Source organism: Nicotiana sylvestris, chromosome 8, assembly GCF_000393655.2.
Source record: "Nicotiana sylvestris chromosome 8, ASM39365v2, whole genome shotgun sequence".
Classification (NCBI taxonomy): Eukaryota; Viridiplantae; Streptophyta; class Magnoliopsida; order Solanales; family Solanaceae; genus Nicotiana; species Nicotiana sylvestris.
In genome coordinates this window covers 166,783,426-166,855,514 of record NC_091064.1, presented here as the reverse complement: position 1 = coordinate 166,855,514, position 72,089 = coordinate 166,783,426, and the positions used below count along the sequence as shown (strand labels likewise).

The following is a 72,089-nucleotide window of genomic DNA, read 5'->3' as shown; positions in this document are numbered from 1 at the left end:
TCTTCTAAGGTATGCTAGCTTTCCTTGCAGACTTTTCAATTCATGGATATCTCGAGGCTCATGCATTTTTAAAATGGCATCCACTTTGGCTTGATTAATTTCGATCCCTAGATGTCAGACAATGAAACCAAGGAACTTTCCAGAAGTAACTCCAAAGGCACATTTCAATGTATTCATCCTAAGTTGGTATCTCCGGAGCAATTCAAATACCACCATCAAGTCTTTCATATGGTCGCCTTTCTCTCTTGATTTCACCACCAATTCATCAACATAGCATTCGACATTCTTATGGAGAAGGTCGTCGAAAATATTCTGCATAGCCCTTTGGTAAGTAGCACCAGCGTTCTTCAAGCAAAAGGCATTACTTTGTAGCAATAAATACCCTTTGGGGTACGGAATGCAGTAAGCTCTTCATCTTTTGGTGCCATGCATATTTGGTTATAGCCCGACGAATCGGCCATAAATTATATTGCCTCGTACCCAGTAGTAGCATCGATCACCAGTTCTGGAATGGGAAGCGGGAACTTATCTTTCGGACACGCATTGTTAAGATCCCTAAAGTCAATGCACACTCGAATCTGGCCATTTTTCTTCCTTACAGGGACAATACTTGAAACCCATGTTGGATACTTAACTTCACGAATAAAGCCAGCTTCGATGAATTTGTTAACTTCTGTTTCATTCAAGGGAACCAAGTCCGGCCTAAAATGCCTTTGAGCTTATTTAATAGGACGAGCACCATTTTTGACTACAAGGTGATGGACTGCTACTTTCGGGTCCAAGCCAGGCATTTCTTTGTAACTCCAAGCAAATACACCCCTGAACTCTTTGAGTAATTCAATATAAGTTCTCTCTTCGTCAGCTTCAAATAAAGCACTTAGGTAGGTGAGTCTTGGTTCTTCATCGGTGCTAAGGTTAACTTTTCTTAAGGCATCAACTGTCGTCTTCACTCTTTATTCAAGTTCAGGTGGAGCATCTTTCGCATATTCATATTCTTGAGGGTCCCCATCATTGAAGGATATGTGATAACACGGCGAAACATCCTCCAATTCCACATTATCTTCCATCGAAAATGGAATGTCATTCTTGTTTTGTCCAGTAACATGATACGAAGAACCTATACTTTCTTCGTCTTCATCACATTCCTTATTATAGACCACAGTATATGGCTTTAATTTCAGTACTTCATTACATGAAACCACAAGTTTTGTTTGTCGCCTCATTCTAGAAGGAACCAAACTTTGGAAATCCTTAGAGATCTCCTGGATTTTGGGTGAAGCGGGTGTTCTTATACTTTGAAAATTTCTCCGGAACTTGTTCCCTTTTTTTAATGGATGCAATCTTTCAAATACGGAGGTCCTCACAGGTGATCTTCCAAGTCGATCAAAGATAGAAGGCTTGTTAGAAGCGGCTGATTCATCTTCTACAGTGATATAGTTGTTGCTCGCCCTTCTTATTGAGATGTGCACTGGTGACGGTTGCTTGTATCCCAAACCTTCACGTGGTTGCTTCGTTGTAGCTTTCAATGGGAGCTTCCCTAACTTTGACGGCTCATTGGGATTGTATCCAGCTTTTGCAAATAGCTTGTAAGCGTTAGGGTCAAAACCTTCATCTGTTCGCTTTGTAGGGAGTGCCACATTCTGTAAACAATTTTGGGCTACAAGCCCTACAAGTGGCATTGAGGACGACTTTACTGCCTCAATTCATTTGACCGGAAGAGTTAACTCATTTAGCATGTTGGCTTGGCGATTAGATGATTCACTTTCATCTTTCTTCCTTTTAGGGATATATTGGAGTGTCGAACTTACTTTCTTGCCATAAGATGTAACATTCCCTCTATAAGACTTATTCGCGTTAGGTTGTACCTCCTTACTAGCAGCTTTGGCTTCACCAGTAGTCACCTCTTCTATTTTAGTTGAGGGCTCTTTATTCTTGCTTTTCATGCCATCATCAGCTTTCAGATCCTTCATAATGCAGTTCTTCAAGTAGAACTTTGCATCGGCGAAGTGTGACTCAGCCTCGGTGAATGGCTTATCATCAGCAATTACCGTCTTCTCGACTTCACCCTCGTAGTATTTTAAACATTGATGGTAGGTAGATGGAACTACTTTATTCTCATGTATCCAAGGCCTCCCAAGCAAAACATTGTATGAAGTCTTCGCGTCGATCACATGTAGCCATGCACTTGATTGCATATCTTCAATAGTGATTCCCAACCTGATCACGCCTATGGCTCTTTGCCCCCTTGGTTGAATCCTTGGATCATCACACGACTTTCTGAGAGTTCGTTCATGGGAATACCAAGTTCTTTCACTGTATGTATTGGCAAAATGTTCACTGAGGATCCTCCATCAACCAAAATTCGACTTACCCTTTCGTCGTGCATATAGCCAACCAGGTACAATGGGCGGTTATGAGGAGTGTCACCTAGCAAAAGATCATCATTTGTGAACGTGGCCTTTTCCTCACAAGCATTAACTTCTTGAGGAGTGGACTCGATGGGTTTTTCCAAAGATGGCACCAACGGTAGGTCATCACTCTTTTCTTCCCCTTTGTCAGCATGGCAACAAGAGGCATCAATGCCCTCATGGGAAATCTTCGTGTGGAACCAACTTGGTAAAAACTCCTCCAAGTTCACTGGATTTTGTGGCTTTTGAGAATGGTGCATCTCCACTTTTGCTTTCTTCAAATGCCTAACTAGATTCTTTTTTGTTGGTCTTTTTACCATCATCTTCCTTGTTGGTTGTTCTATTGATTCTTTTCGTGGGCTCCTTTTGTGGTGCCTACGATGAGTCACCAATGTCCAACCTTCATCATCATCAGGTTGATTGACTTCAGCTTTGTCGCTCTCTAGTAATTCTTCATCTTTACTTTCTTTAAAACCACATAATTCATCCGGACTGAATGAGCCAAAGGTGATAGAGACTTGGTTTGCGCTTGCTTTCTCATCTCCAAGCATGATCTTCTTTTCGCGAGCCAAATCCATGACTTTATCCTTGAAGACAACGCACTTCTCTAGAGGGTGGCTTACAAGTCGGTGATATTTGCAGTAGTTTGGGTCATTTGTTTTCCTAGCTTCATTTGGTCGCTTCATCTCCGGAAGCTCAATGAGATTTAACTCGAGGAGTTCTTCAAAAATGGCTGGCACATAAGAATCCAAGAATGGGTACTCTTTTTCCTGCATTTCTTTTAGAGTCAACTTTCCACTTGGCTTGTCTTGAAAAGAAGTGGATTTCATACTCTGCTTCTTGCTCACCTTCGTCGTGAACTTCATAAGTGATGTATTGACATTCATAGCTTCTTTTCTTTCAAACTTGGGTACTAACTTTCCCCACTTCCTGACTTCTTGCTTGTCATTCACTTTACGAGATTCATAGATGGGTAGCCTTTTATTTCCAGCGGAGGCCATGCTCAATTCCATGTCATGGGCACGAGTTGCAAGTTCTTCAAATGTGCTAGACTTGATACCTTACAAGATGTAGCGCAATCCCCAATGTATGCCTTGGATGTGCATCTCTATTCCTGAAGCTTCACTAAGCCTGTCTTTGCAGTTGAGGCTTGCATTCCTCCAATGATTGATAAAGTCGATAACTGGTTCCCCCTTTCGTTGACGAGTATTTGTAAGCTCTATCATACTCACTGTGCGTCTTGTGCTATAAAAGTGATTGAGGAATTCCTGCTCTAGTTGATCCCAGTTGTCGATAGATCTAGCCTCGATGTCCATGTACCAGTCAAAAGCATTTCCTTTTAACGAGCGGACAAACTGCTTGATGAGGTAATCTCCATAAGTCCCAGCATTGTTGCACATCTCCACGAAGTGCGCAACATGTTGCTTTGGGTTACCTTTACCATCAAACTGTTAAAACTTCGGAGGTTGATATCCAGCAGGCATCTTCAACATATCGACCCTTGCAGTGTACAACTTTGCATATGTAAGGGAGGATTTGGCAGCAACTTCATATTTGTTCTTAATGGTTCCTTCGATGAACTCCTTCAGTTGATCGATTGGAATCATCCTTTCAGATGAGACAGGAATAGCCTTAGTGGATGCTGCTTGTCTTGGGGGAGAGTCACTCTCTAGAACTTCTGGGAGCTTGCCGGGTGCATGGGTAGATTCTTCTTCCATCAAGATTCCCACCCTGTCTGTTAGCTTGTCAATTCTAGCCTCTTGATTTTGCATGCATTTGGTCAAGCCAGTGATTGCTTCCGTCAAGTTTGTCAACTGCTCCTCCATAGATGAAGTGTTTGTCACCATGGCTTGCATGATTGTCATGGATGACGGAGAGTAGCATGGATTTTCACACAGATTGATCCTTGATTGGCTCACGCTATATGGTGTAAGTGGGGAGGATCCATCGCTTGAAGCATCATCATCTTCCTTTACAGCAGAGTGCTTGGAGCCGAAGAGGTCAAGCAGAGCAAGAGTTTTCTTGATCTTTTCAGTAACATCGCTTCCTCCTTCAGATGCGTTTGTGGAAGATCTTGCTCCTTTTGAGGATGAAGATCCGAAAATAGGGGTTGATACAGACGACACTTGGGGTGCTTGTTGTCCTAAAGAGCTTGCTTTGCTCCTCGTAACTGGTCTGAAGCTTCCAAAGGTGATATTGAGGATGCTTTCCACATCAGCATAGAACCTGGAGTTAGCAGCCTTAGTGGATGTTGATATGGAGTTGATTTTCTTCGAAGCCATTTCAATGTTCTTGAACTTTGGTGATTGAAAAGCTGAGATGAGAGGTAGAGATTGTCCCACCGGGCATGCCAGAATTTGTAGACAATAAATTGCGTCGAGAAAATAAAATCTAAACCAAAAAATATCGCAACAATCGTAGTATTTTATTTCAAATATTTGAGTGTTACAATCTCTATGGATCCTCTGATTCTTCTTTTCAATTGTAAATAAATTCAAGGGTCTTTGAGCTTGATCTTGAATCTATGTTTGTTGCCACAAACGATGATCTTGAATTCAACTAGAACGAACTTTGATTTGAACTCACACTCCTTGAACCTTGATTTGTTCTTCGTTCTTGAGCTTGAACTTGATTTGTTCTTCGTTCTTGAGCTTGAACTTGATTTGTTGAACTTGAACTTGATTGCTTGAAGCTTGAAACTTATGGAGGCATTTGCGGTGTTTGATCCACGATCTCTCTCTTGTTTCTTGTTATAACTTCTGGTGTCTTTTCTGAGTTATGAAGACCCCTATTTATAGTTGTGGGAGGGAAGAGTTATGATAAGAACAAACTCTTTCTGACCAATCAAATTGAAGTGTGGCATAACCGCATTTGTTGGCCAGAATATTTCACTTGCACACGTGGCACGATTTCATTGGCCTTTTAGTGTGACTTGGCATGCCTTGTCATTTTGACACATGGCACGATCTTATTGGCTCTTTCGTTTGACTTGGCGTGCCACGTCATTTGACATGTGGCACCAAACTGGGCCTATAGAAAGATGACATCTTGGGCTTGATGAAGTGGGCTCATCACTCTAGCCCAATTAAATGGGCTAGCCCAATGGATTAAGACTTATTTATTTAACTCATATGTATTGGACTTATATAATTAATTCAATTATATTAGTCTATAATATTTATTTGGACTAATATATCTTGAATTTAAAACATAGTCCAAACTATTTAATAAATTTAATTCTAATAAAATTTACATGCCTACAACCCCTACCCAAGACTACCCTTTCTATTCTTTACCTGAAATAGTAATGCTGTCATATTTACTGCAACATTCAATTCATGTTTTAGTTTGTCTTGAGGAAGAAGGCTCTGAATAATGATTGATATTGCGGGAGGGGTTGTCGACAAGAACACGAAAAATTATACGCCAATTTTGTATTTCTATTTTCTTAAGATTAAGGGCTCAAGTTGTATCTTTTTCTTCTCTATTTACTTTATCATGTGTTCTCTTTCGCTTTATTTTCTATGAACTTTTATTTGTCGCAAGTTTGTATTTTCATTTAGACTCAAATTAATTACTTATGAGTTAAACTTTATTGGAAGTCTGGTAACTACTAACCAATAACAGCTCATTGTATAAAAGGGATACATTTAAACATTCAAATACGCCCTTCATTGGATATTTTGGCAACACTTCTTATTTCTATTAGCGAGTAAAAAGTGTTAGAGCTAATAGTCACAGAGCAGGCGCAGGTTCTTCTTTGCTGAGCCATCGACATGTGTTGTTTCTTGTAAAAAAAAATAAAAATTATTTTCTACTTCATTTCTACTTGTGATTTTTATAAAGTAAGTATTTATTTTATTCGTATGATTAGAACATGTATTTTATGTACGACAAAATAAAATAAATTATTTGGTTTACTTATAACTTTTGGTTCTTTTGAAGTATTGTGATAATTATCTTTCCTTTTGAAAGTTATGTTTTGATTTTTTCTTTGAATTCCCTATTATTTGTAAAACAAAAGAACTTTTTTATTTTGCTAAGAGGATACAAATAATTGAGCAAGTATTCTGAAGTGAAGTCTCTATTCTCCTTGAAATGGAGAATATGAGAGGTAAACTAATGAATAGAAAAGAAAAGACAAATATGAAGGCTAAAAATGGCATAACAAGAAGGAATATAAAAAAGAATACTCTGCAATTTTCACATATTTCTTTTGTTTTTGTTTTGTTTTGTTTTGTTTTATTTTCTTTTCTTTATTAGTTTCTTTACTTTTATTTCATATTTCTATTATTTGAATATGAGAAATTTTAGCAAGCCGATGTTTTACTATTTAATGAAAAATTATCTATTTACATACCTCTAACATATAATTGTACTTAAAAAGTAATGTATTAACCTCTCAATTTCTCCTCATTTATTATAATATATGTAAGTGAAATTTTTTTCATAAAAAATCCTTTCTCTTTTATTTTCTTTTAAAAAGAAAATCGGGAAACAATGCAGTAACCTAAAATCTAATTCTAATTAAAATGCTAAGTATATGATTTATCAATATGTAGAATTACCTTTTATATTCATATTAATTTAAAAATATCATCTCTCTCATCCACTATATGCTGTTTTTTTTTTTAATTTAGTGATATTTCTTATAAACGCGCGAACCGCAAAAAAATTCACTAGTTAGATATATATACTTTGAACAAAGTATAACTAGGTATTAAATAACCCACGACATTTATATATAAAAAATATTCATGACAAAGTTCAAGGAGAAGATTTGTTATTTTTAATTAAATATTTATGCGAGACAAACTAGACTAGAATAATTTTTGTAGATAAATCGCCGCGTCATTAATTATTTTATAATTTCTTACGTTTGATTCGTACGTACAAACTACAAAAGATAGAGAAGAGAAGGGAACAAAAATTATTAAAGCATTGATTAGAAAGGTTGATAAAGAATTCTACACAGTGGAAGGCGGCTTGTGTCCTCAATATTTGTTTGGTTGTGCTACTGAGAAATATTTATCACTTTAAAGTGTGTTTAAACTGATTAAATTATTATTTAAAAATATCTTAATTGAAAGAACATATAAAAATCTACAATATTTCTTGACGTTGAGCAAAATCGCTTAATATTTTCAACGATAATAACTGGTGAATGTCTCTTCTTCCTTTTCTTACTATTGACTCTTAAGGTCATTCTTAACTACTTTAAATTCTCCTCTAATCTTGGGGTTTCATTAAAAAAAAAAAAATACTCCTCTAGTTAATGTTTTGTAAACCAAATACAAATGATAACAAGTTATAACAGTTATACGTTAATTATATTAATTTATCTGGCTTTATCCGTTTTGTACACTACAACACTAACTTATAGTTACTCCACCAACCTGTAAATGTAAATGAGAGGTGGAATCAGGTCACCTTATTATTATTATTATTATTATTATTATTATTATTATTATTATTATTCGTGGCGTCTTTGTTTAATTTTCTCGTATTTTTTTGGTGCTTCCAAAAAAAAAAAAAAAAAACAGAGGACAAAACCAACGATTGATATTTCTCTACGGTACAAGGCGGCTCGTTTCCCCCTATTTCTCGTGAAGTGCTTCCTTTTAAGGTAATTTCTCGTTCCACGTAAAAGAATAGCTAGTCACATTGTTTGCGTTGTCAAATAGCTGAATTGTGATGTGATGGTGTATCCGATAAAATATCCTATGCTAAGTAATTGCATAAGAATAATGGGTGGATGATAGCTAAAATTGAAGATAATTGTTTTATTTGTTATTAGAAAGAATGATGCTCATAAAGATGTAATAAATGTCTTCCACCCGGTAGTATTTAATGGAAAATGTTTTATAGCATTTAGTACACTACCGGTTACAAAGAATTTGTCATTCATGTCCGTCATTACACATTCTTCAATGGCCCTCATAATTGACATTAAAAAAGGGTATGATCTTATGACCTTGTTCCATAGGTGCAACTATAAATAGTAAGCTCCATTATCATTGGAGGGGACACGAATCTTTTGACAAACTTACGCTATAATCTATTCAAAGCTTGATAACATTTAATCTTTTTGCTTTTTGATTTCATTATTGTTGTGCCGAGAAGCCCTGCTCCCGGAACTACAATTTCTGCAATTTCATCTTCATCTCAAGGCTAAGTATTGTATATCGGTTCAATTCTTTTACTATTTTAGGATCGAATTAATTCATTGTTATCAAATTGTAGTACTGTAATAAATAATAAAACCAGTAAACTTTCTGAAATAGAAACGGAAAGTTAGTAGAAATAGTATGTCAAAATAATTTTGGAATAAATCGAGCCCACTGAATACACAATATATTCTTAAGGAAATTATTCTCCTCAAGTACCCGAGGTGTTGGAATATATCCTCTTAGGATAGAACGATTTAACTCACCGGAGTATTGGTACCAAAAACGTCGATGAACAACGAACTACTCGAAGGCTGTAAAACATACTGAAAATTTTGTGCAGAAGAAGAAGAAGAAGATCAGAAAATTTAGTAAGGAAAGATTCTGGGATTCAAAACATATTTATAGACTTCTTGGCACTGTTTCTTAAAAGGTTTTCAACCTTTCAGAAACAGCCATGGCAGTTGGGAATATTTCTGTTTGAAATATTGCGGGAAATTTAAAATAATCCAAAAAAAATGGACCGGACCGGGTCATGGGTTATTCCATATTGAATTTTCATTAATTAATTAAATAATTGAAAGAAATTTTATCCAAAAAGATTAATCAATCAATCGATCTTTGACCAAATCCGAATCCGAAGCCAAATCCAAAGTCGAAGCCGAGCCGAGCGAGCGACAATGATGACGGCGTGAGGCTTGCCTTCTTCTTAACTCTTTAAGAGCTAGAAGAAGAGCAATTGTATATAAACCCATCAAAAGTCTTTTCTTCCTCCAATATGGGACAATGTCCCTTTGCCAATGAGGGAAATTTACATATTTCACCTTCCTTCATTTTTCATTCACCATCTTTTAAGCTAACCCAAGCTTAAAAAGCCCAACAATCCCCCACATGAATGTGGAATGACTATAAAACAAAGGAATGCACGGACGCGTGTATGTTTTACATGCAAGAATTAATTGCATCTGGATAAGTAGGTTTCCCTTTGAACTTTCCGTAGTGAACTTATATCGGATATACTCGGTCAATCAGGAGATTTGATATCTTTGAATCATCGAGCATTGTTATATACCTAGACAACATAAGTCACATAATCAACCCTTAACTATTTATGGTTCTCACGGTTATGTTCATTTTAGCATGAACACTGCCTGGTTTCACGAGTGCTTGGAGAATGGACATTTACTTTCATTCCCCTTGAAGCGGCTTACACTTCACACTCACATAGGTGATTTGTAAACGTATAATCCTATAGACACATTATCTGGTCATATCCTTCCAGACTTAGCAAATCATTAAAAAGCTTTAAGCTTTATTGAATCATCAAAAACCCTTAATGCTCTCGATTTATGAACATTGTCTTTATCATGAGAATGGGTTGAGTTATTTGACAATGTTGAGCCGTCATTCATAACTTTGTTTGATCTCTTTGAACCTAGCTCTTGGGATCTCCAGTCTTCTAGGTAGAATTACCTCTATGATGACTTGTCCTAGACGTTAACCCCACTCCATTTGATGAACTTTCAACTGCCTCTCTAGATAGGCCTTTTGTAAGTGGATACGACATGTTATCTCTTGATTTTACGTATTCAATCATGATAACACCACTAGAGAGTAGTTGTCTAACGGTAATATGTCTCCGTCATATTGACGAGATTTTCTGTTATACATACGCTCCCTACCATGCCTTTCTGCCGCATGACTATCACAATATATACAAATAGGTGCCAAAGGTTTGGGCCAAAATGGAATATCTTTCTAGAAATTATGGAGCCATTCAGCTTCTTTACCGGCCTTATCTAAAGCTATGAATTCAAATTCCATTGTAGAACGGGCGATGCATGTTTGTTTGGATGATTTTCAAGACACTGCTCCACCCTCAATTGTGAAAACATATCCACTCGTGTATTTAACTTCAGATGATTCGGTGATCCAATTTGCATCACTATATCCCTCAATCACGGAGGGATATTTGTTATAATGCAAAGTAAATTTTGGGTATGTTTTAGGTACCCCAAAATTCGTTTCATTTCCATCCAATGTATTTGATTGGGATTACTTGTAAATCAGTTTGCTAATAGCACATGCTATATATGGTCGCGTACAACTCATGATATACATCAAACTTGCCAATACTCTTGCATAGTCCAGTTGTGAGTCACTTTCACCTTTATTCTTTTGAAAAGCATAACTCACGTCAATTGGAGTCGTGGCAATCTTGAAATCCAAATACTTGAACGTGTTAAGTACTTTTTCAATTAGTGAGACTGTGATAATGCTAGACCTTGTGGAGTCTTATGAATTCTGATTCCTGAGACTACGTCAATAGCTCCTATGTCTTTCATGTCGAATTTGCTAGCCAACATGCGCTTAGTAGCATTTATATCTGCTATATTTTTGCTCATTATCAACATGTCATCAACATATAAACAAACAATGACATTATGACCTGGAGTGTTTTTAATGTAAACACATTTGTCACACTCGTTGATTTTAAACCCACTTGTCAATATTGTTTGATCAAATTTGGCATGCCATTGTTGGGTGTTTGTTTAAGTCCATAAAGCGACTTAACTAGTTTGCACACTTTTGTTTCTTTACCCGAAACCATAAAATCCTCAGGTTGTTCCATGTATATCTCTTCCTCCAATTCTCCATTTAAGAAAGCTATTTTAACATCCATTTGATGGATTTCAAGACCATACACGGCCGCTAGTGCCACTAACACCCTAATAGATGTTATTCTTGTTACTGGCGAGTAAGTGTTAAAGTAATCAAGGTCTTTCTTTTGTCTATAACCTTGAACAACAAGTCTTGCCTTATATTTGTCAATAGTGCTATCAGCTTTCATTTTCCATAATCCATTTCTAACCTAAAGTTTTATTACCCGAAGGAAGATCAACCAATTTCCATATATGGTTATTCAAAATTAATTGAATCTCACTATTGTGAGCACGTGATTTTTGTCTTGCGCGACAATCGCTCCAAAAGAATAAAAAAAATAATAACAATTGGTCCTGTTGTACAATTTTTGGATTTTTACATGGCACTTTGTTAATTATTTATGACTTTTGCCCATTTTATTTTATCAAAACAAAATACAAAAATGTATGTGTCATGCGTAATTTGAACCGTAATCCGGTTGTTAAATAGAAAATCATAAATAGGCGTCTTGGTCCGTGATTTTTGTTTTGTTTGATTTTACCTGCTTCAAATATTTTGATATATGTGTAAATATTTGTATTAAGTGTCTATTTAATTTTAATTTGATTTACTTGGGTTTGTTTTAAAAAATAAAATAAAAATATATATAAGAAAATATAAAAGAGAATGCAGAATTTGTTTAAAAATCTGTTTGGGCTCATTTTAATTAAATTTGAGGCCCAAATCGAGCCCAGAGAGTGAGCCTGCCCCGGTCCAAACCAGCTGATACCCAGAGCTTCCAAACGACACCGTTTTAACCTGGTTTGATCTGGGCCGTTGATCTCAGATTGATCAACGACCAAGATCACCTCCCCATAACCCACTGATGACCCCAACCCGTTTCCACCCGGACCGACCCAAACCCTCTAAAGATGAAACGACACCGTCCCCTATCAGCCAAGAGATCCTGACCCTTCATCGCACCCCATCCAACGGTTAGGAATCAACCCCTCACTAACTATATAAACCCATAACCTTACCCTGCCCCCCTATCCGAACCCCAGCTTTAGGTCACCTTCGTCCTCATCCCCCTTCCCCCTCCAAAAACCCTAGTTGCCCCTGTATCCTTCACCATGAAAACCGGCGGCATGGACGCCGGTGACCCCACCCTTAACACCATAAAACCCCCTTGCCATCCGGAACACGGATCTGTTAACCACGTAGTTCGAATCCCTTCCCACCTTCTCGAATCTTCATTTGAAGATTCGAGTCGGAACCCGATTTACACCAATCGACCTCAACTTCACACTAGACAGTCCCCAGACCCCCCTCGTGACCAAACCATGCTTGGTTTGGTCCGAATCTAACCAGGGAAACACGAATCCCAGATCTAATTTTTGAACCCTAGTTTTCTCCGTGCATGTTCCGTGTCTGTTCAAGCCGAAGAGATTAAGGTCTAATGGACCTTAATCGAAGTGTTTCTCATCTGAGAAACACTTCGATTCAAGTCCGTTCAGCCTTAAGAAAGGTCTGTCCGAGTCCAAGTTAAGGTTTTTGATTTTTCGAGATTTAAGGTGAGTTTTGCTTTTTCTTTTTTTATTTCTGTTAGTCCATGTGATTGATTAAAGGTCTGTTCATGTTTTGTTTTAATTTGTGTCTTTGAATTTTTATCAACTGTTGTTTGTCCACTTTACCTGAACCTCTGTGTTTGTTTGAATCCCTCTCCTATTCTGATAATGCGTATGTATGTATGTGCTGTGCGAATAATTGAGCTTCAAATTTTGACTGATCAACTGATTCCTCGAGTACCACTTTGTTTAGTCAGTATAATTCAAATCATGTGTCGATACTGTTAAATGTCTGATTTTTGGCTACGATTGTGCATGTTATGATTAATATAATCGAGTCGACATGTGTCGTCAATTAGTTTCAATTGCCTGAACAATAACAAATCGATTTGCTTCTGGACACATTTGTTTGAATCAATTAGGAACTGAGTTTGTTTACTTATAGTTTGTTAATTTGAATCAGAAATGTAAAAGGAATGTTTGTTTAACTTCTGAATTGGAGGGCATGTGCACTTTCTGCACAACATGTGCATTTGTGCACCACAGGTGCATTTGTGCACAGCCTGTGCCCTGCATAAGGGCTTTTGAATAAAATAATCGACAGCACATGCTGTCAGATATATATTCTGCTGCCCATTACCCTGCTTTAGTTAAGAAGTATTAAACCTCTTTCAAAAGGGTAAGTCTGCCAGGGAATGTCATGGGGTTAATACTTAAATAGCTGAGTTGGAAACTGAAAAGAAGATGGCACATGGGAGGGGTTTCTTTTGGTCTAACAGGCTGTTAAAGGGCTGAGGTTAGGGCCTATAAAAGGAGACCATCTGATAAAAGGGAAAAGAGGAGAAGACACAGACAGAGGAGGGATTGGAGAAAAAAAGAGCTGAAATACATACATATTAATACACACAGAACATATAGGAGAGGGGGAGAGGAAAAGAATACCATCTAATATTAGAGGGACAAACATAGGGGATTCAGACTGAATCATTGAGGGTTTGAAGTTCAAGAAGATAAACAGAAAACTGGAAAAGATTTCTTTTGATAACTCAAGTATAGTTTCAAAACTGAAGATTGACATTTGGATTCTGGAGAGAAAGGAGATAGGGAGAGAGATACACAGAAAGCAGAAACTGTTTTCTTCTTCCTACTGTTTGTTCGATTCCCAGTTTGTTTAACTTGTTCAAATAAGTGTTGATTTCCTCTCAAGTATCAGCTAGGTTTTTGTTTGTTTGGTTCGTATTGGTTTGCTTTCTCTTGGAATCGGATCGTCTGAATTCTGAGTCCACTCCCCTGCTTATTGCTGTCATTTTGCTGCCTCTTCCATTGGCTATAACTGCATCTTGCACTGGGATTTTGGTTACCTGTTGTTACTGCTGCTGCACTTGTTGCCATTGTTACTCCGCTGACTTCCCTTTTTCTTCAATTGTCAAACATTTCCAGGTACACAACTTCTGAAACCATATGTTGTTGAAAGTTTGAAGTTGAAGCAGAAATAAAGAAACGAATGTCTGTTTATGTTATAATACTTGTGTTCAAAAACAGGTTGAATGTTAGTTTGGCCTGTATTTGTTTAAGTACAAACTGCAAATACTCTGTATAAATTAACATGCATTCTAAGTTGAGATGAACAATTAGATAGCATTGGCTTGATAGATCAGATGTGTCTTAATGCATACGACCGTTAGTTTTGTTTCAGTTATGACATCATAACATAGAATCATAGCAAGCATATGTATGTATTTTGCCTAGATCTCTGAACTATCGAATCTGCTACATTCGGTTCCATTTGACTTCAAGATAAGTGTACCCCAAACTAATTCTCATGCAGCGTTACGTTAACAGGGTAATAATGTACGCCAACCCTTTTGTTAGACTACTTGTTTCTACATAGTTTCGATATGGGTTTCAATATAGATTCATCGTTTCAGAATAATGCGATGACTTTCGAGGAAAACTGATAGGCATTCTCGAATCCAATTAACAGTAGTTTTTCTTAATAAGTAGCCGATTTCATTTATCAAGCCTAAATAAGTTAATTACAAAGTTCAAACTTAAGGATTGTTTAATGTAAATTTAGTATGAGTTATCTGTTTCTTGCAATCCCTCCTATCAAATTAACAGAACTTATTCACTCCTTAAAGACGAGGCATGAAATAATTTTCACCTCATAAATAACCAATTAGGCAATCAAGCAAAAATTCGGATTCGTCATATATAGTAGAGATTTAGTATGTTAGTTGCTTAAACAAGTAAGTTTGATATTTTTCTCTTTTATTTTTTAGAGACAAACGTAATAGAAATGTAGTCGCTTCAAGATATCCTTTTTCTAAAATAACGAGACGAGCCTCGCCAAGTAAGAATGCAAATTGTGGGGCCCTCAATAACTAACCATAATAAATATTTAGAATTCGGATAGGCCGTTTAGCAAATTTCATGGCCTTCTCCAAAAAAAAAATAAGAATGCGTTAAACTCTTTAGGCGCGGCTCGATTAAATTATATTCTTAAATTTGGGTGCGCATTGATGTGACCCGAATCCAAATCTCAACGGAGTCGAAGTGTGTTTAACAATTACGGGTGCATTGATTGCGACGTAGTTCGAGATACATTTTCACGACGTTGCAATTCTATAAAAATAAATGATAATAATAAAAGCGGTTTAAACTTAATAAAAGCACGTAAGTCATAACATGTATTTAAATCAGATATTTAGCCATTATAACAATTTAAGCGACCGTGCTAGAACCACGGGATTCGAGGGTGCCTAACACCTTCCCTCGGGTCAACAGAATTCCTTACTTAGAATTTCTGGTTCGCAGACTTCATTTGGAAAAGTCGAAAATTTCCTCGATTTGGGATTCAAGATAAACCGGTGACTTGGGACACCAAAAGCCAAACCTTTCCCAAGTGGCGACTCTGAATTAAATAAATAATCCCATTTCGAATATTGTCACTTAAATTGGAAAAACTCCCCTCGCGCATTTAACCCTTCGGGGGCGGGCGCGCAAAAAGGAGGTGTGACAGCTCTGGCGACTCTGCTGGGGAAGTAACCCAGAACCACTGGTTCAGGGTTCAAGAATTCGAGCTTAGAATAATTGTTATATTTGGCTTTATTATCTGATCTTTATTACATGTTTTTGCATAACGTGCTAAATGTTGTCTTTTACCGCTTTGATATTATCTGAACTGTATATAAACTGTGCCGAAACCCTTCTCTTCTTACCTCCGGGGAGAAGCTCGCTGGTCGAGACTCCCTATTCTGTTAGTGTCGATACCTGAAATAAGAAAGAGGTCGGACAAGTTACAAAGCCGGACGATCCCGCGGGTCCCCGGTACGTAGCCCCCTCCTCGACTCGAGTTGTCCGCTCGGGTACACAGTCTAGAACAAATACCCAGGGTATAAACCTAGTATAACGAAACTTCATGCCGGATCCCTAGTAGGAACGTTTATTTGCATCATGTTGCATTTGACTTAGGGGGCTCAACACAGGGGTTGGGTCCGTCTAGGACAGGCAACCTGAAATGAAAAGACCACCCTGCTGCATCCTATTTGTTTTGCGCATTTATTTGCTTCGGTTCCGCATGCTGACCGGTTCCTAAAAAAAAAGAAAATAGCAGTGTAGGGAGATAATTACTGATTTTGGAAAAATAGAACCAATGTCCGAGTAGTGTCGAAACCTCGCCGGAATTTCTTCTAAAAATATATATAAAAAAAAGATTGTCTTCTAGTTTGATTTTTTTTTTTTTAAAAAAAATATAAAAATTTTCTTTTTTATCATTTTCAAAATCAAAAAAAGAGAAGGTATCTATTTAAAAGTAGAAAAAAACGGAAAATTCATAATTCAAAAAATAAAAATGTTGTCTCTTTCGCAGTACCCCTTTTTATAAATTCAGACTAATAGTCCAAATATTTCCTAAAAAAAATTTTAATTAATATTTTCTTTAGTCCTTATCTCTTTGCAAAAGAAAAAAAAATAATAAAAATACGTATTCTTGATTTCTAGATTTATTTGATTTTTTCTATTTACAATATGCCCGAACTACGCCGGTTTGATTCTCACCGGATGTGAGATACGTAGGCAACCCTCGTCGGGTTCAACCCCCATTTTTGCTGAAATAGCCAAAATCAATGAATAAAAAAAATGTGTGTTTCAAACTTTAAAAAGAGTCGTAAATAAATCGGGTGATGTTGTTTTGTCATAAATAGCCGAATGTTCCCGAAAGGGACGCCGGAAGGCTGACTTTGCATAAATAGCCACCTTTGGGTCTTGTTTAGTATTTTGTCCAGTTGACCTACACGGCCTTAAAATCTTCGTCCTCAAGGTGTTTAAAAGCCGTGTTCAAAACTTGATCCCCTTTGTAAAATATTTTTGAGTCAAAGTCATTTTTGTTGAAATCACCTTAATAAATGTGCAGGATGAGCACGATGCAAAATGAACATTTTTCAATAATGACCAAAATCCCTGTCAAGTTACGGCTATGGTGGAATGATCTAGGTGCTGAAGGACAAAATGAGGTCAAGAAACATCTGAAAGGTCTCGTGGGTTTGTTGGAAATCCAGCCTCGGGGAGATATCATAAGAGCTTTGGTTACCTACTGGGACCCGGCGCACAATGTTTTCCATTTCTCTGATTTTGAACTCACCCCCACTTTGGAAGAAATGGCCGGATACATCGGGAATGCTGAACTTCCTTTGAGGCAAAAATACTTGGTCGCCCCAAGAGTTGTCACGGTACACCGGTTCCTAGATTCATTGAAGATACCCAGAACAGTCCACAACCTGGATCTAGCAGCCGGATTTTGTACTCCATGCTTCATATATGATAGGTACGGTCATGAGGGGGATTCAATAATCCAATCAACAAACTATGCAGCAAAGGTGTTCGTCAGAAGTGGGACAAACACAGACGGACAGCGTTCATGATGATGTTCCTGGGCCTTCTGATATTTCCAAGGAAAGACGGAAACATTGATTTGAAGATATCCGGGGTCGTCAGCACTTTACTCACGCAAAGTGACAGTACTCTCGCACCTATGGTGGTATCTGACATCTTTCGAGCTCTTACAGTTTGTAAAGCTGGGGGAAATTTCTTCGAAGGTTGTAACTTGCTCCTACAGATATGGATGACCGAGCACCTCTGCCATCATTCCGAGATTTTGAGCCATGGTTCCCCGGAAAAGACTTGCATAGAAGAATCTTACACGAGAACCAAAGAGATCAGTTTGCCCAAAGGAGTCCTGGCATGGACCTCGTTCTTTCAAGCTCTTACTGCCAGCCAAATACAATGGACGCTAGGATGGTTGCCTGTTGATGAGATCCTATATATGTCGGCAGCTAAAACTCATTTCTTACTGATGGGGCTTAAGAGCATTCAACCTTACGCACCCTGCCGAGTTTTGAGACAGTTCGGAAGATGCCAGACAGTACCTCATGAGGAAGATCTTAGCACTCAAGCAGTTGAGATAAGTCCTAACGGACAATTCCCAGAAGCAAAGATTCGCCAAATCTGGAGTGAGTGTCAATATTTGAAATCAGATACTTGCGTGCGGGATCGAGCCAAAGGAGAGACGGCGCCAGGTTACCTTGCATGGTATAGAAGGGAACTTGAGCATGAAAGGCCAGCTAAGAGACCCCACATCCGGAATTTCACCGAATCATCGCAAAGGCAGTGGGATTGGTTAGCAAAGGAAAGAGGCTATTGCGCCGAAATCAGCAGGTTAAAGCAACAAGTGGAAAGTTTGAAATATGAGCACAACGTGCAAGATGCTACCAATCTGGGAGAGCGGAACAGGTTAATTCAGGACAACGAAAGACTCAGAGCCCAGATCAAACAGATAAGGGTGGATGCGGATAAACAGCCAAGGCATCGATCAGACGAGCAGCTGATAAAAAGGCTAAAAGGTGAAATCAGGGAATGGCAAGATGGTTTGGAGAAATCTGAAAACGTCATAGCAGAGCTCAGGGCACAGTGGGATACAAGAGCAGATAAGCATCGCCGATACCTGAATCAATTGGAAGGCGACCACGAGAAAACTGTTGCTAAAATAAAGAGAGAGATGGCTACACTTGAGATCAAAGCAGCTAATCAGGCCAAGGGTTTCCAAATTGAGAGCAGATACTGGTACGACTCAATAGCCCAGATGAAGTTGGAAGTACGGCGACTGAAGCATCAGCATATACAGGATACTCAAGTATTCAAGATATGTAGCGATCAGATAAAACGCCTACTCGTAGAGAAGAAGCAAACCAGAGATAGGATTAAGGCCATTGCCCATGCCATCACCAGACGATGTCTACGATGTGAGAACATGTCCAGCGTTACCGTCCTCTCGGCAGTGATGGGTTATGTCAAGCAGACTATGCATGAGCTGGAGCAACTTGAGAGGGATCTCACGCCTAGGACCGCGGCGAGGCCGAACGATGCCCCGCGGACACCAATTTTCAAAACCATAATGCACTCATAAGTCAAGCCTGTATCTTAGCATCTTCTGCCTGTTTTTCCATCAGGGTGATTTTTAGTCTATTTTGAGTCTAGGTTTATTTTCAAAGTTTGCTCTTTCTTTTGCAAAATGTAGTTTGTAATAGACCATTTCAACAATAAAGAGGTTGCTTCTTTTACGCTCATTTGTGTTTTTTGAACTACGTAATGATCTGATTCACGTAGGCATCGTGATACGTAGGCAATCCTCATCGGATCCGGTCGCATTTCTTTTATTGCAAAATAATAAAAATAATAAAAAAAAGGGTAAAAAAACTAATAAGGGCAAAAATGCCGGAATGACGCATGCTCTCGTAGCAAACATGTAGTAATCCACTTAACTGTATAGGTGCATAATGCCCAACGTGAGATTGACTATCTGTTATTTGCTGCAAATTAACCGTGCATTTGTCGTTGAGTATCTTTCCAGGGTTTTTGAAAAGATGGTTGGTTTGGTGAAAGTCTGGCCTCGCACTCATAGTTCACGAGGTCAAGGAGAAGTGTTCAACTACCTGTTGTTAGGACCAGAAGCAGTACTCACATTTACTTCACCCGGTCAAAAGGAAGTGTGGAAATGTCTTCAGAAATTCCATTACAAACAATCCCTGTTTCCGAGGAAAGCTCGATCTCGGCCGTCCTCACACCTGAATCCACAACTGCGGAGGAAAATAGAATCCTACGGCTCCGCATGCTGGAAATGCTGGACGATTGGAATAATGGGAAAGAGCCGCCAAGTGTCGTCCCCGGATTCCCTGAATTATTCTCCAGGTCAAGTGGGACTTCTAATGTCCCCATAAATTATCCTGCTACCCCATTCGGGTACCCAGCCACCTCAGCCTTCTCTGCTGGATCGCCTTCTGAGCCTCATCCCCGAATGTCATCCACTGATGCAAGCATGAACATCTTTACTGCATCGCCTTGCCCGATTACGGCACAGCCTACCACGTACAAACCAAGCTTTGACTCATCCTCTTTTACATTCCAAGCACCATCGTTCTCAATAGAACCAACTAGGTTCGCTACCAGCACTAATCCTCTACCGCCTCAGTGCGAACTTGCACCCGGGCAAAGATCAGAACCCCAGAATTGCAGAACAAAATGAGATTGCCAAGAGAATGAGAAGCCTTGAACAAAGTTTGAAGAATATGCAAGGATTGAGCGGACAGAAGAGCGTCTCTTACGCCGACCTATGCATGTTCCCTCACGTGCACCTGCCAGCGGGTTTCAAGACCCCGAAGTTCGAGAAATACGATGGGCACGGTGACCCCATTGCACATCTTAAGAAATACTGCAACCAATTGCGGGGAGCCGGCGGAAAAGAAGAACTGCTAATGGCATATTTTGGGGAAAGTCTAGTAGGGATAGCCTCGGAATGGTATATGGACCAGGAAATGTCCCGATGGCATATATGGGATGATCTCGCCAGAGATTTTGTAAAACAATTCCAGTATAACATCGACATTGCGCCAGACCGAAATTCGCTGTCGAATTTGAAGAAGAAACCTTCAGAAAGCTTCAGAGAATATGCTATTAAGTGGCGTGAACAGGCGTCAAGAGTGAAGCCTCCCATGGATGAAGTGGAAATGGTCACTACTTTTCTCCAGGCTCAAGAATCTGACTATTTCCAAAACATGATGTCAGCCATGGGTAAGCCATTCGCGGAAGCGATCAAGATTGGAGAGATGGTAGAAAATGGTCTGAAAACAGGTAGGATTCTGAGTCAAGCAGCCATAAGGGCAACCTCCCAGGCCGTCCAAAGCGGGTCCGGAGGAATGACCAGAGGGAAGAAGAAAGAAGAAACAACTATGGCAGCCTCGGAAGCAAGGGAGTATCGTCATCCCAGGCCCCGTTTCCCGGAAAGAACCCCACAACACTATTTCCCCCACTCCAATTTGGCATATGCTCATCAGCCTTATATGGTCATGAATGCCCAACCTTATGCCCATCCACCACAACAAGCCAACCGAGGCCCAGCTCCACCTCCCAGAAATCAGCCTCCTTACCGCAACCACTATAACCCACAACCCCCGCAGAATAACTTTCGCCCTCAGGAGCCACCTCGACGGCGGACTTTCACGCCCATCGGTGAGCAATACTCTACTTTGTTCCCTAAGCTAGTCCAATTGGGTTTCTTGCAACCAATCCCTCAAACAAGGCAAAACCCGACGTCACCTTCTTACAAAGCTGGAGTCAGATGCGCCTATCATTCAGGGGCCGAGGGACATGATACAAATGATTGCTGTTCGTTGAAAATAGTGGTCGAGAATTTGATAGAGCAAGGGAAAATAGTGCTAAGGGACGAAGAGATCCCGAATGTAACTAACAATCCGTTACCTGCTCACAATAATGGGCCGCTGATCGGAATGATTTGTGAAGACAAAGAGTTCGACTCTGCTCTGAAAGCCATAATTGCCATTGTCGACACGGGAAAGAGGCCCGAAACATAACAGAAACCAGAAAAAGGGGAAGAGGCCAAAGCTATAAAGAAAGTGCCTGAAAAGAAGGTGGAGAAGAAAGTGGTACCGGTAAAGGATGGAGTTCTTTACATACCACGAGGTCAAGCTGAGAAGACGCAGAACTTCGGAATCAAAAAGACAAAACCTATGTACGTGCCAAAAGGGGCCTATGTGGTCCGGGGGACGATTCAACCACCTCGGCTGAATGAGCCAGTGGTTATCGGACGCGTGCCACAAAAGCCAATGACCAACCCGTCCACAGTGCCGTGGAATTATCAAAAGACTTTGGTGATGTACAAAGGTAAAGAGGTCATGGGAGAACTTCCAGAAAATACTTTCATTGGAAGGTATTCAAATACTCAAGAACTGAACAACGCCACACAAAGGCGCTTCCCGCCAAAGAAGCCCGTGAGTGTTGAAGAAGCGGAAATGTTCTTCCAACAAATGAAAATGCCGGATTACGAAGTGATAGATCAACTGCGCAAGTACCCCGAGCAAGTGTCCATGCTGTCATTGTTAATGAGGTCGACCGAGCATCAAGAGATCTTACTGAAGACCCTGAATGAAGCATATGTGCCAGTTGAAACCTCGGTGGAACAATTAGAGCGGATGATAGAAAGATTCTTCGCCGTCAACCAAATCTCTTTCAGCAAGAACGACCTACCCCCGGAAGGAGCGGCACACAACAAGGCTTTGCACCTAACAGTTAAATGCGAAGACTATTATGTCAAGCGGGTAATGTTGGATGGGGGCTCAAGCGTTGACATTTGCCCGCTCTCCACGCTACAAAGAATGGAAATTGGGACCGAAAGAATCCGACCCAACAATGTCTGCGTAAGGGATTTCGACGGCATCAAGAGGGATACCATGGGAGAAATAGACCTATTGTTGGTCATAGGACCAGCCGAATTTCAAGTAACCTTCTAGGTGCTCGACATGGATACATCCTACAATTTTCTCCTTGGCAGACCTTGGATCCATGCGGCAGGAGCTGTGCCTTCCACTCTTCACCAGATGGTGAAGTTCGAGTACGAAGACCGAGAAATCGTGGTCCATGGTGAAGATGAGCATGCTATATATCGGGACCCATCGATCCCATATCTGGAACCAAGAGAAGGGAGCGAACATACGGTCTATCAAGCTTTTGAGATTGTACTGACAGAGCAGCACGAGGAGGGAATACCCTGCCCCTAGCCTTTCTTGTCTAACGCCTCGGTTATGGTGGCCAAAGAGATGATCCGGCACGAATTTAGGCCAGGGAAGGGGCTTGGACGAACCCTTCAGGGAATAACAGAACCCATTACCTTGCCAGTCACCAAGAAACCTTTTGGACTAGGTTTCAAGCCTACTCCAGCAGACGAAGAGTGGGCAAAGAAAAGGAAAAATGAGGGTTGGAAGTTACCTCGACCACTGCCAGATTTATATGCAACTTTCATCAGGCCAAGGTACACCGAAGAAGAAGATGATGAGGTCTTCACAGCTGAGGAAATTGAGGAGATATGTGGGGCAATGAGAGAGATACTCTACGAGATCCACATGGTTCAACCAGGTGAAGGCACAAGCGCTGCTGAGATGATGTGCGTGGGGCCGAATGCCGAACTTCAAAACTGGGAGGCCACGCCATTCCCGACTAGACGGAAGTCCGAGTAGACCTGTCCTGCCACCTTTCCTGTGTCACAAGTTATCTCCAGGACATAACTTGAACGTTTTCTTCCTTTCCGTTGTTGTTTTGTATTCCTGAGTTGTAAACATTGTTGTCCTCCAACTTTCCAAAGAAAATAAAAAAAAATCATCAATGCTTTCCCATTCTTTCTTTTGTTCTGATTTTTGTTATTTTTCCCTTTATCTTTCTTTTCAGTTATAATAATGCGGCTTTAAAAATGACATGCTTGCGGACTTCACGCCCAGATCACAATGAGCTATTTAACTGCGAATTAATGAACCCAGAATCAGAGTATGATGCGGAAGAGGCTTTTAGGGAAATAAACCGAGAGTTGGAATATTTTGAGAATAAACCTAAGCCAAATCTGAATGACACCGAACCGGTTAATTTAGGAACTCCTGAAGAAATCCGGGAGACCAAAATAAGCATTCACACGGACAAGAAAACGCGAGAGGCGATAATTCAACTTCTTTTTGAATTTAAAGACGTGTTTGCTTGGTCATATGATGACATGCCGGGTCTAGGTGTTGATCTAGTGGTTCATAAATTGCCGATTCATCCTGATTGTCCTCCAGTTCAACAAAAGCAACGAAAGTTCAAAACTGAGGTCAGTGACAAGATTAAAGAGGAGATCACCAAACAACTGAAAACGGGAGTGATTCGGGTAGTCCAATATACAACATGGTTGGCGAATGTGGTTCCAGTACCAAAAAAGGACGGGAAAACTCGGGTATGTGTAGATTACCGAGATCTGAACAGAGCAAGTCCTAAAGATAATTTCCCGCTGCCCAACATCCACATCCTCGTTGATAATTGCGCCAAACACGAGATACAGTCTTTCGTGGATTGTTACGCCGGGTATCATCAGGTATTGATGGATGAAGAGGACGCCGAGAAAACTGCCTTCACCATGCCTTGGGGCACCTACTGTTATCGGGTCATGCCATTTGGTTTGAAGAATGCTGGGGCTACTTACATGAGGGTCATGACTGCCATTTTTCATGACATGATGCATCAGGAAATAGAGGTGTACGTGGACGACGTGATAGTCAAGTCTAGGACGCAGGATAATCACATCCAAGACTTGAGGAAATTCTTCGAGAGACTAAGGAAGTATGACTTGAAGCTAAACCCAGCCAAATGTGCTTTCGGAGTTCCGTCGGGCAAACTTTTGGGCTTCATCGTAAGCAGGAGAGGTATCGAGCTAGATCCAACTAAGATAAAATCCATCAGAGATCTGCCTCCCCCGAGAACAAAGAAAGACGTGATGAGTCTGTTGGGCAGGTTGAACTACATCAGTCGGTTTATTGCCCAGCTGACAAGCACGTGTGAGCCCATATTCAAGCTTCTAAGGAAAGATGCGGCGATTAAATGGACAACTGAGTGTCAAGAAGCTTTTGATAAAGTCAAAGAATACCTTTCGAATCCCCCGGTCTTGGTCCCTCCAGAACCAGGGAGGCCACTTTTCTTGTATCTAACAGTCTTGGAGAACTCTTTCGGTTGCGTCCTCGGGCAACACGACATAACCGGGAAAAAGGAGCAAGCAATCTACTACTTGAGCAAGAAATTCACCAGCTACGAGGCCAAATACACTCTACTGGAAAGGACATGATGCGCTCTCACATGGGTTGCTCAAAAGCTGAGACATTATCTCCAAGCCCACACTACTTTCCTCATAAGCAGGATGGATCCTTTAAAATATATATTTCAGAAACCGATGCCTACTGGAAGACTGGCCAAGTGGCAGATCTTGCTTACTGAATTCGACATAGTCTATGTCACTCGCACGGCAATGAAAGCCCAGGCGCTAGCAGATCATTTGGCCGAAAATCCGGTCGATGAGGAATACCAGCCATTGGATACCTACTTTCCAGATGAAGAAGTAAACACCGTAGAAGTGGTCTCGGAGGAAGCTCATGTTTGGAAGATGTTCTTTGATGGAGCCGTGAACGCCAAGGGTGTAGGGATTGGGGCAATTTTGATCTCGCCTTCTGGTCAGCATTATCCCGCCACAGCTAGACTTCGTTTCTTTTGCACAAATAATACAGCTGAGTATGAAGCCTGCATCATGGGCATGCATATGGCAATCGATCAGGATGTCGAAGACTTACTGATTATGGGAGATTCTGACCTGATTATCCGGCAAGCTCAAGGCGAATGGGAAACTCGGGATGTCAAACTTATCCCTTACCGACAGCATGTGGAGGACCTCAGCAAGCGCTTTACATCAATAGAGTTCAGGTATATCCCGAGGTGTCACAATGAACTGGCAGATGCACTTGCTACTTTGGCTTCAATGCTACCCTACCCGGGCAACGCCCACGTCGATCCTTTGGAAATCCAAATCAAGGAAAGACACGGTTACTGCAATGTAATCGAGGCGGGATCAAATACGCAGCCTTGGTACCATGACATCAAGAGGTTCCTGAAGACACAAGAATACCCCGAGCACGCTACTGGAGATCAAAAGAGGACCATTAGGCGACATGCAAGTGGTTTCTTTCTGAGCGGTGAATTGTTGTATAAGAGGACCCCGGACCTCAATCTTCTAAGATGTGTCGATATCGAGGAGGCAAGAAAGATCATGCACGAAGTACACGCAGGTGTGTGCGGACCTCACATGAACGGGTATGTCTTAGCAAAGAAAATCCTTCGAGCAGGTTATTACTGGATGACCATGGAAAAGGATTGCTTTAGCTTCGTTCGGAAGTGTCATCAGTGTCAGGTGCACGGTGATTTGATTCATGCACCTCCCACGGAGTTGCATCCCATGTCTGCACCTTGGCCATTTGTCGCCTGGGGCATGGACGTCATTGGACCAATCGAACCGAAGGCTTCGAATGGACACAGGTTTATACTGGTTGCCATCGATTACTTCACAAAATGGGTAGAAGCTGTCACTCTCAAGTCGGTCACTAAAAAAGCTGTAGTGGATTTTGTACACTCAAATCTTATCTGTCGTTTCGGTATTCCTGCGACTATCATTATAGATAACGCAGCAAACTTGAACAGTCACTTGATGGGAGATGTATGCGAGCAATTCAAGATAACGCATAGGAATTCTACTCCTTATCGGCCAAAGGCCAATGGTGCTGTGGAAGCGGCAAACAAAAACATCAAGAAGATTTTGAGGAAGACCATCCAAAGTTCCCGACAGTGGCATGAGCAGTTACCATTTGCATTGTTGGGGTACCGCACTACGGTACGCACATCAGTAGGAGCGACTCCTTACCTTTTGGTTTATGGGACCGAGGCTGTAATACCGGCAGAGGTAGAAATTCCTTCGCTTCGAACCATTGTCGAAGCGGAAATTGAAGACAGCGAGTGGGTCAAGACTCCGCTAGAGCAATTGACTTTGATTGATGAAAACCGAATGGCCGCGGTTTGTCACGGACAGTTGTACCAACGAAGAATGGCCCGGGCTTACAACAAGAAAGTCCGGCTCAGGAATTTCGAAGTAGGTCAATTGGTACTGAGGCGTATTCTGCCGCATCATGAGGAAGCAAAAGGGAAGTTTGCTCCAAATTGGAAAGGCCCATACATCATAAGGAAGATATTGCTAAGAAGAGCGTTGTATTTAGGTGATATCGAAGGAAATGACCCCGCCACAGCAGTAAATGCAGATGCAGTCAAGAGATACTACGTCTAAATCATACCCCAGTGGTCCTGACACATTTGAAAATGACGAAGGTCTTATTCCCCACTACTCCCAAACACTACCCAATTCTCTCTACAAACCTTTGAGCCGCTTACAAAAAAAAATAAAAAAAAATAAAAAAAACAAAACAAAAGAAAACAAAACAAAACATTGATAGAGGCCTGAACTACGTTTGACTTGATTCCCAAAGGATACGTAGGCAGCCTCTCCCTGAGGTTCAGTCACACCAACAATAAAATCCCCATTCACCCTGAAATTGAAATCGGGGCACGTCGAGCAGTTTAGAAGTTAGTATTATCTACCTCTCTTTACCAAGCACAAGCCTTCAAATCAATTACCAAAGATGGTGGGGAACCAATAAGCGTCGCAAATGGAGACCGGCACACTCTGAATTGGGAGAGATAAAATGAGAGAGTCTCGTCGGTGAAAACCTTCGGGCACCACGAGGCGACGGGAGCAGAGAAACAAAAATGAGAGAGCTTGTTTAGTAAAAACTCACAAAGAGTGATATCAAGCGATGACAGGAAGAGAAATGAGAGAGGTCAGCCAGCGAAAACCCACAAAGGGCGCTGTTGGCCGAAAAGAGTGACTCCACCCCAAGGAGGTCTCGGCAAAGTTCCACCGGTTTGGAATCATAGATTCGTTCTGGTTCGGAGAAATGCAAGTTCATGGAAGGTCAGGCGTCCGGTCCAAAGAGCATGTCATGTCATTTAAAGCCAGCGTTATCTTCCTCAGATAAGTCTTTCTCGTCCCAAAAGGGACACTCCCTTCCTGAAATTTGTTTTCTCCTTTCTTTATTCCTCTTCGAATCCCTTTTATGTTTTAACCCCAAGTTCAGGATACACCGGAAAGGGCAGGTGGCAGGTTTATTTTCACGGAGTTCCGTTTCATGAAGGAAAACACCCCGTTTCGTTGGGACGTCTGTCCAAACTTGATGAATCATGATGTTTGATGGCGTTCGAAGTAAAGAGGAAAAAGAGAAATTTCCCCCAGCAAGTCCGCCTTCGGACGAATCCCCACAGAGTCTCCCCTTGTACAATCCCCCACAGAGTCTCCCCAATATATAAAAAAAATCCCCGTTGGAATTTCCCCAGCACATCCCCAGCGAGTCCCTTTGTAAAAATTCCCCAGCAAGCTTACCCCAACAAACCCTAGAAAGCCCGCTTTGAAACAAATTCCCAGCATGCCCCGTTGTACCAAAATCCACACAAAGAATCCACTTTGTAAATATTCCCCCCACAGAGCTTCCTTTTGTACAAATCCCCACAGAGTATCCCCAATAAAATCCCCGTTGAGAATCTCCAAGCAAGATGGGACATAAAAAAAAAGAAAAAAAAAGAGCCTTACGAGGAAAATCATCACAGAATCTGGAAATACAAAGCCTGAGCAGTCAAAAGAGTTTCGCCATTTGAATCCAATCAACGGCGGGACTTCGCGACAGAAATAAGGACGCAACAAAGCAACAGGGACGATCAAAGTCACCAAACCGACCGTCATTTCCGAACTAACAATTGTTCTTTGCCTGAAAAGTTGAAACATGTATAATCCAAGACAACCGTGCAAGAAGCAGGTGTCGCCCAAAGAAGAAGGTACATGGGTACAAGAAATATTTTGACAATAAGTAATTCACTCGAAAGGTAAGTTCCACGAAACTCCCTTTTATCTTCTACTAAAACAAGAAAATTCAAAAAAAAAGAGGCCGTTTAGTATTCTCGAACTTTGTCCCCAGCCAGTCAGCACTAGGGTTTTAAACCCTAAACTGAACTTTTTCCATTCAATCAGCATTAAGGTTTTAAACCCTAAACTGAATTTTTCCTTTAATCAGCATTAGGGTCTTAAACCCTAAACTGAATTTTTCCTTTAGTCAGCATTAGGGTTTTAAACCCTAAACTGAACTTTTTTCCCTTCAGCCAGCATTAGGGTTTTAAACCCTAAACTGAGCTTTTCCATGCAATCAGCATTAGGGTTTTAAACCCTAAACTGAATTTTTCCTTTAGTCAGCATTAGGGTTTTAAACCCTAAACTGAATTTTTTTCCATTCAGTCAGTATTAGGGTTTTAAACCCTAAACTGAGCTTTTCTATGCAATCAGCATTAGGGTTTTAAACCCAAAACTGATTTTTTTCCTTTAGTCAGCATTAGGGTTTTAAACCTTAAAATGAATTTTTTCCATTCAGCCAGCATTAGGGTTTTAAACCCTAAACTGAGCTCTTCCATGTAATCAGCATTAGGGTTTTAAACCCTAAACTGAATTTTTCCTCTTAATCAGCATTAGGGTTTTAAACCCTAAACTGAACTTTTTCATTCAGCCAGCATTAGGGTTTTAAACCCTAAACTAAGCTTTTCCATGCAGTCAGCATTAGGGTTTTAAACCCTAAACTGAATTTTTTTTCTTCAATCAGCATTAGGGTTTTAAACCCTAAACTGAACTTTTTCCATTCAGCCAGCATTAGGGTTTTAAACCCTAAACTGAGCTTTTCCATGCAATCAGCATTAGGGTTTCAAACCCTAAACTGAATTTTCCTTTTAGTTAGCATTAGGGTTTTAAACCCTAAACTGAACTTTTTCCATTCAGCCAGCATTAGGGTTTTAAACCCTAAACTGAGCTCTTCCATGTAATCAGCATTAGGGTTCTAAACCCTAAACTGAATTTTTCCTCTTAATCAGCATTAGGGTTTTAAACCCTAAACTGAACTTTTTCATTGCAATCAGCATTAGGGTTTTAAACCCTAAACTGAATTTTTCCTTTAGTCAGCATTAGGGTTTTAAACCCTAAACTGAACTTTTTTCCCTTCAGCCAGCATTAGGGTTTTAAACCCTAAACTGAGCTTTTCCATGCAATCAGCATTAGGGTTTTAAACCCTAAACTGAATTTTTCCTTTAGTCAGCATTAGGGTTTTAAACCCTAAACTGAATTTTTTTCCATTCAGCCAGCATTAGGGTTTTAAACCCTAAACTGAGCTTTTCCATGCAATCAGCATTAGGGTTTTAAACCATAAACTGAATTTTTTCCTTTAGTCAGCATTAGGGTATTAAACCCTAAACTGAATTTTTTCCATTCAGCCAGCATTAGGGTTTTAAACCCTAAACTGAGCTCTTCCATGTAATCAGCATTAGGGTTTTAAACCCTAAACTGAATTTTTCCTCTTAATCAGCATTAGGGTTTTAAACCCTAAATTGAACTTTTTCATTCAGCCAGCATTAGAGTTTTAAACCCTAAACTGAGCTTTTCTATGCAGTCAGCATTAGGGTTTTAAACCCTAAACTGAATTTTTTTTCTTCAATCAGCATTAGGGTTTTAAACCCTAAACTGAGCTTTTCATGCAATCAGCATTATGGTTTCAAACCCTAAACTGAATTTTCCTTTTAGTCAGCATTAGGGTTTTAAACCCTAAACTGAACTTTTTCCATTCAGCCAGCATTAGGGTTTTAAACCCTAAACTGAGCTCTTCCATGTAATCAGCATTAGGGTTTTAAACCCTAAACTGAATTTTTCCTCTTAATCAGCATTAGGGTTTTAAACCCTAAACTGAACTTTTTCATTCAGCCAGCATTAGGGTTTTAAACCCTAAACTGAGCTTTTCCATGCAGTCAGCATTAGGGTTTTAAACCCTAAACTGAATTTTTTTCTTCAATCAGCATTAGGGTTTTAAACCCTAAACTGAACTTTTTCCATTCAGCCAGCATTAGGGTTTTAAACCCTAAACTGAGCTTTTCCATGCAATCAGCATTAGGGTTTCAAACCCTAAACTAAATTTTCCTTTTAGTCAGCATTAGGGTTTTAAACCCTAAACTGAACTTTTTCCATTCAGCCAGCATTAGGGTTTTAAACCCTAAATTGAGCTTTTCCATGCAATCAGCATTAGGGTTTTAAACCCTAAACTGAATTTTCCTTTTAGTCAGCATTAGGGTTTTAAACCCTAAACTGAACTTTTTCCATTCAGCCAGCATTAGGGTTTTAAACCCTAAACTGAGCTTTTCCATGCAATCAGCATTAGGGTTTTAAACCCTAAACTGAATTTTCCTTTTAGTCAGTATTAGGGTTTTAAACCCTAAACTGAACTTTTTCCATTTCAGCCAGCATTAGGGTTTTAAACCCTAAACTGAGCTTTTCCATTCAGCCAGCATTAGGGTTTTAAACCCTAAACTGAGCTTTTCCATGCAATCAGCATTAGGGTTTTAAACCCTAAACTGAATTTTCCTTTTAGTCAGCATTAGGGTTTTAAACTCTAAACTGAACTTTTTCCATTCAGCCAGCATTAGGGTTTTAAACCCTAAACTGAGCTTTTCCATGCAATCAGCATTAGGGTTTTAAACCCTAAACTGAATTTTCCTTTTAGTCAGTATTAGGGTTTTAAACCCTAAACTGAACTTTTTCCATTTCAGCCAGCATTAGGGTTTTAAACCCTAAACTGAGCTTTTCCATTCAGCCAGCATTAGGGTTTTAAACCCTAAACTGAGCTTTTCCATGCAATCAGCATTAGGGTTTTAAACCCTAAACTGAACTTTTTCCATTTCAGCCAGCATTAGGGTTTTAAACCCTAAACTGAGCTTTTCCATTCAGCCAGCATTAGGGTTTTAAACCCTAAACTGAGTTTTTCCATGCAATCAGCATTAGGGTTTTAAACCCTAAACTGAATTTTCCTTTTAGTCAGCATTAGGGTTTTAAACCCTAAACTGAACTTTTTCCATTCAGCCAGCATTAGGGTTTTAAACCCTAAACTGAGTTTTTCCATGCAGTCAGCATTAGGGTTTTAAACCCTAAACTAAATTTTTTCCATTCAGCCAGCATTAGGGTTTTAAACCCTAAACTGAACTTTTCCCCAGTGGGTCAGTAATTAGAGTTTCGACTCTAAACTGAACCTTTCCCCAGCTAGTCGGTTTAGGGCCTCAACCCTGAACTAAGCATGCATATCCTCTTTAATCAATCTTATGAACTTCCTGGCAAATAATTCACGAAATATTCCTAGTGAAACTGGGGCAGAAAATTTCGTTCGTTTGTTTGTTTTCTCCCGCAGGTCTAACCTCGAGCCCCACGAATCGAAATGACCCACGAGATGAGTCTCAACTCAGAATCTAAGAAGAAAAAGACAAAAAGAAGATGTCCCGAGATATTCGGAAAGGCGAGAGGCAGATCGTTCAAAGGTTTGATCAAGGTCCCGAGTTCTACCAATCACGTCTCACTGAGTATCCCAGAGGTTAAACAAGCGCTTACAACTCGCAAGCATCAAGATTCGGATCGGATTCTACAAGCAGAATCAGCTAAGACCCGAGATCAAGTCGCAAATGAATTATAGATAGGAATCTTGTAACTAGCAGTTGACATGCATATAAGTGTTTAGTTCAATTTCAATTTTCTTGGGTTGTAATAAGGCGGTCAGTAAAGCAGCAGTCACAACAGCAACAGCAGTAACAGCAAGCATTGCAATCCCATGGTAGTCCCAGCTACCAAAACTTCCCGAACTACATTGACCTGATTCCTGTTTAGCCCAGGATATGTAGGAAATCTTTGAAGCAAGATTCGGTCAGATCTTTCAAAAAACATGCTTCACACGGAGCAGTCCATAGGCAAAAATCGCTCATACACGCTCACTTTATCTTTGCACGAAAACTCTTCGTGTTTCCGAACAAAGAGGGGCAGCTGTGAGCACGTGATTTTTGTCTTGCGCGACAATCGCTCCAAAAGAATAAAAAATAATAACAATTGGTCCTGCTGTACAATTTTTGGATTTTTACATGGCACTTTGTTAATTATTTATGACTTTTGCCCATTTTATTTTATCAAAACAAAATACAAAAATGTATGTGTCATGCGTAATTTGAACCGTAATCCGGTTGTTAAATAGAAAATCATAAATAGGCGTCTTGGTCCGTGATTTTTGTTTTGTTTGATTTTACCTGCTTCAAATATTTTGATATATGTGTAAATATTTGTATTAAGTGTCTATTTAATTTTAATTTGATTTACTTGGGTTTGTTTTAAAAAAATAAAATAAAAATATATATAAGAAAATATAAAAGAGAATGCAGAATTTGTTTAAAAATCTGTTTGGGCTCATTTTTATTAAATTTGAGGCCCAAATCGAGCCCAGAGAGTGAGCCTGCCCCGGTCTAGACCAGCGGATACCCAGAGCTTCCAAACGACACCGTTTTAACCTGGTTTGATCTGGGCCGTTGATCTCAGATTGATCAACGGCCAAGATCACCTCCCCATAACCCACTGATGACCCCGACCCGTTTCCACCCGGACCGACCCAAACCCTCTAAAGATGAAACGACACCGTCCCCTATCAGCCAAGAGATCCTGACCCTTCATCGCACCCCATCCAACGGTTAGGAATCAACCCCTCACTAACTATATAAACCCATAACCTTACCCTGCCCCCCTATCCGAACCCCAGCTTTAGGTCACCTTCGTCCTCATCCCCCTTCCCCCTCCAAAAACCCTAGCCGCCCCTGTATCCTTCACCATGAAAACCGGCGGCACGGACGCCGGTGACCCCACCCTTAACACCATAGAACCCCCTTGCCATCCGGAACACGGATCTGTTAACCACGTAGTTCGAATCCCTTCCCACCTTCTCGAATCTTCATTTGAAGATTCGAGTCGGAACCCGATTTACACCAATCGACCTCAACTTCACACCAGACAGTCCCCAGACCCCCCTCGTGACCAAACCATGCTTGGTTTGGTCCGAATCTAACCAGGGAAACACGAATCCCAGATCTAATTTTTGAACCCTAGTTTTCTCCGTGCATGTTCCGTGTCTGTTCAAGCCGAAGAGATTAAGGTCTAATGGACCTTAATCGAAGTGTTTCTCATCTGAGAAACACTTCGATTCAAGTCCGTTCAGCCTTAAGAAAGGTCTGTCCGAGTCCAAGTTAAGGTTTTTGATTTTTCGAGATTTAAGGTGAGTTTTGCTTTTTCTTTTTTTATTTCTGTTAGTCCATGTGATTGATTAAAGGTCTGTTCATGTTTTGTTTTAATTTGTGTCTTTGAATTTTTATCAACTGTTGTTTGTCCACTTTACCTGAACCTCTGTGTTTGTTTGAATCCCTCTCCTATTCTGATAATGCGTATGTATGTATGTGCTGTGCGAATAATTGAGCTTCAAATTTTGACTGATCAACTGATTCCTCGAGTACCACTTTGTTTAGTCAGTATAATTCAAATCATGTGTCGATACTGTTAAATGTCTGATTTTTGGCTACGATTGTGCATGTTATGATTAATATAATCGAGTCGACATGTGTCGTCAATTAGTTTCAATTGCCTGAACAATAACAAATCGATTTGCTTCTGGACACATTTGTTTGAATCAATTAGGAACTGAGTTTGTTTACTTATAGTTGTTAATTTGAATCAGAAATGTAAAAGGAATGTTTGTTTAACTTCTGAATTGGAGGGCATGTGCACTTTCTGCACAACATGTGCATTTGTGCACCACAGGTGCATTTGTGCACAGCCTGTGCCCTGCATAAGGGCTTTTGAATAAAATAATCGACAGCACATGCTGTCAGATATATATTCTGCTGCCCATTACCCTGCTTTAGTTAAGAAGTATTAAACCTCTTTCAAAAGGGTAAGTCTGCCAGGGAATGTCATGGGGTTAATACTTAAATAGCTGAGTTGGAAACTGAAAAGAAGATGGCACATGGGAGGGGTTTCTTTTGGTCTAACAGGCTGTTAAAGGGCTGAGGTTAGGGCCTATAAAAGGAGACCATCTGATAAAAGGGAAAAGAGGAGAAGACACAGACAGAGGAGGGATTGGAGAAAAAAGAGCTGAAATACATACATATTAATACACACAGAACATATAGGAGAGGGGGAGAGGAAAAGAATACCATCTAATATTAGAGGGACAGACATAGGGGATTCAGACTGAATCATTGAGGGTTTGAAGTTCAAGAAGATAAACAGAAAACTGGAAAAGATTTCTTTTGATAACTCAAGTATAGTTTCAAAACTGAAGATTGACATTTGGATTCTGGAGAGAAAGGAGATAGGGAGAGGGATACACAGAAAGTAGAAACTGTTTTCTTCTTCCTGCTGTTTGTTCGATTCCCAGTTTGTTTAACCTGTTCAAATAAGTGTTGATTTCCTCTCAAGTATCAGCTAGGTTTTTGTTTGTTTGGTTCGTATTGGTTTGCTTTCTCTTGGAATCGGATCGTCTGAATTCTGAGTCCACTCCCCTGCTTATTGCTGTCATTTTGCTGCCTCTTCCATTGGCTATAACTGCATCTTGCACTGGGATTTTGGTTACCTGCTGTTACTGCTGCTGCACTTGTTGCCATTGTTACTCCGCTGACTTCCTTTTTTCTTCAATTGTCAAACATTTCCAGGTACACAAATTCTGAAACCATATGTTGTTGAAAGTTTGAAGTTGAAGCAGAAATAAAGAAACGAATGTCTGTTTATGTTATAATACTTGTGTTCAAAAACAGGTTGAATGTTAGTTTGGCCTGTATTTGTTTAAGTACAAACTGCAAATACTCTGTATAAATTAACATGCATTCTAAGTTGAGATGAACAATTAGATAGCATTGGCTTGATAGATCAGATGTGTCTTAATGCATACGACCGTTAGTTTTGTTTCAGTTATGACATCATAACATAGAATCATAGCAAGCATATGTATGTATTTTGCCTAGATCTCTGAACTATCGAATCTGCTACATTCGGTTCCATTTGACTTCAAGATAAGTGTACCCCAAACTAATTCTCATGCAGTGTTACGTTAACAGGGTAATAATGTACGCCAACCCTTTTGTTAGACTACTTGTTTCTACATAGTTTCGATATGGGTTTCAATATAGATTTATCATTTCGGAATAATGCGATGACTTTCGAGGAAAACTAATAGGCATTCTCGAATCCAATTAACAGTAGTTTTTCTTAATAAGTAGCCGATTTCATTTATCAAGCCTAAATAAGTTAATTACAAAGTTCAAGCTTAAGGATTGTTTAATGTAAATTTAGTATGAGTTATCTGTTGCTTGCAATCCCTCCTATCAAATTAACAGAACTTATTCACTCCTTAAAGACGAGGCATGAAATAATTCTCACCTCATAAATAACCAATTAGGCAATCAAGCAAAAATTCGGATTCGTCATATATAGTAGAGATTTAGTATGTTAGTTGCTTAAACAAGTAAGTTTGATATTTTTCTCTTTTATTTTTTAGAGACAAACGTAATAGAAATGTAGTCGCTTCAGGATATCCTTTTTCTAAAATAACGAGACGAGCCTCGCCAAGTAAGAATGCAAATTACGGGGCCCTCAATAACTAACCATAATAAATATTTAGAATTCGGACAGGCCGTTTAGCAAATTTCATGGCCTTCTCCAAAAAAAAATAAGAATGCGTTAAACTCTTTAGGCGCGGCTCGATTAAATTATATTCTTAAATTTGAGTGCGCATTGATGTGACCCGAATCCAAATCTCAACGGAGTCGAAGTGTGTTTAACAATTACGGGTGCATTGATTGCGACGTAGTTCGAAATACATTTTCACGACGTTGCAATTCTATAAAAATAAATGATAATAATAAAAGCGGTTTAAACTTAATAAAAGCACGTAAGTCATAACATGTATTTAAATAAGATATTTAGCCATTATAACAATTTAAGCGACCGTGCTAGAACCACGGGATTCGAGGGTGCCTAACACCTTCCCTCGGGTCAACAGAATTCCTTACTTAGAATTTCTGGTTTGCAGACTTCATTTGGAAAAGTCGAAAATTTCCTCGATTTGGGATTCAAGATAAACCGGTGACTTGGGACACCAAAAGCCAAACTTTTCCCAAGTGGCGACTCTAAATTAAATAAATAATCCCATTTCGAATATTGTCACTTAAATTGGAAAAACTCCCCTCGCGCATTTAACCCTTCGGGGGCGGGCGCGCAAAAAGGAGGTGTGACAACTATTGACCGCCTCTTTCCAAAATGTTGAATCAGAAGATGACATAGCTGCTTTAAAAGTTTGAGGCTCATTTTCAAGCAAGAATGTCACAAAATCTGGTCCAAATGAAGTAGATGTTCTTTGACATTTGCTATGCCTTGGATCTTCTACACTTGGAGTATTTTCCGTTGGTTCTTTCCGTGGTTGAATAGGTCTTTCACTTAACGACTCGCATTTAGTTTTATATGGATAGATGCTTTCAAATATTCCAGCATTATCTGATTCCATTACCGTATTAACATGAATTTCGGGATTATCAGATTTATGAACCAAAAACGACATACTTTACTGTTTGTAGCATATCCAATAAACACGCAATCCACAGTTTTGGTCCGATTTTTACCCTTTTAGGTAAAGGTATTTGTACCTTTGCTAAATACCCCCACACTTTGAAATATTTCAAGATAGGTTTTTTTTCCTTTCCATTTTTCATATGGAATAGATTGTGTTTTGCTATAGGGTACTCTGTTAAGTATTCGATTAGCTGTAATGATACTTCCTCCCACAAACTTTGCGGTAATCCGGAACTTATTAATAAAGAATTCTTTATTTTCTTTAATGTCCGGTTTTTCCTTCCCGCAATTTCATTAGATTGAGGTGTGTAGGGTGTAGAAGTTTGATGGATAATTCCATATTCTGAACATATTTCTGCAAACGGAAATTCATATTCTCCACCCCTATCACTTCTAATCATTTTGATCGTTTTATTCAATTGATTCTCCACTTCATTCTTGTATTTCTTAAATGCTTCAATTGCTTCATCCTTACTATTAAGCAAATAAACATAACAATATCGAGTGCAGTCATCAATAAAAGTTATAAAATACTTTTTTCACTTCGAGATGGTGTCGACTTTATATCACAAATGTCAGTATGAATTAAGTCTAATGGATTTGAATTCCTTTCAACAGACGTATAAGGATATTTTACAAACTTAGATTCAATATATATTTGACATTTTAATTTATTACACTTGAATTTAGGCAATACTTCTAGATTATTTAACTTCCGCAAGGTTTTGTAATTGACATGTCCTAAACAAATATGCCATAAACTATTTGACTCCAATAAATAAGAAGAAGCTAAAATTTTATTCATATTGTCAACAACTATTACATTAGTTTGAAAAGGCTCTTTGTGAGGTAACCCTTTCCAACATACATTTGATTCTTGCTTACAATAACTTTTTCAGAAACAAATACACATTTGAATCCACTCTTAACAAGTAAAGAAGTAGAAACTAAATTCTTCCTAATAGTAGGAACATGAAGAATGTTGTTGAGCGTTAACACCTTGCCGGAAGTCATCTTTAGGAATATCTTCCCATAACCTTCCATATTGGTTGTTGCAGTATTTCCCATGGAAAGCTCTTCTTCGGGACCAGCAGTAGAGTATGTCGCAAATGCTTCTTTGACAGCATAAACATGTCGAGTGACTTCATAGTAAATCTATCACTCCTTCGGATTTCCAACTAGGTTGCATTCCGAAAGCATTGCACATAGATCATCAATGTCATCATTCTTTTCCACTATGTTGGCCTGTCCTTTCTTCTTTTCCTTTTTCGGGAGATGATAATTAGGGGTTTTTTGACCAGTTTTCCCATAATTGTAGCATTTTCCCTTGAGTTTCTTTTTGTTCTGCTCCTTAGTTTGTCCAGAAGACCTCTTCCTCTTCTTATTTTTGGAGCAGTCTCCTCAACGATATTAGCACCCATGATCGTTGAATTTTTGTAAGACTTCTTCTAGGCTGTTTTGTTGTCTTTCTCAATGTTGAGACGAATCACAAGATCTTCCAACTTCATTTCTTTACAATTATGCTTAAGATAGTTCTTGAAATCTCTCTACGAAGGAGGCAATTTTTCAATCATTGCAGCCACTTGAAATGCTTCATTAACGGCCATACCTTCAGCAATAAGGTCGAGAAAAATAAGTTGAAGCTCCTGAACGTGGGTTCCAATAGTTTTGTTGTCTATCATTTTATAGTCTAAAAACTTGGCAACCACAAACTTCTTCAAGCACTTAGGATATAGCCTTTGCAAAGAAAATCTGCCTGTTTCCACGCCTCAACAATCATAAACTTCTCATTGTCCAGCATGTCGGTGGCATGCAGTGGAGGGTTTTCCCTAGTGAACTTCTGCATACCAAGTGTGGTAAGCCAGAAAAACACCCTTTACTGCCATATTTTGAAATTGGCTCCAGAAAATTTCCCTCGTTTCTCGGCCTATGGAACAACAGTTCGGCTTGACGAGACTATCGTCGTTGCTGCAACAGTTGCAGAAGAATTTCCGTTATCAACTGCCATTTCTCACTGTCAACAACAGAAGAGTTCAATTTAATGGCAAAAACAGAACAATAAACAATATTGTAATTAATGTTAAACAGTACGTTTAATAAATAAAAATCGAAGTTTTTATATATTGTTTCACAGAAAACGATGAAGTTTTTATGTTCTTCAAAGCATTTTTAAATTTCAACACTCCGATGAAGTTTTTATATCTTCAAATCAGAATAGAAAAATTCAGAAGGAGTAGAAAACTACATAGGTTTTAATCTCCACAAACAGAATACAGAATAAAAATATAATTTTCTTAAGATGGTTATCAAACTGTAGTACTGTAATAAATAATAATACCAGTACACTTTCTGAAATAGAAACAGAAAGTTAGTAGAAACATTATGTCAAAATGATATCTGAAAAATGATTTCGAAATAATTCGAGCCCACTAAACACACAGTATATCCTTAAGGAAATTATTCCCCTCAAGTACCCGAGGTGCTGGAATATATCCTCTCAGGATAGAACGATCTAACTCACCGGAGTGTTGGTACCAAAAACGTCTATGAACAGCGAACCACTTGAAGTCTATAAAACACATTAGAAGAAGAAGAAGAAGATCAAAAAAATTCGTAAGGAAAAATTCTGGGATTCAAAGCATATTTATAAACTTCTTGGCACTGTTTCTGAAGAGGTTTGCAACCTTTCAGAAACAGCCATGGCTGTTGGGAATATTTTTGTTTGAAATATTGCGGGAAATTTAAAATAATTTGGGAAAGAAAACAGACCGGACCGGACCGGATCGCGGGTCATGAGTTATTCCGAATTAAATTTTCATTAATTAATTATATAATTGAAAGGAATTTTGTCCAAAAAGATTAATCAATTAATCGATCTTTGACCAAATTGTCGAAGCCGAAGCCGAAACCGAGTCGAGTGACGACGACGACGCAATATTTGTCTTCTTCTTAACTGTTTAAGAACTAGAAGAAGATCAATTGTATATAACCATCAAAAGTCTTTTTTTCTTCCAATATGGGACAATGTCCCTTTGCCGAGCAGAAATGCCAATGTCCCTTTCACATAATTTGACACACTTTCTCGAGGGTTGTGAGGAAAATAACAAAAACAATAGCAATTTGGCAGACAAATTCCGTTGCATGATCAAAATGTAGTGGTGAAGTAGTTGCACTCTTGAATTAAGGTGGTGGAAAAGTAAAAGGAATGATAGGAACACTGGATTCGATAAACTACCACACTAATAAAAAAGTCCCAACATGTTGCAATTTTTTAGGTGTTTATCTTTTGTCATATTTGTGTTTGGTTTGCTTCGATTAGGTACTTCAAAACTAATCCAATTCCCTCATCCCTTTTTGTCGGCCTTTAGCTTTGTCCTTCTCTATTCTTTTATCAATCGCTTCCTGCGCAAGGTTTGATTAACAACATGTTCAGTATAATTCTAAATAATAAAATTTAGGAAAAAAATATACTCTATTAATTTTAATTTAAATGAGATAATTTTATTCGACACAAACTTTTTTAAATTTTATTTTTTTGAAATTTGTGGTCTTAAAAATTTAGAAGTTAAAAATTTTGTGCGGCCATGATATTTGTGTGGCTATAAAAGCTTCACATTAATGACAAAATGAGTAATATGAAGAGTTTTAAATTGAATTATTTTCAATTGTAAAAATATACCTTTTTTTGAAACGAACGAATAAGAAAAATATGTCATCCAAATTAAAACAAAAGGAATAATATGTACGTAGAGTGTATCCCCTGCCCTTATATGAGCAAATTCGCAGAGAGACTGTTCCCAAATCCACAAGGCTAAGTTGTTTGCTTTTTAATTAGATAATATCAAAGGAGGGAAAAATAAAAAATAATTTCATGAATAACATTCATTACGGTATTAAACAGGAATGCCCAACTTATCATCAAGACAATTAGGGCTTGGCATAATTTGGTAAATATCGAATTACCGTATAGAAATCGAAAATTTTGATATTTGGTATACGGTATTTTAGTATTTGATTTAAGTTTTTTAAAAATTCGTATTAGGTATGGTATTTGGTATTTTAAAATAAAATATCAAAACCATACCGAAATATATATTATATTACACAAAACACATATTATCAATTATAACATACATATAAAAAATCTAAAATTTTAGTTTCCTTTATTCTTAAAGTTCATCAATTAACTCTAAACAAGTAATAAGGCATTTCTAATGATCAAATATTCTTTTATATACATTTTTCTTTATTTGGGTCAATATTTGCTAGTTTTGGACGGAAGTTTTGTTAACAAACATTTTTAGTTTTGTATTTTTGAGTACTTTAATTAAGAATATTAGAGTGTACGGCTCTATGCACTAGTTAGTATTCAAACCGAATAAATCGAAGTTATCGAACCGAATAAACCGAAATCGAAAGTAGAAAAATCAAATCATATCGAATTTAATTAGGGCCGGTATTAATATAGGATTTTAAGAAATCGAATATCAAAAATATCGAACCGAAATATTTAAATATCGTACTAATAACACCCTAAAGACAATAACTCAACTTTTACATTTCAGTAAAAGGACCACAAAGAGTATGTCAAGTGGTTACATATTGACCAAATAAACTGTAATTATTACAAGTTGCAATCTTTTCTTCGAAACACGTTAAAGATTTCCTCCACATCTTCAAGATTACAAAGGATAAGTAATAAAAAAGTACAAAGTACAATCTTTTTAGTGGTAACGAGAGAGGGCGTGATAATCAAGGATATAAAATAAATAGCATACTACTAGTATACAAAATGACACTTAAGATGTGATCGCTAAATAAAGGATAAGGACGGCTTTGTCACTTCAAGCATCCACGTCATCCTCCTAATCTCTCTTCGAACAAATAAATATATAATCAAATCCTTTATTACTTTGATATATTTTATAGCTACTTTAGTAAAGTATTAGTTATAAAAAATATATATTATAACGTAATATAAAATTTTAATTTCAAAGAAAATGTAGTTATTATTATAGATCAATATTAATATAGAGAGGTTTAACTATATTTACTACCTTTTAATTTTGCTATATTTACGTTATTCTTGTTATATACTTCCTCCGTTTCACTTTACGTGAAACTTATTTCTTTTTTAATCCGTGCAAAAAAAAATGACCTCTTTTCATATTTGAAAATAATTTACTTTTATACAATGATTTATAACCACATAATATATATGCGCTTCATTGAAATAGAGGAAGTATGCTATAGAGAGGTATAGATCGTGGCTGCTGTAGAGAGGTTTAACTATATCTACCTCTCCGTTTTGCAATATTTATGTTTTTCTTATTGGGTTTTACTTGGACAAGCATCCATATATTTATGTAGTTTAGCTCGTATTGTTAGGGTGAGAATAAATTAATATATCTCCATTAACAATTAGGATGACTTTGTGGTACTTATGTGAGGCGTCACTATTAATAACTTTGGCTTAATCGCCAAATTATAAATTTTAACAGCAGTAGAAAATAACAATTGGAGTTTTAAAAAAAAATCATGTAGCACCAAATTTCAACACCACGAAAAAGACATTAATATAAATAAACATGTAAACCAAAAAAGAGGAACTGCTCTATCAATGACAAAATAGCAATCACATCATAAGTTATCCTCCTATGCATTATCATATGATTTTTCTTGGCCTTTGCTTCTTCAAAACAAAATTGACAAAATTGACACAGAATTGAACCAGCCCACCACTATGGCCTTTGCTTCTTCAAAGCAAAGCCACCACTGCACAAAGTGATACACAAAATCATGAACCAAATACAATCAGCCTAGTGGGATAAAGATTTTTATACTTATAGAGGAAAATTTCATCAATCAAGCTGGCATTGTGGTCCATTTCCACTCAAGAACAAAACCCAACTTTTCAATTTCATGATTGGATACATTGATTCAAGATTATCTCCCCACACTAAATTCAAGATTTATAGGCCATTGATATGGAAAATAATTTCCCCAAAAATAAACAATTTTCAACTCAACAAACATGGTACTCCATTTTGTAATTAAAGTTAGAAACTTTACTCAAATCAATAAACTTTCAATATACCAAAAAAGCTTTAAGCATTAGCAAAAAAATGACTGACATGAGAATACAAAATCGATAATCATATACATCTGCAGCTCCTGCAATAAAGAAAGATCCCTTGTTCTTAGATCTTTTTCTTATATACAAAATATTCAAACTCCTAATCCTCTTTTCTTTTTTCAGTTTTCTGACCTAATAAAAATACCCAAATAAGCAAAACACAAAATAGAGATTAAAAGGCTAATCTCTGCAGCCGAAACAGGCTATTTACACCAATAATCTTCAGTAATAAGCAGCAGCATGTATTTACAAGTCAGAAGCCGCAGATCCAATAAAACCATTACCAGCAAAAAACGAATCATAACCCGAAACCGAACCCGGATCCGTATCATTTCACAAGTTCTGACACCCATCCAACATCTGGAGAACCCGAGTCAAGCGAGTTTTCCATGCTAAGTTTCGCATAAATTCTGGCTCGGAGATCCTTTCCAGATTCTACCCTTTCCATCGCTGGCTCCTCTTCGTAAGTCTTCTCCCACTGGTCGAACACAGCCAGTCCAGAGAGGGTCGGTTTTCGGGTCGGAGTTGTTGGAAGGCTCATGAATCCGGGTCGGAGTGTTGATGGGCTCCGTGGTGAACCGAACCCGGGAGAACCCATTTGCAATCCCCATGTAGGGCTGCTACTCATACCCCTAACCATTCCAATCTGCATATTACGCATCGACTCAGCGAGTCCGTTAACCGAGTTGAGACTCAGTGATCCACTCGGGGTCATCGGAGGCGAGTCAAACGGGGGAGATGATGAAAACGAGTCAAAACCGAGTCGACTCGGCGATCCATCGAACGAGTCACAAGACTCGGCAGCATGGCTTCGCGGACTGTTCTGAGGGAGAACACGCAGTTGCTCCGGCGTGTGAGCAAAGAAGCACACGCGCCGGCGACAGTGGGTCCCGTCCTTACAAGGCTGCGTACGATATCGAGCAGGGTGAAGCCAACACTCGAATACGCCGTGCGCGTACTCACATGCATCGCCTTTCTTACACAGACCTTTACGAAAATCCGGACAAGCAGTGCCGGAGTAATGATACTTCCGAGGATCCCGACGGCGAGCCTTTTCGCCGGGATGAGCGTACGGACATTCCGTCCAGTCATGTGACCTTCCACGTGCACACTTCCTCACTTTGAACTCATACATGCGGAAATTATCGCATGAGAAAGCGTCCACGGGAATGTCCAAGCCGTCAGAATCGAGCAAGACGTCGTTAGCATTCGACGGCAGGTAACGCTGCAACGCCGTTAAGGCGTCAAAACCAGAATCAGGACTAGTGGAGTAGTTATTGGGTGTAACGGAAAATGGGGAATAAACATCAACCGTTGGATCATCCATAACGTCCCAAGGAGGGACTTGGACGGTCGGATGTGAGTGAGGTGATCTTCCGATCATCATCATTTTTTAGAGCTTCGCGTATAGAACAATAGTGTCTCTCTTTACTGCTTCTCCTCACCATGCTTCCAAAGAAGCTGATGGTTGCAGCCTTATAAACTGCTATATTAACCATGGTTAAAAGGTTGAGTTAACTATGGTTAGGTTAAAATATCCTCAGTTTACACTGTCCCACTATCTTCTACTAACTCTACTAGGGCAAACTAGCAGTAAATTTAGATAGCATCTCATTTGACGCAGATTACGAGGTCCACGATAGTGTGGTATCGATATACAAGGACAGGTTTGCATTTCTACCACCTATTTTTAACTATTTATCCAATTAAATTTATTACTTAAACTTTTTTTCCCCTTTTTGTAACATTTACAAAAAGGATACAATGTATCGCCACACTTCAAATTATTTACATCCACGACCTAGTACCTACAATGTTCTCTTTTGATCAACAAAGTGTTCGTATGTGTAAAAGGAAGAGAAAAAAACACAATAAGCACTCATATCATATGACGTAAATGAGATAACACATTTTATATTACAAAATTATATACAAATATTAAGTTGAATAATATTTTCACATGTACAATGCGATACATTGTTTATGTTACAACATTCTATACAAATATTAATTTGAATAATATTTCATGTACCGGATTGGTAATTATATTCGTAACTAAATATATTAAAATAAAATTATTAATATTAAATTAGACTTAAAAAATAGATACTCCTTTTATTCAAATTTTTGTTAACATATTTGACTGAGGATGAAATTTAAGAAAAAAATAAAGATTTTAAAGATTTGTGGTCCTTAATAAGTCATAATATTTGTGCGGCTATAATTATTTTTTAAAAGTGGTATTAAATGTGCCAGAACATTTATATTACTATTGAAGTTTTTAATTGAGGGAAGAATTCAAAATTTATATTTATTTAAATTTAAATAGAAATTATTTTTTTAGAACGGATAAAAAAAATAGATTTTCGCAAACTAAATGAGATAGAGTGCATTATTTTGTTGCCACTCCTTCCATTAAACTGAAGTTTGCAACGAACGAAATGGAAGATCAGATCACAAAACCTTATTATTATTATTATTATTATTATTATTATTATTATTATTATTATTATTATTATTAATTTTTTAATATTTTTTTAAGTTAAAAATCAAACTTGATGGCTAACAACAAACTTCCTTCAATATTTGGGATAAATTGTCAACCTACATATTGAAGTAGACGTGTTTTGGATTGAAGTTATTGGTCCCTAAATTAAATGGCCCTTTGCGACCAAAGGACGCGAAATTGACAATTGCAAGCCACCATACATGAATCCTTATCCGACTTTATGACTGTACCCTCTTTGCATTTAATTTTTGCACCATATGGCGCTACACTTGCGCCTGGTTTCACCTTGGGAGACAGATGCCCTTAATTGAGCAAGAAAAAATATTAATACTCCATCTCTATTCTATATTTATATTAAATCAAATGAAAATTGAGGTAAAAGATATACTATTAAGTAATCTTGATTAAGTAATAAAAAATAAGAAGACATATATCATACATTAATTAATTTGTAAGAACATCTGAGTTGTATTTTTTTTCCATTTATAGACATCATATGGTTGATTCAATATTTTGGTGTCGAATCTATCTGAACTCAATATTTTCGATGAGAAGCATAAATTTACGTGTAAAACTCTATTAAAATTGTAGAAAAGTAATGATGAACCTATAATTTTTTTAAAAGTTTAATACTGGAAATCTTAAAGATTTCATCCGAAAAGCTTAAATCATGAATCCGTCCCTGTAGTTAATTTTTCTGCACGGTGAATAGAACACGAAAGAAAGAATTATAACCATCTAAAAAATCAATTATAGCAATCCTAGCAAGATGAAATCAAATTTTGGTTGGAAATTAATTTAAAGCAATATATTTGTTATTCTTTTTTTTACAGAAACGATGAATATACTGTTTAATCTAAAATTTGATTAGTAGACTAAAATAATTAATCAATAAAATTAGGCCGCAAGTATATTTCAAACTTCATATAAATAGATCTCTGTGATGAGAATAATATGTAAACAATAAATGAGTAAGAGCTTCTTATGATGTTTAGTGTAGAACTTTGAATTCGTAACTGTCCAGGAATTAATACCGAATCCAGAATATTTTCGAACTCATTAGTTTACCTTATACGCACACCTAAGACTTTTCAGATAGTCACTTCGTGGGATATCGGTCAATATCGGGTTTGTCTTTTATATGACTAATCGAGATCAGAACATGATAGGCTTAGGTTTAACCTCGAGTTATTTTGAACCATGATGCAAAGTTAGGTTGCCGAGCTCGTGGTCCTGAGACCGATCAAGATCGAGATCGACCAAGATCGAGACCGAACAAGATAGTGATCGAAGGAAGCTTACCGAGCCAATAACGGAAAGTCAAAATATCTGCAATCGGACGAGGATCACGGCGCAAATCCCAGCACGTATCAAGAAGATGCCGATTAATTAGCCAATCATGAGATTACTTACCTCATATAGAATTGTATCTAGAGTAGTGCTCCCCTAATATATAAAGGGGAGTCTGATCATTTGTAAACCACATCATATTCACGCAATACAAAGCAATACCAACGGGCACACACCCCACAAGCTAAACTCAAGACGCACAGAACGAAAATGACTAAATATAGAAGGGGAAACACATAAGGGAACGATTAAACAAGCCCGACAAGCACAAATTTTTCTATCAATACTAATCTACAAAACAATCTAACAAAAAAGAATTAAAGCATATAAAAGAATCACAAGGATCTCATACTGATATAACTCCCACCGCGGTACACAGCCCGGTCTCAACACATCAAATCACATGAAATCACGATGGTCCCGCCCTCAACTCTGAATCACAAGCAGGGTACACATCAAACCATCTGAAAACTCTCACTAGATCAATTCTGTCTCAATTTACAACAAGTGCTGGCTCCCACACTGATGGAGCATAAACATCACGTCTCGTAGCCAAAAATACTCATAAATCACATCAAGCCTACCGAAAAGGACAACAGGAATTTACTACTAGTCTCATGACTCTCAACAAGGCCTAGAAACAGACGATAGGCACGACTTTCACTCATAGAACCTCCCAAAAGGGTAATCACATAAACAGAGTGCTAATCATGAAACACACTCATAAGTAGAGCAATAGATAGGGGAACTCACTCCGATAAGCAGAACTGTAATGAACTACGGATGGTGCTTCTCTATAACAAATCGAAAGCATATCTGAATGACATCATCTGGTGCAGCGGCCTCAAGCCTACTATGCGAAACACATCAACGGGTCGGGCCTCCCTCTCTTGGACGCCCTCTACTCACCTGAATACCTCGTTGTGGCATATCGGCCCGAAGTCTGGGACAATATCTCACCATATGGCTAATATCTCCACACTCGAAGCAACCTCGCTGCTGATGTGGCTATGGGAACTGTGCGGTACGGGTACTCTGAGACCCATGAACACTTGAATCACGAAGCCTGAAGCGCGAACTGAACCGGCTGACCCACAAAACCTCTACCATGTTGCACCCTGCCTCTAAAAAAAGGACCAGCAGATCTCCCCGGTCTACGAGGTCTCCTCGCCTCCTCAAACTCTCTCTCTTGATCTCGCCTGCCCTCTCTCTCATGGCCCCGCCTGTCCTCTCTCTCCTAGCATCTTCTGCCCTCTCTCTCCTCGAGCCACCATGCCCTCCACCCTCCTAGCAATGCTCACGGTCTGTTGATACAAAATATCTATCTCCAACTCCCGGGCCATGCTAGTCCTGATGCTGGGATGGAGTCCCTTAATAAACTGGGGGACCCTCTCCCGAATAGTAGAAATCAAAGTCAGCGCATGTCTAGCCAAATCACTGAATCTGATGGCGTACTCTGATACTGATATAGTGCCCTGACACAACTGCTCAAACTCCACGTGCAATGCATCCCGAAGGGACTGAGGTACATACTCTCTCATGAACATCTCTAAAAACTGAACCCATGTAAGTGAAACTGACTCGGCCGGGCTACCCAACTCATATGCCGGCCATCACTGATAAGCCACTCCCCTAAGCTGGAACGTAGTAAAAGCAACTCCACTCAACTCAACAATACCCATAGTGCGGAGAATGAGATGGAACTCCTCTAGAAAACCCTGTGCACTCTCTGAAGCCAAACCACTGAATGTAGGAGGGTCGTACTTTTTGTACCTCTCAAGCCTAAGCTGCTCTTCTTCAGATGTTGCTGCCCTAACTACGGGCTGAGCTGGAACCACAGGCTACGCCACCCGTATGACTGGAACCTGACCAACATGAACTTGCTGCTCTAGAGTGTGCGTAACGGGAGTCTGAGCCCCTCCCCCGGTCTGTGAAGTAGATGGTGCAACCGAAATTTACCCCGCCTGATCCAATGTACCAAACATGCTCAAGAAGTGTGCTAAGGTCTCCTAAAGTCCGGGGGTAACAACATGCGCCTCCGGTACCTGCCCCCCAACTGGAGCTACTAGCGGCTCCTCAACAGCTGCTCTGGTAGGTGCTCTAGCTGTGGCACGTTCTCCTCGTCGGCCTCTATCTCTGACTCCAGCGACCCCTGCTCCGGGAGCAGTATCATCGGTAACTGCAGTGTATGTCCTCACCATCTGTGAGAGAATGGAATGATAATAGTTCAGACACCGAGATCAATAAGCCCGCACGATAGGAATGAAAGAAATGAGATTGTCGTAATAGTTCTGTAGCCTCTAGAATACAAGTATAGACATCTTCGTACCAATCCACAAGACTCTACTAACCTCGCTTATGACTCGTAGCACCTATGAACCTAGAGCTCTGATTCCAACTTGTCACGACCCAATTTCCCCTCCATTGGGTTTCGTGACGACACCTAGTCTTAAGGACTGGGTAAGCCTAATATTTACGGAAGAACAACAATAATAAATAACATCTTAAAATTCTTCTGGAATGAATCCTTTATATAATGAACATATTCCCCAAACCTAACAGTTAAGTCATAAGCTCTATAGAGTTAGCTACCACTTCTAAATCTCACTGTTTTGAAAAGAGTGAAAATAGTTGAATACAAGTAAAAAGGTGACTCCGAAGCCTGCGAACGCAACAATAGGTTTACCTTGAGTCTCCTCAGCAATGATCTGCACAGCTACTAACGATCAATACCTGGATCTGCACAAAAAAATGTATAGAAGAGTAGCACGAGCACACCACAACGGTGCCTAATAAGTATCAAGACTAACCTCGATGGAGTAGTGGCGAGGAACATTCAAGACACATACTGGTCTAATAAACTGTACAAATATAAGCATAAGAACAACAGAACATGATGTAAAGACTACACGATACAACTAACAATACAACAATCACAGTAAGGGAAGAAAACAGCAAGTAACAACGAAAATACCCTAATAATGACATAGAAGAGCGAGCAAAATCACAAACCCAAATCCTAAATCACAAATACAGTAAAGGTAAACAATAACTCAGAACCTACGACAGTGTTCACATCAGGTCTTAGCCAACAAAATCCGCGAAGTACCGAACCTCGGACAAACATACAACTCACGGGTCCCAATACCTGAACCCTAACACTTGGCATCCCGTGCCCCCTTCACACCTCATGGTCATGCTGACAACTCACTTGCTAACTAGAGCTACTCTCGCATATATGACAAGTAAATGAGGGTGTACATATATACTCAACAATAGCAGGAGAACTTCATATCCAATGGGAGTATTCAACTATGTGTATGCTTGTGCAAGTGCTCTAATATAGTTCCTACCAGCTAATAAGCATAAGGAAAAGAACGGATATCACGTAAGATGTTTTCTCACAACTTCCACGAGATAAAACTCATACAGGTAAGCGTACCACAACATAATATCAAACAGCAAGAATGCCCCCAGGCCATCACAAATCATCACAATCAATCCCTGACATAGCCCACCTTGTCTCGCCACGCATGCAATAATAATATTGTGATTGCCCGCCTTGTTTCGCCACACGTGCATCGTAACATTCCCACCTTGTATCGACACATGCGCAACCCACATTTAAGCTTATATATATATATATATATATATATATACCGCCTTGTCACGCCGCATGTGCAATATATCAATAGTAACAATAGCATGGAAGAAACCTCGTGCAACCCTATAACAACAACCGCACGACAAAAACCTCGTGCACCAACACAACCAATACAACAACAACAATGACAGAATTACGAAGTACAACGAGTAAATCAACTCCAGAACTTTAAATCACAAAGAAACAGTAGAACCAGTTCACGAGGAATAACCACGGTAAGAAATGAAAAACATAAAGGGAACAGTTCAACAAAGAAGACTAATATGTAGCAACGCTCCCACTATGCACAAGTCAGAATAAGGAAGTCAACACGAGTCACATAGTCCCAAGTAAAGGCAAGTCAACTAAGATATAGGTTATCTAAACTCTTTTTCTTTTAAGATTGAGCAATTTCGAAGGATATTCAACAATTCAATTAATGGTAAGCAGCAAAAGATAATCATCACTCTAAGTAAGACTAAACAATTATAGCATGAGACAATAACAATTTTAATTAAAGATAAGCAGTTATGAAAAGATAGTGTAACGATAGGAGAGGTAAAAGTCTTTAATTAGGTCAGATAAGGGTCAAATAGGCAATAAGAATGGATCGTGAAATAATAAATTCCAATTAAAGCATGTAGTGGTGAAACTAGCACATAGAACTCAATTACAACAAGAACAACTTCCTACTTAATGAATAGAAGGACCTAAGAACCCTAAGAGGTCAACTATCCACAATTAAGTCCGAGCACGCACTCGTCACCTCCCGTATACAGATTACAATCAACATAGAAGACTAAATCCTAAGGGGGAAGTCCCCCACACAAGGTTAGGCAAGATACTTACCTCAAAGATGACAAACCGATTCCCTAAAATGCATTTCTCGGGTGAAAAGACTTCCGAACGGCTCAAATCTAACCAAAATAACTTCAAAGCACAAACAAAACACATAAGAAGCTATTCCGGATCATAAAATCTCAATCTTTAACAAAATTCAAAAATCGATCCAAAAGTCGACTCCCGGGCCCGTACCTCGGAACTCGACAAATTTTACAAATTCCGAATACCCATTCCTATTTGAATTCAACCATACAAAAATTATCAAATTTCCGACACCATTTGGTCCCTCAAATCATGATTTTTAATTTTAGAAATTTTCTTCAAAACCCCCATTTTTCTAACCCCAAAACACAAAAATCATGGAATATATTAAATTCTAGGTGAAGAACACTTACCCAATCACTTTGTTTGAAAACACCCGAGAGAGAAGCTCTCAAAATCGAAGTCCAAAACCCAAAATATGAAGACAATGGCCAAATCCTCGATTTAAATGTTTCTGCCCAGCCTTTTCCGCATCTGTGGACAATTAGCCACATCAGCGGCACCATAGAAGCGATGACAGAAGCACAGAAGCGGTAACGCACCTGCATTCCAGCACTCGCAGAAGCGAGCTAGCTTCCAGGCCTCAAAGATCGCAGATGCGATCAGACTCACGCAGAAGCAGAGCCGCACCTGTGCTCCAAGGTCGCATGTGCGAAAACACCAGAAATCAGACATGCTAAAAACTATGCAAAACATTCGAAACTCGTCTGAATCACACCCGAGGCCCCCGGGACCCCACCTAAACACGCAAACAAGTTCTATAACCTAAAACAGACTCGCTCAAGGTCCCAAATCATATCAAACAATGCAAAAAATACACATCGCGCCAAGAATCAAACTATGAACTTCCAAATCTTCCAACATTGAAAACTCGTACCGAAACCAATTAATTCAACTCAGAATGACGCTAAATCTTGCATACAAGTCCAAAATGACATAACGGAGCTACTCCAACTCTCAGAATTGCATTTCTACCCCAATATCACAAAAGTAAACTGTGGGTCAAACTTCTCCATTTTTGAAACTTCAACTTTTCCAACTTTCACCGAAATGCCTCAATTTACCCTATGGACCTCCAAATCCGAATCCGGATGTGCACCTAAGTCCAAAATAACCATACAAAGATGTTAATATCATCCAAAACCCATTCCGGAGCCGTTTACTCAAAAGTCCAATTTCGATCAAATTCTCACCGCTTAAGCTTCCAAAACTAGATTCCTTCTCCCATTTACTCTGAATCATCCGATAACTGAATTCAACCATGTACGCAAGTTGATACCCATATTATGAAGCTATTACAAATCTTATGCTACTGAACGATGCTTAAATTCTCAAAACGACTGGCCGAGTTGTTACAGGTTCAGGTATGTTAAGGTTATCCCTTCTTTCTTTTTGGCATGATCCAAATGATTCAAAAGAAACGAGCACATGCACAACTTTCATAAACGACTCTGTTCATATAAATACTAGGGTTCTCTATGTTTTTGATTCCCCATGTGACATATTATTATATCTTCTGTTCATGGGTCTTAGAATAATATGCAGTTGATAAACTTTATCCAAAAGAAATATTGAGATTATTAACATATTTTCATGTATTTCATTCATTTATACATGTACATTGACCCATGACCAGATGATGTTATATACGTATATTTATATGTATATATATATATATATATATATATATATATATATATATATATATATATATATATATATATATATATATATGTATATGAGAAAAAGTTACGGCGTTATATATGCACCACCACCTGATCAGCTGGTATACGTTGATGATTTTGCCCATATTGGCCGAGATGATATAATGGAATTCCCTCAGAGGCTTGATGATGTTATGAACGCATGTACATATGCATGACATGACATTCATATGCATATGCAGGACACTATAAGTATTTCATGATTTTCAGACTTATCCAGACTTACATGTTGCTTCATTTACTCTATATTTCCTCCATGTCTTTTATGTACTTATTTATGTGCCTTACATGCTCAGTACATTCTTCGTACTAACGTCCTTTTTGCCTGAGGATGTTGCGTTTTATGCTCGTAGGTCCCAATAGACAGGTCGAGAGTCCTCCAAGTAGGCTATCAGCTCAGCGGAAGATGTTGGTGCACTCCATTTGCTCCGGAGTTGCTTGCTGGGTCAGTATGATTTAGACGTGTATTGTTTGGTATTGCGGGGCCATATCCCGACCTTTATGTTAAGTATGTACTCTTAGAGGCTTATAGACATAAGTCATGTATACGAATGCTTGTACAGCCTTGTCGGCCTATGTTTTGAGTGTACAAATGATCATGTTGGCCTTATAGGCCCATATATCACATGTATAAGTTTTTATATCAGGTTGGGTCATCCTATATTGAGTATTCCCCTATGTTTATTCTGGTTAGCCACGATGGCCTATTTGTCCCATTTGCCAACGAAAGTGTAATAAGAAAGATACGTTACGTTGGTACTCGCTTGAGTAAGGTAATGGGTGCCCGTCGCGGCCCATTGGATTAGGTCATGACACTTCAGACTCACTTGAACTATCTGAGTCTTCCTCAGGAAAGGCTAGTTTCGGAGCCTTGGTTTCCTCTGCTTTGGTGTTCTCAAGCTCAACCAGTATATCGAAGCCCTGAGCATGGATTCCCTCGAGGGTTTCCCTTCGAGCTTGATGCTTTACATGATCCACCATGATTTTGGCCTGTGCCTGGATGGCCTCGACATCGACCTTGTACTGGGTCATATTAGCTTGGGCCTTGGAGTTGGCCGCGGCCACCTCAGATTTGGCCTCCTCGAGCTCATTGGCCAAGTTTGTTAATTGGGACTAAAGCTCTTTGATTTTCTTGGCTTGCACCGAGGTCTTCTCTCTTGCAGCATGGAGCTGGGACTCGGCCAACTCCAACTCTGCTTGGACGACCTCCTTTTTCGAGGCTAAGATGTCCATATTCTTCTTGAACTCTTGAGCCTCGGCTCGTATTGCATCTATTTATTTCTGAAGATCCCCGATCTGTTCGATCCTCTGCGGGACCTGCAGAATAGGATCATTATTCGTTATATCCATTTCTTCTTCACTATCGTGAAACACTAGGAATACTTGTTTGGCCATCTCGGCATGCTCATCCCGAGTCGTTACTAAGTCTGCCTGGATCTTCTCACTGAGAAGCTTGTAGGTGTCACTTCTCTCAGTGAGGTCCCGAACCTCAATCTTGCGCTCCTCTCGGATTTGGAGGAAATACTCGTAATGCAACACCGAAGCAATCAAACAAGGAAAAATATGTTAGAACTGCCTACAACTCCAAGTTTAAAAGAGATAATGGAGTAGCCCTCAAAGTTACCTGATTCAGAGCACGTTGGGCCTCATTAAACAGGCAAGCGGCTCCCACCGCATTCATCATGGCTTGGTCTTTCTCGGTTACCAAACATCTGAGGTAGCTAGCAATCCCCACGGGGGAGGGGGGAGGGGAGGACCCGGGTATCCTCCGGGACATAAAGCACTATATTACGCCTGCGATCGGGGTTAACACTTGGGGCCAGGAATCGGTCCACCAATTTTGGGCTCGATGAAGACCCAGTAACGCCCGATGATGGTGCTTTCTTTGGCACCGATAAGTCACCAAGCCCGGTGACATCTCCCAAAGAGTCAAACTCTACTCCATCAAAGTAGCCATGGATATCAACCACCCCCTGAGGACCCTCGCAAGAGTGGCCTTCTAACATATTGTCCTTATGGATCGTGGCGTCCAAAAATTGAGGCGATTCAGGAATATCAATCATTCCGAGATCATCCTTGGGACATCTTCAGCTACTCGGGAAGCCTTGCCCCCGTTTTCTCCCTCGACCATCTTAGCTTGGGATGGAGTGGCTTCAACTATTTCTAGTTCAGGAACTTCGGCCGAGGCTCCCTCATCAGCCTCCTCCGGTTTGGAGGACTTTTGTATAGTGACACCGGCCCACACGCGGGTCACCAGTTTGGAACTATTATCTTCTTCTTCTTCTTCAGACTCATCCCTTAATCGGCGGATTGAGTCCGAAAGCATAGCACCGATGTCCTCCTTAGGCTTGCGAGGCCTCCTCACTGGTCTTTTATTTTCCTCGCCCAAGGAGTCTTTTCTTTCTGTTCTTCTGTAAAGACGCATAAGGTGATCGAGGGTGAAAGGGCATCCCTCGATTTTGCTCACGAAGAACCAGAGGAGAATCTCTATTCTCCATAAGGAGGGATGGATATGGCCAAGGGTCAAGCCATACCTCTTGCAGAAGGCGACTATGATAGGGTCTAAGGGACCCAACGTGAAAGGGTAAATGTAAACACTTAGGAAACCCTCCACGTGGGTAGTGATTGACTCCTCGGGTGAAGGTACCACGACATGTTTATCAAACCAATGGCAATCCTCTCTAACTCTAGGAAGAAGATCATCGGCTATCGTGCATATGTACCTCGATACCGGTTCACATCGACCAAGTACTAAGGAGGTCTTTTCTATCCTAAAATCGGCAACAGTAGGACACCCTCCGAGAACAAAATCGTCAAGGGGATAATCCACCACTGGCAGGTCGTAAAGAAGAGGTAGCCTCATTTTGTGGGTACTATTTTAGAAGTCTTTGCCATTATAGAGCAGAAGAAAAGGGAACAAGGATGGTATGTGGTTTTGTTAAAAGTTTAAGAAATTTGGATGCAAGATTTGTAATGTGAATCTTTGAACAGAAGCAAGAACGGGAGAAACTTTGAACGTAATGTTTGAACAGAGGAAAGTTGCGATACTTATAGCTTGCTAGTGATAGTTTAGAACTTATGGTGGTTGACCGGCAATTGACAAGAAATTAATGCCTTGGTAACTAGACCGACAGGACATTTCGAGTCATTGCTTACATCATGATTGGGCATATTAGTGATGTTCGTCGCTTACGTTATAGCCCATTGAGACCGAACTCAGAAATTCATATCGTTTCTCATCATTTTCTTTCCAAAAAATGAGGGGACTATTTGTATACGGTCAAAATCAAGTTTTCCCTTTTGTATGACTAATCGAGACCAGAATATGATAGGCCGAGGTTCAGCCTCGAGTTATATAGAACTATGATGAAAAGTTAGGTTGCCCAGCTCGTGGTCTGGAGACCGATCAAGATCGAGACCGAACAAGATAGAGATCGAAGGAAGCTTACCGCACCAAATAACAGAAATTTGAAATATCCACAATCGGGAGAAGATAACAGCACGAATCGTGGCACGTATCAAGAAGAGGCCAATTAATTAGCCAATTAAGAGATTTCTTACCTCATATAGAATTGTATCTAGAGTAGGACTCTCTTACTATAAAAAGGGGGATCTGATCATTTGTAAACCAAATCATATTCACGCAATACAAAGCAATATACTGCCATTTTCTAGATTTCTTATCTTGCTATTCTGTTCATAAGCCAGTTGAAACATATTTGGTTCAAGGGTGATAAACTCGAGGGCCAAGGCTGTTCAATTTATGTGGTTTGCATTTATTCTTTCATAGTCAATATCAATATTAATTTATTCGTCTTAATTTGCACCAAGTTATATCACGTGTCCTTAAAACCGCGTATAAATTTAATTGTTATCCAATTTTAGGGTAAAAAATTACTATTTGATGAACTCGGTGATCATAATTCTAGAGGTGCTTTCCTTCAATTGGCCTTCTGATTCTTCTTGTGTCCGACTTGGAGCTGACTAAGCATCATTCAACATACCTCGATTCTGTCACGACCATAAACCTAGATCCGGTCGTGATGGCACCTCTCATGAAGACAAGGCCAGCCGACACAATACCCAATTCATTTTAATAATTTAAAATAACACAATTTAAGTCATTAACATGATTAAATCCCAAAAGAAAAAGCGAAACAGTACAATTTGCGGAACAAATCCATCCCAACATCGGGGTGTCACCAATCATGAGCATCTAAACATGTGTCTAAGAGTTTGAAAGAGTTTATACAGTCTATTATAGAACTAGAAACAGAAAGTAAGATAGGAGGGAGAAACACTGGGCTGCGAATGCCGGACAGCTACCTAGTGGACTCCGAATGGCCTGCTGGGAGCAATCAACCCTCACTGGCGGGACCTGAAGCTCCTGAATCTACACACAGGGTGCAGGGAGTAAAGTGAGTACTCCAACTCAGTGAGTAATAACAATAAATGATGACTGAGCAATAAGAAATCACGTAAAATCACAACAACATGCTATAAAAAGGTAGTGTAAAACCAAAAAATGCAATAAAAAAGTAAAATATTATAAAAACACCTTGGTTCAGAATAAGCCTCTTTAAAACACCTTTTCAACAGTTAAACAAGTAAGTCAAAAGCATCTAGAAAACATAAACACATAAAATCCGCCCCCCGGGCACAATGTCAACAGAATCAGCCCCTCGGGCAATAACGTGGAACAACACCAGCCCCTCGGGCTATATCGCATATCACACTGGGTACCCGCGCTCACTAGGGGTGTACAGACTCCGGGAGGGGCCCCTTATGACCTAAGCGCAATATCAAGCCATCTCGTGGCATAATCAATTAGGCTATCAGCCTCATATCAAACCACCTTGTGGCATATAACTCAGGCCCTTGACCCTATAATCATAATCAGTACAACACTGCTGCGGTGTGTAGCCCGATCCCATAATAATCCTCACAACACAGGCCCTCGGCCCTACTCAGTAGGAAATCTCTACAAGCCACTCGGGCACAATAAAATATGATGCTCAGCCCAAAACATCATTTAAAGTATTAAACTGAGTAATCATGGCTGAATTATGAAAAACATTATAATATAGCATGACGGAGTATAGATATAAAATCAAAAAAGTGAGGAAATAGCAGTAAAAATCCCCTAAGGGTCTAAACAGTTGGCACGAGGCCCAAATATGGCATTTAGCCCAAAATAGGATGATAGCAAATAGTTTTCAATCAAATACGCGGTAAAACAGTCATTCAGGATGGACTAAGTCACAATCCCCAATGGTACACGGCCCCATGCTTGCAATCTAGTATGTGCGTCACCTCAATATAGCATAACGATGTGTAATCTGGGGTTTCATACCCTCAGGACAACATTTACAATCTTTACTCACCTCTACCCGGTCCGAACTCTAGCCCGTGATGCCTTTGCCTCTCAAATCGACCTCCGAATGCTCCAAATATAACCAAAATCAGTGCAACACCATCAAAATATGCTAAGGGAACAAAGTCCACTCGAAAGAAATCAAATTACAATACAAATCCCGAAATTGGCCAAACCCGATCCCCGGGCCCACGTCTCGGAATCCAATAAAAATTACATTAATGGACTCCTTATCACTCCCCAAGTTCATTCATATCAAAAGCACCAAAATCCAACCACAAATGACCCCTCAAATCCCAAATTCTAGGCCTCCAATTACAAGCCCTAGTTCTTCAATATTTAGGCTTAAAATCAACAATTTCCATGATTAGTTAGCTAGAAATCACACTAGAATCGAGTATTAAGTCCATGAATCTTATCTCGAAGTGTTCCCCCTTGATTCCCTCTTCAATCCTCTTCAAAAAGCTTCAAAATCGCCAAAAAATGGAGGAACTTATGCTCAAAATCGCGGAATAGGCCTTTTAAACATTCTGCCCAGCTGTTTCAATTCCTTCTTTGCGAACGCGGTCAAAGCCTCGCATTCGCGAAATACAAAATTAAGTTTACCAAAATTCCTCTTACACGAACGCGACGACCCTCCTCGCGAACGCGATGCCTCAGCAGCTCAAACCATCGTGAACGCGTCTGCTCTCTCGCGAATGCGATGTTTCCTGACTCCAACTCTTTGCGAATGCAGGACCTCCTCACGATCGTGAAGACCAAATCTCCAGCCTCACATCTCAACCCTTCGCGAATGCGAAGACCAACAGTCTGCAACACTCACAGTAGTTTTTCTGCAATTTTCCACAACTTGAAATGGTCTGTTTAACCACCCGAAACTCACCCGAGGCCCTCAGGACCTCAACAAAATATTCCAACATATCCCATAACATCATTAAAAACTTGTTCCAACCTTCAGAACGCTCAAAACAACATCAAAACACCAAATTCGCATCAGATTTAAGCCTAAGAATTCTAAAATCTTCTAAATTACGGTTTCGATCAAAAAGTCTATCAAACCACGTCCGAATGACCTGAAATTTTGCACACACATCCCAAATGATACAACGGACCTACTGCATTTCCTATAATTCCATTCCGACCCATATATAAAAATCTCACCTATCAACCGAAAAATGCCAAAATTCCAATTTCGCCAATTCAAGCCTAAATCTACTCTGGACCTCCAAAACACATTCCGATCACGCTCCTAAGTCCCAAATTACCTCCTAAAGCTATTCAAACCATCGGAACTCAGATCCGAGCCCTTTAACACATATGTCAATATCCGGTTGACTTTTTCAACTTAAGCTCACTCAAAAGAGACTAAGTGTCTCAAACCTTACCAAAACCTCTCCGAACCCGAGCCAACCAATCTGATAACACAAAATGCAGCTGAATAAGGCAATAAGAAGCATAAATAGGGAAAACTGAGTGGTAACTCATAAACGACCGGCCGGGTCATTACAGATTCTTGTGTGATTATTTTTCCGTAAACAGTACAGTTTAATTTGTTACGTGGTTTATAGACAAACAAAACAATTTGATCCAACAATGATAAATAATTTAGATTAAAAATAAGACTTAGCGTAAAAACCAAAGGAAATGCCAGATCTGGCTCCGGCTATAATGCCTCCGACGATAGAAGTAATAGCAACATAAAGTAGGAAATAAAGTTGTATTATTTATCTTAAGAATAGAATGTAGCACAAGTTTTTCCCAAGATTTCGTATGCTTACATTAGGGTTTGAAGTCCCTATTTATAGCTATACGTCGAAAACAAGATCCCAGGATCAAGCCCCTCTTAAATGATAATAATGGGGGCCATGATGAATAAGTAATGATAGTCTAATGGCTGGCTATTTAATACTGGGGAATATTCTTTATTAAATGCCATCTGGTGAGAAACATTTGTTTGCTTCCGCTGACTGCATTCCCATCGAAATCTACCCGATACCAACCGTAGTTTTCCTCGGTCTTCATTCTCACTCAATTAATCTTCCGCCTGCCTCCGGTTCCATATGTCACACAATTATTTCATCACTTAATATAAACCAATTTTACCCTATACGATAGTCCCCATGATTTCCGGTGGCACATCTTTGTGTCATCAGGAAATTGGTGAAGATTCCTTTCTTGGCGGAAAATTTTCTAAGACCCTTTGAGTAGTCTCTAATAGTCATCAGAGGTTATTTTCTTAATAAAGACTATCATTTTCTTAATAAAGAGGTTATTGTTGATGCTGATCCTCCCACGGTAAGCACCATCATATCTAAACACATGAACACTACCTATGACTTCCAAGAGAAGTTCCCCACCACAAACCCTCAAACTTGGGCTGTTGGTAGATATCCTTCTTTTATTCGCCCTTCCAGTATTCCTAATGTGAAGGAAGATTGTAACTTCCATTACCTAAACATCATTTCCCTAACCTGGTGGAGCAGGTGACCTTCACCAAGAAGGGTTATACGTATGTTTATATGTACCTATTCACTTTGGGGCCATTCTTGTAAGCTCTTCTGTATGGCGAACGATGGCTAGTTTGCACCGGCTATGCTTGGAAATGGGGGAGACTCTAACCTTGACACATATGATGAATCTCTACTTCTCCAAAATCTTTCACGGGGGAGTGATAAATTTCAGCAAGCGCGGCCACCATGCTTTGTTCACCAGCATGGATGACGATAATGACCGTGGGTGAATGGAGCAGTTTGTGGTTATTGCCACCAAGGATATCATCTCGGCCACAACTCTATATTTTTCTAAATCGTGGAGTCGTTCACATAAGTTTATAGTTTATCTATTTCTTTGTAAAAGGTTGTTCTATACCACTTCTAACCCTTTTGTTTTCGTTATTTTAGCTATTCGGTAGACACTATCACACCTCCTTTTTACCTACACCCCTGAGAAGGGATGTATAAGGGAGTTTTTTTCAATTTAAAGTGACATTCGAAACGGGTATTTTATGTAAAATTCAGAGTCGCCACTTGGGATAATTTATGGTGTCCCAAGTCACCGGTTTAGAATCCCGAATCGAGGAAAAGATTGATTCTGTTTTACAGTCCGCGAACACAGAAATCCGGGTAAGGAATTCTGTTAACCGGGGAGAAGGTGTTAGGCATTCCCGAGTTCCGTGGTTCTAGAACGGTCACTCAATTGTTATAATTGGCCTATTATCTAATTTTAATACATGTTTTAGCTTATGGTACATTTTTAACTTATTAGCCGCCTTTAATTAATTTTAGGAAGATTCAACTTTATCTAAAACACATCTTGAACCACGCCACATGAAATGCACCCGTGGTCCACGATAAATTTTATTTACCCTTGTTGAAAATTAGGATCGGGTCACATGAAATGTACACCTGAATTTTAAAATTAAGTATCACAACCACGTCACGGAAACCATACCCGTAATCGTGACAATTGATTAAAAGTGTGCCTAAAAGTATACTAGCGATGAAGTAATGTAACAAAAGTAATGAAACATTAAAGCTCAAATTCTTAACTAACTTTGCACCCCACATCAAACAATTCCATACACACACCTTATCGGATAATTAAAGCAAAATAATAGAAAAACATGGACATGCATAAGCAATTTATATTAAAATAATGAAACAAGCAACTCAAACACGATATTGGCCAGTCATGAATTTCACACTTTAAGATGGTTCCTACGGATCTGGGACGACGAGAAGGAATTCAAAGAAGGAAAAATGAAAACAAAAGGAAATAGAATAAAACTAACTATGGGATTTTCATATCAATTACACCTAAAAGGGAACTTATCACTAATATTACTGAGCTTGCTATTGTTAGACATTAATTCATATGAACATCTAACCTCAAGACTATTTTTAATAAAAGGTTCTATTTCTGTGAGGATACCTTTTCCATTTAACAAAGTGTTTTAAATTTGTTAAGGCATTAATGAAAAGACAAAACAACTAAACATTCTAAATCCTAAATGGACCCTCAGGTAAGTAAACAGAAAAATACATTCTATTAGAAAGACTAGATTGCAATATTAACAGATTCGGATAAACTCAAAGGGCTAACACCATGCTTAATATCACATAACAACACATGGAGATGAATTAACTCAAAATAAGAGAAAGATAATAGTATGGACCTCTGATGCAAGCCTTCTTTTAATAAACAAGAGAAAATTCCAGCAGATACAATTGAATCCGACGCCACTAACTTGACTAAGAACGCTCAAAATCTGCGAGAGGAACCGCGAATTTCGACCTCAACGAACCTCGAACCGGCAACCAAAATAGTAAACTTCCAAACCTCAAGAAAATACCATGATTTTTTCGCAACCAAAACCAAGATCAAAGATGGAGAAATAGAAGCTCTTTTATGTATATTTTCTTTAATCTCAAGAAGAACTAAGATCCGAGTTCGAAACTACAGAATAACTCCTTTTTTAAAACCTTTGTTTTTCCCTTCTTGTTTGATTGTCTCTTTCTCTTTCGTGTGTGACTGATTCTTCTCAGTTGAGAAAATAAACAAGAGGGCGTTACTCCTCCCCTTTTTGTTTCATTATCAAAAAATGGCTGATTGCTCTGTATTACGGTCGGCTTCTAAGAATTAGGCTATCTCCTTTTATAGGTTTAGGATTTTAGGGTTATATTTAGGTTAAGGGGTATGGGCCTAGGAATTATGGGCTAGGTCCAAAAACTAGGCCTAAAAGTGGGTCGCTTGAGCTCAAATATTATTTTTTCCTCGTGAACGAGACTAAAAATGCGATCTCATTTATTAATTAATCCTACTTAAATAAAATAACTATTGAGGTAAGATTGACCGTTAAAATAAACTATTTTTGGTATTTTCACAATATCATACTAAAAGATAAAAAAATAGAAAAATCATTAAGATAACATTCCTAAAATTATTTCTGTATTTTTGAATTTAGTAGACAAATTAAAAGTAACTAGATAAAAATATTAACTAGCTAAATAAGAGAAAATATTTTTTGTAATTTTTATTTTTTGTGATAAAATAAAGCAAATAGAGTCAAAATTAGTTGAAATAACTATATTAAGCCTAAATTAAATATTTACATGCTAAAGTGGGTGAAATATTTTTTTGGGGGGGGGGTCAAAAATCACATGTCTACAATTGCCCCTCTTTGACTAAAAACACGAAGAGTTTTCAGACAAAGAATGACTAGACAGGTTTTTTGACCCGACCCTTATTTAAGGAGACAAAAAACTAAGAGGAATAAGAATGTGACCGAGCCCTGGTATCTGAGCTGCCTACATATCCTTGGCTATAAAGGAACAGGCCACGTGTAGTTCAGAGGTGAGTGAGATCATGGAGTATGCCGTGGTGAAGAGCCGGTCGAGGTGCCATTCCGCCGAGGTTCCGGTCCGCGGTCCTGATGTTACATCAAAAATCAAAACATGAAAAAGACTAGCTAAGCCTATCAACTACGAGTTACAAGATTCCTATCTATAAGTCTTCTGAAGCTTGATCTTGAGTCTTGAGTGGTTCTTCATGCAGACTTTAGATTTGAACCTTGACGCTTGCTAGTTGCAGGTGCTAGTTCGTTCTTCTTTAGCTTTTTGGATCAAGACTGGACATGCAGTGCTTGTGACCTCAGTCATGTCTTGAGCAATCCACTTCTTGTTTCAGCTTCTGCATTTTGGATTCACTCCCTTTTCCCCCTTTTTCTTTTCTTATTAATTATTTTTTTGTTTTTGTTTTTTTTTAATTCTGGACTGAGATTACTTCCCTTGATCATCTCGTCTGTTGACTCGCCTTCTTGCCGCGAGCTTCTGCTACTTCCAACTTGAACTGTTTTCCTTTGAGACATGAACTGCTTTCCCTTGAAACTCAAATTATTTTCCATGAAACTGCTTTTCCTTGAAACTTGAACTATCTTCCCTTGTTCTCCAGGTGGGCGCCTGACTGCTGAACTTGACCTATTTTCCTTCGAAGCTTGAACCATTTTCTCTTGTTACTTGAAACTGTTTTCCCTTGCACCTTGAACCATTTTTCCTTGAAACTTGAACTATTTTCCTTGAAACTTGAGCTATTTTCCCTTGTTCTCTAGGTGGGCGCCTGATTACAACAAAACAGACAAAACAAAAGAAATTTTTTCTGCCCCAGTTTGCACTAGGAAAATTTGTGAGTTGTTAGCAAAATTGTAAACCTCTTGTACTATTGATGCAATGATGAGAGTAAACTAAAGAATAAACTAGGAAAACTAAAACCTAAGCTTGACTAAAGTAAAAACTCACCCTATTCTCCAGGCGGCCCCCTCTGATTTCAGGAAAACTAAATATTGATAATCTTAAGAAAACTAAAAATTTGACCCATTTTTTTCAAATCCAAACTTCCTCTTCTTTTTTTCTCTTTTTTTTTAGAAATATCCTAGGAGAAAATTCGTTAGACTAGATTTTCTATCTTAGGAGAAAAATTCATCAGACTAAGACGTTAATCCTAGGAGGAAATTCATCAGACTAGGCCTTTTTTTTGGTATCTTAGGAGAAAGATTCATCCGACTAAGACGTTTACCCTAGGAGAAAATTCATCAGACTAGGTTTTCTATCTTAGGAGAAAGATTCATCAGACTAAGATTTCTATCCTAGGAGAAAGTTCATCAGACTAGGTCTTCTATCTTAGCAGAAAAATTCATCAGATTAAGATTTTGATCCTAGGAGAAAGTTCATCAGACTAGGTCCTCTTTTTGTTATCTTAGGAGAAAAATTCATCAAACTAAGATTTTGATCCTAGGAGAAAATTCATCAGACTAAGATTTATATTGGGAGGAAAATCCATCAGACTGGGGCTTTTTATCCTAGAAGGAAAAATGTGAAGATCAATGGCAAGATTTTATGCACAATATCAAGACAAATAAAGGCAAAGATTTGAGAAACTTCCCTTTGTCGGCTCTTGTCGTCTTTTCTTTTTCTTCTCTTTTTTTTGTTTTGTGTTTTTTTTATATTTTTTGACCCACTTTCCTTGCACTGCTTTGTTCCTATTTCAACAAAGAATAATTTGGTCAGTTTTGAAAATGGTGGTGGTCGGTTTGTGGCCTTGAGTCTTGGGCAGCTTGGCTTCTGCTCAATCAGCATGAGTCAGTCTCAAAAGACCTTTGTTCTGCACCAACTCTGACTGTTTCACACCAGTACCATTTGTATTTGCAGCTCAAACAACTTTATCCCAATTGGAGATCTTTGCTTAGGTGACCTTTTCCGATATCTTGAATGACTTCCTGCTTTTGAGCAATTTGTCTGTCGGAGAGAATCACCAGTTATCTTTACTTGCGCCAAGTAGGCTGACAAGAGTCTTTAAGGAGAACCTTTGCATGAATCCTCAAGGCATGTTGACAGTAATAACTGAGTGTGCTGGCCAAATTCACTTTGTGCAACTGAAAAGCTGGTAGCAGTTTTGAAATCTTTTCTTGCTTGTTTTGACAAGGACTGACTCAGAGTGGAGGACACAATGGTGCAAAGAAACAATTATTAACAAGAAATGCCCCTGTCGGAAGGACAGAAGGAAGAATTTTTTTTCTTTTTTTTTTCAATAACTAGCCTTAATGATCATGACATGCATTTTGGACTTAACAACCGATCTATCAAACTGACCAAATCTTCCCCTTTACCATTCTTATGATCTTTGAAGTTGGGCCTATCCGTGCCAATCCTTTGCATCAGCTTCATGGCTCACTTTCGACTAATGGTGCCCCGAGGAATTTTCACCATCAAGCCTCTCTCATTTATTCATCTTTTACTTACCGTCGTCTTACTATGCCCGTAAGGGTTTTCACTAATAAGACTCTCTCATTTTTCTTTTCTTTTTCTTTATGTTACTTTCTTGTATGGGCAACTTGACAGTGTTCTATGTCATGTGACAACTGTTGCTCATTGCATGCATCTTTTGGCATTCTTGAAGACATATTGAGAGGTCTTTATTTGGAAGGTTTTTGGATAGGGTTGAAAAGAAAGGTCGGCATGAAGGCTCAAAATAAACTCAAAAATGAGGTGTTGTAGACTTACAACTCTTGGAATCGACTCTTTCAAAAATGAAATAAAATCTTTGCCCCAGTTTCAGATGTTGGGGATTTTTGGAATTTTCTATTTTTTCTATTTATTTTTCTTTTTCTTCTAAATTCTTATTTGGTTGGACCGAACCGTGAGGCTGCCTACGTATCCTTATTTTAAAAGAAATCAGGTCTAACGTAGTTCAAACATCTAACCTAAACTATTTTCATCTTTCTTTCTGTTTCTCTCTTTTTTTTTTTGCCCCAGCTTCTATTTTTTAGGGCATGGACCTTTGACAATTTTTTTTTCACTTGAGCTTTCTAAAAGCTTCCCCAATTTGTACTCCTGGGGCATAGACTTTTTTTTGACTCTAAACTTGATTCTAAAAGAGGGTAATCAAAGAAAAATAACACAGACTCCAAGGGGTGACAAAGTGTATAAAGTGTTTTGGGTAGCAGAAAAAGGGCCTCCCAACCTCGAGAACGCCAATTATAGTGTCCTGTCACAATCACATCATTGATGAACATGCCCGTCTTCTTGGTGTTTCGTGGTCACAAGACACTTTCCATCTCTTAATGTAAAACTTTCCAACAAACTTCAATTGATTAAACATCCTCAAGCCCGATCTTCACAATGATTTGAATGTGAATTTTACTCAACCTTAGTTCCAAAGTATTCCAATTCTTTATTCATCCTCAAAAGTATTTTTTTAGTTATCGAATTCCAGATTAAATCAGTTCCTAAGATCTGGCCAAAATTTCCGCATGCATATCATGTCATTAGAACTAGCGAGAAAAGAACTAGGAACAGAATGGCTCAAAAGGACAAACTATATTTTATTGAGTAAAGGATGAAAGAGTTTTACAACTAAACAAGCAACCCAAAATATGAGTTACAACTCTAAAATAACCCGAATAGCAACAGAACAGACAGACAAGACTCACACAAACAGAATAGAGGGATAGAAGGATTTGACTCAATAAAACAAATAAAATCTGGATCAGAACCCTGAAATAACCCAGATAATAGAAAAAACATCAAAACAAGCTACCAAGATTCCTTCCTAGTAAGGAGGGAATGACTTTTCAATTGCTAGGCTTGATATTTAGCCACAAATTTGCTCATCAGAATCAGCAGAGCCTTCTCCAATTTCAAAATCATTAACTTCAGTTAGCAAATTCCTGAGAAGATTCTCATACTCCCTGTCACCACACATCATCCCCACAAAGTGTGCATCATCTTGTGCAGGTAAAGGATTCTGCACGATATTCTAGGTGTCACTGTCTTGGATCACAATCAGGTTTTCCTGGATCATCCTTTCTATTTTTCTTTTCAAATCCTGACAGCTTTCAACATTGTGCCCCTGGGCATTGGAATGGTATTTATACCTTTTAGAAGGGTCAAAGTTTCTTGCACGGGGGTCCACATGATTTGGAGGAATAGGTGCAATCATGTCATACTGCTTTAATTTCTCAAACAAGCTTGCATAGGACTCTCCTATTAGTGTAAAATTATCTTTCAACTTTTGTTTCCCTCTATACCTCTGGCCTGGATGTAGGTTATAGGGTACCTGAAAATTTTGTGGAAGATGGTAGAGATTTTGTGATGCTCGTGCTCACCTTCTGGGGTGTTTTGGTGGCTAGACAACATACTGATGTGGAGCAACAGAGTATTGTGGGTTCTGAGGTGGATATCAACGCATAGGGGAGTCATGGGAAACCTGATGAGGCTGCGCATACCTTCGAGGTATTTTCCTGGGACCTCTTCTCGAACCTGTTATCATCGTGATTTCTTCATCCTTCTCATTCATGCTACTGAAATTATCGGATTCAATCGGGACAGCTTGAGTTGCGGCTTTGAGAATTGCTTGACTTATAATTTTGCATGTCTTAAGACCATTCTCAATCATTTCCCCCATTTTGATTGCTTCCAAGAAGGATTTACCCATAGTGGATTTCATGTTTTGAAAATAATCTGGCTCTTGAGCCTGAAGAAAGACAGTGTTATCTACTCCAGAGTGTGAGTGGCAGGAGTCTGTGCTCCTCCCGTAGCTTAAGAGACGACTGATGCCATAGGAAAGGTACCGGCCTGGGCCATACTCTCCATAAGGCCCACCAAACAGACTAGAGCATCCTGAAGTACTAGGGTGGCAATGAACCCCTCCGAGACCTAAGCTGGTCCAACAAGTAGAGTCTAAGCTGGAACCTTCTCATCAAAATCCACCTGAGGCTCCACTGCTGGTGTTGGTGCTCGATATCTAGGCTAAGCTTGGCCTCTGGCGCGACCTCGACCTCGACCTCTGCTCCTCGTAAGAGCTACCATTGGGCTCTCTAGCTGCTGTCCAGCTGAAGATGTAGTACATGTTCTTTCCATCCGCGAGAGATCAAGAGTAGAAGAGTTCAATTATCAATGAGAGAATAAAATCCCATGACAGAGAAGAATAGAAGTAAAATTTGTTCCTAAACTTCATAGCCTCTGGAAGATAAGTACAAACGTCTCCATACCGATCCTCCAGACTCTACTAAGCCTGCTCGTGACTTGTGATACCTAGGCAACCTAGTGCTCCTATACCAACTTGTCACAACCCAAAATTCCCACCTTCGAGACCGTGATGATGCCTAACATTTCACTTGCTAGGCAAGCCAACATTAAAGGTTCTTTAAGCCAATTTCAATCAATTTCAAAAAGTAAAAGCAATTAAGCCAAAATGAAACTAAAACTGAATGTGGAATGACATATAAACCAATAATATTTACGAATAACTCTGATTTGGAGTCACGAGCTTCTAGAGTTTCTATATACAGAGTTTGAAATAAGTACAATTGTCTCGAATGATAAGAACAATAAATAAGGGGGAAAATGGAAGGGGACTTCAAGGTCTGCGGACGCCAGCAGATCTACCTCGAGTCTCCAAATAAATCCTAGCTTACACGCCTCACGGATAGCTGGGACCTGTACCAAAATCTGCACAAGAAGTACAAAGTCTAGTATGAGTACAACAAACTCAATGTACCCCGTAAGTGTCTTGCCTAACCTCGACGATGTATTGAGAAGGCTATGACAGGACACCCACGTAAATAAACCTCTGCAGATAACAATATACTTACACCAAAATAACAATTAAAGGCTAAACATGTACTGTTGGGAGGGGACATGAAAAAGGGGTACAAGTTACAATAAGTACAACAGGGAATGATATCAAGAAACAGTCAATAAGCCTTTAAACAGCAAAGCGAATAAACATAATGAAAAAAACTTCACGGCATCACCCTTCGTGCTTTTACTCTCAATCTCACTACGAAACAATAATAACGGCACGAAATCACCCTTCATGCTTTTACTCTCATTTTCATCATAGATTAATAGATACGTCACGACATCACCCTTTATGCATTAACTCTTAAAATATGGCACGACATCACCCTTTGTGCATTAACTTTCACAATATAGCACAACATCACCCTTCGTGCATTAACACTCAAATATGGCACGACATCACCCTTCGTGCACTAACGCTCTCCCTTACCATATAAAAATGAACATATAACAATAGGGGGATAGAATGAACAAGAATAAGCCTTAGGTTAAAATGGTTCCACAATACCAACCTCAACTTCAGAAACAATACTCAATTATCACAGTTAGTCCATAAATGCGGAAAGAATGATTAATTTAGTAATTAACTAGTCTAAGCATGGATATCATGATCAAAGAAATCACTAATTACAATAAACAAGTCCTACCCGCATGTTTTAGCCCAACAACAATGCATAAGTACTCGTCACCTCACATATACGTTGTACCGAACATTTAAACAAGTAGCAAATAGGCAAACAAGTCCTAATCCCTCAAGTCAAGGTTAACCACGACACTTACCTCACTCCAAAGATCAACTTAAAGCTCAACCACAACTTTGCCTTTCAAACAAGCCTTCTGTCACGACCCAAACTAGAGGGCCATGACTAGCACCCAACCATACTTGCCGAGCACCAACGTACATTTTATCTAACTTTTTTTATTATCTTTTAGGGTTGACGAGATCAATATAAATGGTAGACATGGATAATGGACAACCAACAATAAAATATTATGGCATGAACATACATAGCAGGGGATGACCAGACAATCAAGAAACTACATATAAGGTACGAGCTACCACACTACCATGAAAGACTATACAACAAAACCCAGCCGACAAGGCATACCAAACTATACATGAGTCGACACTTGTCTATGAGCCTCTAAATGAACATAAGTGCTGCAACATAGCCGGAACAGGGCCCCGACATACCCATAATGTCTATAACAAAAATGCATACCAAGACCACAGCAAGTCCGGAGAAAGGATCTCGCCAATCACTGCTGAACTGGACAACCTACTGTGGTAGGGGAGTTGCACCTACCTGTCTATTAGGGCTTGCAGCATGACATGCAGCGTCCACAAACAAAAGGACGTCAGTACGAATAAAGTACTGAGTATGTAAGGCAGAGAACCATAAATACGAACAGTAATGTAAGCAGGGATAGAGAATATACAACCTGGAACATCTGAGTACCTCTGAGGGCTACTGACATGAAATGCATGATACATATGTATGTATACATAAACTTTTAAAACATACGCCTCTGTGGGCATCATCATCATCATATCGTACCCAGCCATAATAGGCTCGGTAAAAACGTACCCGGCCATCATAAGGCTCGGTAGAATCGTACCCGGCCACGTGGAGCTCGGTAAAACCCAACTGATCAGTGGTTACACAATAGGTGCCGTACCCGGCCGACTATAGCGCGGCTCGGTAGAGTAAAATAGATACATATATATAATGCATGCTCGACTCATGGAATCACATTCTAAACCTTTCGGAGTGACGTAAGGTCGGTATCCTCTGTACACGTTATTAGGACCAACTCTTCATTACGAACCTTATAAGAATCAGGAAGTACCAACAACATTGATAACATAAGAATAAGAGAAGCAACATTAACATCAATCGTTCCATAAGAGGGAAAGCAATGTAAGTACTGCTAGCTTCTAAGAGTAGAGTATCTTTGGAAGCTCGTTCATTACATTATGTACAATCGGAGTCGTGCAAAAGAAGAAAAGGGATAGCCTCACATACCTTGTATATACT

General features: G+C 39.2%; 1 protein-coding gene across 1 annotated transcript; it reads right to left on the bottom strand.

Moving 5' to 3' along the window:
- Positions 1-43,361: 43,361 nt before the first annotated feature.
- LOC104232637 (zinc finger CCCH domain-containing protein 20-like) lies at positions 43,362-44,890 on the bottom strand. The gene has a single exon (XM_009785893.2). It carries the CDS (start codon positions 44,818-44,820, stop codon positions 43,759-43,761), a length of 1,062 nt encoding a protein of 353 aa, XP_009784195.1. The 5' UTR covers positions 44,821-44,890; the 3' UTR covers positions 43,362-43,758.
- Positions 44,891-72,089: the final 27,199 nt, after the last annotated feature.

Bases quoted from the DNA above. Each gene is read 5' to 3' on its own strand.
- LOC104232637 (XM_009785893.2), bottom strand. From the start codon at position 44,820: ATGATGATGATCGGAAGATCACCTCACTCACATCCGACCGTCCAAGTC.